Below are 71,908 nucleotides of genomic sequence, written 5' to 3'. Positions count from 1 at the left end.
GTACATATTCTTTGTACACTTTTTCCACAGTGTTCTGTTTTTAGCATTTTGGAGCATAATTCTAATCTTTCCCTAAGTCAAATGCCAAACTCATTTTTTATATGACATAGAGGTGTCTTCAGGGAGGTGAAACATGTCCTTAAGAGGAGAGTTTGCAGATGTTAGCAGCACAAGCTTGGAACCAAAATGACCTGGGTGTCAACTTTGTACTTCTTGCTGTATAATTGTGGAAATGTTATTTAACCATTTTGAGTCTCCAGTATATAAAATGGGGATGATAGTCATATCTACCTCATAGAGTTGATATGTGGAAGAACTGAGATAAGTAAATGTGGAACATATTAACTATGTATTAAGCAGTCATGAAATGGTAGCTATTACTGCTGTTGGTATTTTTTTTTAAATAGTCTGTATTTTTTTTTATTGCAGCTTTTGGTTCACAATAAAACTGAGCAGGACGCACAGTCTTCCCTTTCTATTACCTCTATGTATGCACTGTCTCCCCCACTATCAAAATCCCCCACCACAGTGGTACATTTGTTACAATCAGTGAACCTACTCTGACACATCATTATCAACAAGCCCAAGGTTTACATTAGGGCTCAGTCTTGTTGTTGTACATTCCATGGGCTTTGACAAATATATGATGACATATGCATCATTATAGTATTATACAGAATAGCTTCACTGCCCTAAAAATCCTCATTTCTTTGTCTGTTCATCAGTCACTTCCTGCTCAGTCAGTTCAGTTCAGTTCAGTCGCTTAGTCGTGTCCGACTCTTTGTGACCCCATGAATCGCAGCACACCAGGGCTCCCTGTCCACCACTGACTCCTGGAGTTTACTCAAACTCATGCCCATTGAGTCAGTGATGCCATCCAGCCATCTCATCCTCTGTCGTCCCCTTCTCCTCCCGCCCCCAATCCCTCCCAGCATCAGGGTCTTTTCCAATGAGTCAACTCTTCGCATGAGGTGGCCAAAGTACTGGAGTTTCAGCTTCAGCATCAGTTGTTCCAATGAACACCCAGGACTTATCTCCTTTAGGATGGACTGGTTGGATCTCCTTGCAGTCCAAGGGACTCCCAAGAATATTCTCCAACACCACAGTTCAAAAGCATCAATTCTTTGGCGCTCAGCTTTCTTCACAGTCCAACTCTCACAGCCATACATGACCACTGGAAAAACACTTCCTGCTAGCTACTGACAAATACTAATCCTTTTACTATCTCCATGAAGTGAAGTGAAGTCGCTCAGTTGTGTCCGACTCATAGCGACCCCGTGGACTGCAGCCTACCAGGCTCCTCCGTCCATGCGGTTTTCCAGGCAAGAGTACTGGAGTGGGTTGCCATTTCCTTCTCTATACTGTCTCCATAGTTTTGCCTTTTCCAAAGTGTTATATAGTCGAAATTATATGGTATGTAGTGTTTTCAGATTGACTTCTTTCACTTAGTCATATACACTTAAACTTCTTCATATCCTTTCATGGCTTGATATTTCATTTCTTCTTGTCCCTGAATAATATTCCAATTAATATTATATACTACAGTTTATTTTGGAGAAGGAAATGGCAACTCACTTCTTGCGTGGAGAATCCCTGGACAGAGGAGCCTGGCAGGCTACAGTCCATGGGGTTGCAAGAGTTGGACACAACTTGGTGACTAAACCAACCAACCATTTATTTATCTGTTCACCAGGTGAAGGACATCTTGGGTGCTTCCAGGTTTTGGCAATTGTGAGTAAACTGCTCTTAACACTTATGTGCAGATTTTTGTGTGAACATGTTTTCAACTACTTTGGCTAGATACCAAGTAGTAGATTTGCTGAATTGAATGGTAAGAGTATGTTTAGTTTTGTGAGAGATTGCCACTGTCTTCTCAAATGGCTGTACCACATGCATTCCATCAGCAATGAATGAGAGTTCCTGTTGCTCCACATCTTCATCAGCGTTTGGTATTGTCCATGGTTTCGGATTTTGGCCCTTCTAATCAGTGTGCACTGGTATCTTGTTTTAATTTGCAATTCCTTAATGGCACGTGATGTTGAGAATCTTTTCATATGCTTATTTGCCAACTCTATATTTTCCTTGGTGAGATGTCTGTTCAGGTCTTTGCCCACTTTTAAATTGAGTCATCCTTTTCTTATTGTTGAGTTTTAAGAGTTCTTTATATATTTTGGAATCATTGGCATTTTAATTTGAATGATCATTGTCTTAAGTGCCTGAACAAAGGCTTTATTGAGAACTCATCCTTCTAGGCTGCTGCTGCTGCTGCTAAGTCGCTTCAGTCGTGTCTGACTCTGTGCGACTCCATAGGTGGCAACCCACCACGCTCCCCCATCCCTGGGATTCTCCAGGCAAGAACACTGGAGTGGGTTGCCATTCCCTTCTCCAGTGCATGAAAGTGAAAAGTGAAAGTGAAGTCACTCACTCATGTCCGACTCTTCGTGACCCCATGGACTGCAGCCTACTAGGCTTCTCCGTCCATGGGATATTCCAGGCAAGAGTACTGCAGTGGAGTGCCTTCTAGGCTGCAAGACAGGAAAAACCTTTTTTCTTACTTCTTGGAAGGAAATAGAGGAAAATTATTATATTAACCTGAAAAAAATGTAAAAGATGTTCTGTAGAATTACCTTGATTCAAAAAGAATTTCTGGCTGCCTCTTAGATATACTGTGACTTCAGGGGCCTTCCATGCTGTAAATCTTTCCCTAGAAAATTAGCCTATACCTTGTGTTTCTTGATGATTGCATTATAAGTAGTGGGAAATGCCTGCTCATCACAGCCTTGCATTTCTTCTGTGTCTTTCTTAGGTGTGTGTGAATTAACAAGGGCCTGTGCTGTCATCAGCTGTCATGACAGTACACCTGTTAACAAATCACCCCAACTTCCAGACCTGGCCTACATCGTTTGGTAAAAAATAGTCACTAATGCCATAGGGTAAAAATATATCCCATTGTAAGTGAAGGTGGTTTTATATTGTCTGATTTCCATTCTTTGCCCCTTCACTGTGCGTCAATAGATTTATATCATAGCATTCATTTTCATTTTATGCCTTTTATTTACGCACCAGTTCTTCTGCAAGTAATTTTAATTCTCCCTTTTATGAGAGTGAGGCTCTGTGCCTGTGTACTTCTATATAAAATAAAGGAAATGATTGTTTTTAATGCAGAATTGAAAGAAATATAATGGATTTCAGCTACAACAATTTCTCCCCATTTAGAGGAGATGAACACCCAGTTAGATGAAGAACGTCATTCCTAGTATAATTTGAATACATCCTGTTTCCATGACAACTTGTACGTACCAGCTTGCCTGGCAAAAGAAGTGTTTGGATCCTTTCTTTGATAAAAGATTTGACCAAACACTGAAGTTCCATTTTCTTTTTTAATTCCAATAATTTCATTCCAGTTTGGGGCTGTTTTTCTTTTGAACATGGACTGCTTTTGAGTGAAAGAAACCTAAAAGGCATTTTGGAGTAGCATCACCTTCAAAATAAAAGGAGGGGATTCACAGGCCAAATGCTAATAAGCATGGGAAATGAAGATATTTTTGCAAATCATAATTGTTTTCTCATATCTTTCAGTTAAATTAAATAAACAGAGATGATGCAACAACTTATTAAGATGCTATTTGATTTGATAGAGAATGATTCAGTTATTCATTTCCATCTGGACATTATAATCATTAGGCTTGTTTCCTCACTGCTAATGTATGTCTTGCTCTTATGGGTGATTTGTGCCCTCTTACTACTAAAGTTTGATTCTTGCAAGGAGTATGGTCTTATTAATGGTTTTCCTTCAGAAGAAAGATAGGAAATTATTTGCATCATTAACTCTGCTTTTGCAAAATATGAAAAAAAATGCTACTGTATTTTGTTGACAAGATTATGTTTCATGCAGTATAAAAGATGACTCTTGGGCATTTTATGATGATAGAGAATGATAGAGAATCAACTCAAAGTTAGAATAATCCGGAGTTTAGTTCTGAGGGTTCTGGAAGTTTTTGAAAGGAGAAAACTTATTCTTAATGATCTCCAAGATCATTGTCAGTGATAGTGAACATTTATGACACAAGACATACATGCAAGGTGATCTATGGGGTACCATGTTGATTGTAACTCCACTAGGGACCAAATTTTGTAACAGACTTTGTGTAAATAATATGTGCATATCCTTCACTTCCCAGGAAAAGACACTATCTTATCATAAAAACTAAAGAAAATTTTAAAGAAATACCACAATATACAAATTAGTATCAGGTACATAATATGTACCAAATGAAAATCAATAAGAAAGAAGTATAAAAAATTGACATTATCTTTCTGTTTTGGGAGCGTGGAATTCCTGCTCATGATAAGAGATTAAGTAACTGCAAGATGTCATTAGCCTAAAATGTTGTTCAAAAGCATCTTCATGATTCCTAATGTAGCACTTTGCATGGTAGTTACTGTTCTGAAAAATTGATGCAATTACAGGTTTTTTAAAAGGAAAACAAATAATGTAGTTTCATTTCAGAAATTGCTTTATTTTCCTTTCCTAATCACCCATTAGTTGATAATAGCCTTTCAAATTTTAGACTACTCAGCTCTTAAGTAGTAAATGACATAAAATATTTCATGAATGTTTTAATCATACAGGGATTCATCATCCCACTATTTATTAAGGACCTGCTACGTTAGCCACCTGTTTTGTGAAGACCACAGAGGGGGACTTTCCACCCTCAAGGAACTTAGGTTAATAAAGAAAGTGAGGTTATCAGTGATCATTTGTTGGGGGAGGGTTGTTTTTAAAATATATATATATTTATTTATTTTATGTATTTGGCTGCACTAGGTCTTAGTTGTGCTACACGGGATCTTTTTAGTTCCAGCACACCAGATCTTTGCTTGTGGCATGCAAACTCTTAGTTGAGGCATGTGGTATCTACTTTCCTGACCAGGGCTTGAGCCTGGGCCTCCTGCAATGAGGGTGTGGTATCTTAGCCACTGGACTACCAAGGAAGTTCCCAGGTGGTCATTTGATAACATGGCTTATCATCTTCTAATAGTTTGCTGAGGAAGTTGATGTTTTCTATATCAGAATTTCTTAAGCCATGAAACAATACAGTTATTTAAGTTTAAACATAAAGCTTTGGAAAGCACGGTGCCCTTCCTCAGAATACTGGCTTGCGAAATGTTCCACTAGTGATACCTGAACCATAACTGAAAGCTCAAAACCAAATCTTACCAGTAAAGCAGTTAGCTGCTTAGCTGTGAAGATGCGACCAGCAATAAACTCCCACTCTACCCACAACTGTCAGCTGGCCCTGGGGAGTGAAAGCCTCCAGGATGGACATGGAAAGCCATGTGCCACTATGCGTGCTCCGTGGATGTGCTCTTGGCACGACCAACCTCACAGGTTTGCCCGGGACTGAGGAGGGATTTTTCAGGACTTTCAGTGTTACAGTCCTGAGAGTCTCAGGCAGACCAAGACAGTCACTTGATCTCTACACTCTTCTCTAAGTCTCTAAAGTGCAAAGGAGAATACCCATGTTCACACAGCACAGAGGATGGGGGGCTCTCCCCGCCAGGAGTAAGGAAATAACACCCAGCACTCATAGAGCGTTTTATGACTCATGCAGGGCCTCACCTCCAGACAGCACTGTGAAGCAGGTCCTGGCGGGGAGTCATTTTTTACATGAACAAAAAGAAGCAGAGATCTTGCTTGTCCCAAATCACACAGCAGTGAAGGGTGGGCTCAGACACACACTTCTGTATCTTCCTCAGCTCACATCACCTCTCTACTGTCCACCTTTTTCTCTCCTTTAAAAACTTCCAAAAATACAGCAGAAACCAGCACTGCACTGGAAAGCAATTCTCCTCCAATTAAAAATAAATTTAAAATACTTTTCAAAGACCAAGTGGAGGCCTCCTAGACTTCCTCTTCAGGTCCAGTTTCTGATCTGAGCCATCCTCACCTCTCTGATTGATTGATTGGCCTGGTAGAGCATTAATAACTACTCTTTGATAAGGAGCCAGTGATTTGCAGAGTACATTTATTGTAGGGTGGGGAGGGCACATAAAGAAGGCAAACCTTGGTAACAGTTGAAATGCCCAACAGTAGGAGTTGCTGGTTTGAATCATGGTTCTTGCGATCAGTGAACTACTGTGGGGCCCCCACAAAAGTCCTTAGTCTGAATTCTCAGAGTGGTCCCAGAACTGGTATTTCTGAAGTGAGTGAGACTTTCTTCCTAACCAAGGAAAAACATGGTTACTTCCCAGTTTTCCCGCTGTCAGGGCAAGAGGGTTCCTGAGGAAAGGAGTTTGGGCACCTGCTCAGATGTGCCTCTGCAACTCTGGATCTCCTGCCCCTTTCTGGAGTGTGTGTGATGGCTGATCCCCTGCAGTGAAACGTGCTCTGGCCCTTGAAAGAGGGTTAGACAGTTTGGAAGGACAGGGAAGAGGAAAGATCTCAGGCGAAAGTGCAGAGATGTGAGTGTACACAGTGTGTTCACTGGGTGGGGAGTAGACAGATCACTGATGTCGCAGCTTGAATCTTCCACGTGCCGTACTACGAGGGGTCACAGGCCTGCCCAAGGGAGCGCGTGTCATGGCAGAAGGGAGGACACTCCAAGGGGAAGAGTGTCCAACTATGTATATTTCCAAACACACTTCATATATAGTCCTCTGTTTCCACATATATATAAATATAGGCATATATACCACATAACCGTATATATTTGGAAATATAGTTGCAGATGCATTTGGAAAGGTGGGTTGGGTGGAAAGGATTTCAAATGCTACATTGGAGATCTCTGACCTCAGCTTGTTAGAGACAGCCATTGAGCCATTTGCCCGGACTTTTGAGGAAAGTAAAAGGAAAAAGGTGCTATTTTGGAAGACTAACCTGCCATCCACACAAAGGATGCACGAGGACAGAGAACATCTAGAAACTGGGAGATGAATTCATAGACTGTTGCTTTCAGGCAGTAGCTGCTGTGTACCCAGTTCATGCACTTACCGGATGTTGATGACGTGTTGTCCACGTGGCCGACGCCGGGCTGGGCAGTAGGGCACAGCGGTGAAGACGAGGGGCCTGGCCATCCGGGGCCGGATATTACAGTGTGGGAAGCAGTAGATCAGTGCGGCTGGGACACGTGCTGGCAGGAAATGATCAGGGAGGAGGACTTGCTCTAGCGTGGGAGGCTCGGGAAGAAGGGGCAGAGGGGCTGAAGTGGAGGTGCAGGAGAGAAGCCAGCAGGGGCCGATGCCTCCCGGCTGCAGAGAAGCTCTGGGGACGGGGAGAGCACAGGCGTGGACAGGCAGGAAGGATCCTGAAGCTCCCGAGCCCTGGTGGCCACCAGGGTCTGAGCTTTCCCTGGAGAGCCAGCAGTGGAGCATTTAGGCGTGGTCAGATGGGTGTTTCAGGACAGTTGCTCAGGGTGCTTCCCGCGGCGGGTTGGAGGACCCTGGAAGCAGGGAGGACAGTGTGCTCGGCTTGCCCAGGGCAGGTGCTACCCCTGGGAATAAAGAGAGAAGACCCACACAAGGGTGGGAAGAACAAAACAAGGACTCTGGGGCTGATGAGTGGATAGGGAGGTGGATAGGTGAGACAAGCCAACCTCAGTGCCACAATTCCCAGGCTCAGTGACTGGGAGGACCTCTGTCTCCTCACTGCAGAGGCTTTAATAAGTGCTCTCCCCCTTGCCCCTCTCTCTTCCACTTGCAACCCTGAACCAGACCTTCAGGCATCTTTTCGATTCTAGATGAGTAACAATGCTTTTTCCACGTGCAGCTTGCAAGGTGCCTTAGACGTGTTTTCTCATGTATGCCTCAGAGCAGCAACCAGAGGGGGCGCTGTTGTTACCTCTTTGTGAATGTGGCGCTCAGCAAGGTGAATAAAACTTCCCGGGTCACACAGCTTCCACAGGGCAGGATCCTGGTTAACACAGGATTCGTTCTCATTAAAGGAGTCACTCTTACACCACACGACAGCCTCCCCCGAGAACCCCAGTGTCACACCCGGAGGCGTTTCTGGCCTTTTCCCCCTCTCCAGCCTTGCCCTGGGATGGACCAACTGCAGCCCTTGCCTTCACTGGAAGCGTCCTTTGGGGTCTGAGCCTCTACCGGTCATTTATCTGCAGAGATTGAGGTCTGCCATCTAGTGGCCACTGCCCTCCTTTTTTTCTTCGGTGCTTCTATAAGAAGGGAAGACGGGTGTTTCCACATACAAGACAGGCCTGCATATTTATAGCATCACACCCTGTAAACAGGAAACTTCTCAGTCTTAAGAGAAGGAGCCTAGTAACATAAACATAGCACATTGCCAATGAGTTTCTGCATCCATTCAGCACTTAAACAGATATATGTGTATATATAGATATAATATATCCATTCCATTGGAAAGTGTGCTTCCTGAGACAGGGATTTCTTTTGTCTGTATTGCTCACTAACAAATCTCAAGAGCCTAGAACAGTGGTGTTTGTATGGCAGACATGCAACAAATATTTACTGATAAAGTGGAATAAATGAATACTTAACATGTACTGCATCTTTATACCGGGCACTTGACGTGTATATTTTCTTGTTTAATCCTAATGACAACTCGAGAGGTAGGGACCATCAGTATGCCCACTCCTCAGATGTAGAGCCCGAGGTGCCGAGGGATAAGAAGCTTTCCAGGTTTGGGGAAAGCTGGCGTTTGATTCAGGTGTTCTTACTTTAGAGGCCCATGCAGAGTGCCCCTCGTGTGCCAGGCCTCGTGTGCAGCATTGCCACCATCCAGACACCATCCAGGGCCCACTTGCTGTCCCCCTGCCATGTTTTGTCTTTACTGAGTGAAGCTCCCCTTTCCACGGTGCTGTGACAAGAATAAATGGCATTCAGGAAAGGCTGACTGACCAACAGTGAGTGAGTCCCTGTCCCTAGCTAGCTCAGTGGCTGAGTCACCTTGCCCCAAACCTCAGTTCCCATGTTGGTAAAAGGAGGAGACTGAGTTTGGAACCCTGCCTTCCCTTCTAGCTCCAACATTCTACTGTTCCTGTGACTCCCAGGGAGCTGGATTGAGTGGAAGAGAGAGGACCACTTGTTACTAGGCAACTAGTACCCACCTCACCCATGTTGCCATGGTGATGATGAAAGTTGGGCTGATGGGATTACCAGCTCCTGTTAATTGCATATGAGAGCTCAAGGTCTCTGTCTCTTTCCTGCTTGCTGTCTCCATCTTACTTCCTTATTCTTCTGGGAACTGTGGAGAGATCTCCTTTCCTTCATCTGCAGTGTCCCTGAGGCAGCCATAGTGCAATGGAAAGCAACTAGAAATGGAGCCTGGCTGGGCCTCTGAGTAGCTGTGTGACCTTGGGCAGGTTCCTCAGCGTCTCTGGGCCACCACTGCCCTATTTGGGAAATGAAGGTGTCGGAATAGTGGTCCCTGTCTAGGGCTCTTCCTGGCTCTCAAATCCTTTGATGCCTAGGGAACATGTCAGGGGAGCAGACCACGCTGTTACTAAGCAACCAGCAGGCACCCTGCCCAAGTTGCCTTGGTGACTGGATGCTGGAAGGGAGGGGAATAGCTGCTGCAGCTAATTGCTTAATTATTTATGAGTGCCTCAAGTCTTTTTGTTGTTTTCGTTGCTAGGGGCTGTGGGGTCACCTTCTCTTCCTTCCTCCTGCCACCCCAAGCCATCTGAGTGGCGTGCTATGCAGTGGGAGAGCACGTTGGCCTGGACCTCAAGCTACTCACGTTCTAGTCCTGCCTCTGTCCCTTCCTAGAGCTGTGGCCTCGGGTAAGTTCCCTCACTTCTCTGGGCCTCAGTTTCCTCATTTGTAAAATGATGGGTGTGCGTAGATAGTCTGCAAGTTCCCCTTCTACCTTGAAACTGGAATTCCTGTGGTCCATTTGCAAAGTGGGAAGGATCGGGGGAATTTTCCTCACTGATTATCTCCTGAGGATTATTCTGAAGAGAAATGGTTAAGAAATGGTTAACCATTCTCTGAAGAGAAATGGTTAGCAGTGGTTAAGTATCTTACACGTTTCTAACAGGAAGTGAAAGCAATGCCCATTGTCCTCTGCTTGCTTCTCCCCTTGGTCACATCACCAGACTTCTTTAGTAATCTTAAGGTGATTTAAATTTTATATTTTTTGTAGATCACCTACTTCCAAGATGCACATGTGCAACTGGATCATTAAAGATAGGAGTACATCAATATAAAAATAGTGATGCTTTTTCATTGGTTACTATTGAAGTTTTGATTGAACATCAGATGTAATTTTGAGCATCCTGGAAGCCAAGGCAAAAAGAGGAAGGTGCATAATTGATAATAAAGACAAATTGCCAGACTGTTCCTAGTTCTAAATTCTGAAAGTAATTTACCATGTGGTGTATATTCTTTTTTAGAAACTGCAGATGAAACTTTTAAAATATCTCTTTCTTGCTGAGAGTACTGTTACAGGACATAAGGAAGAAACCAAACTTGACAGTTTGGATAGTTCTAATCATCAGCAAGCAAAAACTGTCTTTCAACCAGTACCTTAGAATTTTATATAAAATTTGAAGATGTCACTAAGGAAATATAAAAGTTTGGAGTCTGCCAGTGTTTACAAATCACTTATATATAAATGTATGTAATCATTTTGCACATTAATTTAGTAATATGTATCAAAATTTTAGATGCAGGCAAAAATTCTACTTCTCCAAACTTATTCTGAAATAAACTGGTGGAGATAAGGAAAGACATTAAGTATAAAAATGCTTATGGTGGTAGCATTATTTATCAAAGAAAATGACTGCAAACCAAATAAATCTTGTGTGTTAGTGAATTAAATTATATTACTTCTTTAGAATGGATTACTTTGCAGTGCTTAAAATGAAGTAGATTTATATGTTTTGATATGAAAGTCTTCAAATATATTAAGATCAGGAGATGCAGCAGTGGTACAAAATGCATCTATTTCTTTATAAAAGATATAGGTAGGTGTACAATATATATATCTAGATATATGCTTTTATGTGCATACTTGCATTTTTCCAGAAGGAAACTATAAACAGTGGCTTCCTCTGGGTAACAGTATTGATAGCCTTGGGAGGGAGGGAGGCTTACTCTTCACTCTTATTTTTATTATGTGGACCTGTTAGTTTTCCAGTTAGAGAGGCAGTAGACACTGGCAGTCAGGAGCTAGATTCTGGAGTCGGAATACCTATGTTCAAATCCTGGCTCTCACTTTTTAGCTGGGTGACCTTGGGGTTAATTTAATTTCAAATTTCTCATCTGTTGAGTGTGCTAATAATAGTACCTTCCTCATTGGATTTTGTGAGGATTAAATGAGTTAATAACTATAAAGTGCACAGAATAGCTTAAACAATGCCATATGTGCATTTTCTTGGAAAAAAAAATAAAAGAAGGTATGAAACAGCAACCAAAAAAGTGCATCTAACCCAAAAGGCAGGCCTGGCGTGCTGCGATTCATGGGGTCACAAAGAGTCGGACACGACTGAGCGACTGAACTGAACTGAACCCAAAAGGCCCTTGTATGTTAGAGTTGGAAGGACTTTTAAATATGTCGATGCTTCTAGCATCATACTTTGTATAAAAATTGTGTTCAAAGTGAGGCTAGCAAAGCAACATTTTTTCATTGTTGTCATCTTACCTGAACTTAAATATCATTTAGGAAACGCCCCTACCCTGGGATTCATACCAGGTGTTTGCAATGCCTGTGAAGCCCATGAACTCATCTGTTTTTGCAGCTCCTGTTCTGGTGCATCCAGAGACGCTCAAGCTAAGAGCAGGATGTAGGCTAGGCCATGTTGAGTATCTTTGAGGAGATGGAGCTCTACACCCACAGCTGGTCAAGGCCAGAGGGGGACTGTCCAGAAATTCAAACTCCAGGAGGGCGTCCATGGCCCTGCCAGTTAGGACGTGTGTTCACATGGCCGCCTGCCTTTCTGTTTCTTTTGAGAGAGAGACTGATAGACACCTGGAAAGGGGTTGCACTTGCAGGACCCCTTTTTGGGTTCAGGAATCTTCCTCTGTATTCAGCGGTGCAGAAAGCCGAGGGCAATGTTCCAAACTGCCCCGTTTCTCCCTCTGTTCCTCGTGGGTGCTTTGGGGCAAGTGTGGAGAACCTGGACTGATTCTGGGCACCCTCGTTTACAGTTGGTCACGCTTGGGCACACGGTGACCCCTTCAAATCCACTGAGTTAGGAAATGGGCGACACTGGCCTGTGACCACTTTACACCCGGATTCGTGGTCCAGGTTCTGCCTGTCTGAATTTATTTCTCAACTCTTGCGCCCTCCAGCCTCTGTTCATTTGGCCAGCAGTTCCGCAGGCATCTGTCTGTCACATCCAACCGTGCTTCCATCTGCCCTTCCATCCCTTCACCCCTCCTTCAAGCATCTGCCAACCTTCCCACCGTCCTTCAGACTGCTGGTTTGTCTGTCCTCACCTCCTCCCCTCCCGCCATATGGGTCCGACTCCATCCACTGGACCATCCATCCATCCATTCCTTCATCTTTCTGTAGCCCACTCATTCGTCTCGCCCGTCTCCCGTCAGGCTGCGGAATTCACTGACTGACCCTCTGTTCCCCCCGGCCGCCCCGTAGCCTGGGATCGGTGCCCGCCGCCGCCCCGCCCTCCCTCCGGCCCGCGCGTCCGTCGGTCCCCGCACGCGGAGTCGGTGCCTGCAGGAATCGGCCTCCGCCTCGCGCGGGCCGTGCTGTCGTCCGGCGGCCCCGGCGGTCCCGTGGCGCGGCTCCGGGCCGGGCGGGCGCAGGGCCGGGCCGGGGCGGGGCGCGCCGGGGCGGGGCGGAGCGGCCGCGGCGGGGCGGGCGGGGGCCGGGGTGACTCAGCCGCCGCTCGGCCCGCGGTCCGCGCGTCCGCCGGCCTCACAGGCGGGGCGGAGAAAATGGCGATGCCCCCGGCCGCCGCGCCCCCCGCCGGCGCCCGGGAGCCGCCGGGGCCCCGCGCCGCCGCCCCTGCCGCCGCGCCGCCGCTCGGCCTGCAGCAGCTGTCGGCGCTGCGGCCCGAGCCGGGCGGGGTCCCGCTGCACTCGCCCTGGACCTTCTGGCTCGACAGGTGAGGGGGCGCGGGGCCCTCCGCCGCCGCCGCCGCCGCGCGCCCGCCCGGCCTGCGCCGCCGCTTTGTCTCGGCGCCCGCCCGGGCCGGGAGCGCCGGGGCCGCCGACCCCGCGCCCGCCCCGCGCCCGGCGCCCGGCCCCGCTGCGCGAGCTCGCTCAGACCCAGCTCTGGAGCCCAGGTTTGGGCCGGCGCGAGCGGCCGTCGGGCGTCCTAGGCCAGGAGAAGAAACACGCAGTCCCAAAAGTTTCGGTAGCACTTTCCCCTTTTATTTCCTTCCGAAGAAGCAGTGCCGGCGGGCGGGCATCCCGGCTGGGCGGTGGGAGATGCCGGGCCTGGCGGGGGTGCTCTGTAAAGTGGGGAGACTGGTGCTGTGCTGGCTACGCCCACGGGGCTCCTGGGGAGCTCCGGACGCGACCCTCACGGCCACGGCGCTCGGAGAGGTGGCCAGCCCCTGGGAAGTGTGCGGCGGGGGTGTTCCTACGGCACCGCGGGCGCCTGCCCCCCTGCCCACCGCTGCAGCCTTGCACACTTCTTTGAATTCTTCCTCATTCACTGGGCAGCTCTTGAGCACTTGCTGAGGACCGATCCACACGCCTCCGAGGGGCTGGGGATCAGTGGTGAGCCCTGCCTCACCTCGTTCGTAGAGTGCAGACGATTGCAGCTTCCTCAGGGCAACAGCTCCAGTACCTTCTCAGAAATGCCTACCTGACTGTCACATCGAAATTAACACTCCTTCTCATTCCTATCACTCCTGCCCTCCGTGGTCTTCATAATGTTTATAATGCTATCGAGTTGTGTTGTGTAGGAGACTTTATTTTCAAACTGTCTCAGCCTCACAACACTTCCCCTCTCTGATCGGGGCCAGTGAGCAGGAACTCGGTGCTTGACGCCTAGTAGGAGCACAAGAAATTTCTGACAAATGAAATAAATGGATGAATTGCAAAGACCCTTCTTAGTATCTGTCACGCATCCGGTGCCCAAGGCTGACACTTAAAGATTGTCCAAGAGCTTACGGAAGTTTTGATGACACTGTGTCTCCTGTGGTTAAGTATTAGGAAGGCCCCGATGTGACAATTTTCTGGGCAAGTTACTCAGTAGACACAAATCTGGTTTCTAAAAGCCTTGCATAAAAGACGTGCAATACTTTTTTAAAATGATGTTCACGTTTTCTTAGGAAGACAGGCTCATTCCTTTCTTCCTGTTGGAATTAGCACCCCTCTATAAGAATTAACAGTTTGAAGTCATTGTCTCTTTCTGGAACACAGAAAAGTTAGGGGGTGGGGAAGATACAGTGTTTTTTTTTTTTTTAATGTTTTCACTTTCATTATGAGATGCTGAAAGAGCGTCTTACTGTCATAACAAGAATGGTTTTGGCAAACTGTAGCAGAGTGAAATCATATGAGTCTTTGTTTTCAAAAGTGTGTTATGTTGCTGTTACCTGGTACCTGTTTTCAAGATGTTAAACCTGGATTTCTGGTCTACAGTGGAGACTGTGGACTGCTGGAAACAGTATCAAGAGAGTTTGTTTATAAACATGCACAACATTTTTAAGACCATTAATACTACATAGCAACACAACTTTTAAAGAATGTGTTACCCTTTTTTTTAATGAAGTATAGTCAATGTACAATACTACTACAGTGTACAATACAGTGATCATAATTTTTATAAGTTATACTCCATTTGTAGTTATTATAAGACAGTGGCTTTATTTCCTATGTTGTACAATGTAGCTTTATAGCTTAATCCAACTTTTAAAGAATATCTGTTATCTTTTAAGATGAGAATACGGTGATTTCAGTGAAGACAGACTACAGCTTTTCTGATGTGTATTTGCACATTTGTGTTCTCTGAAAGTCAGTAATCAAGTGAAATATGTTGTTGCCCCCATATCCAAATCTGTAATAGTAGTGGCTATATTTATTTAGAGATTATATTTCGTTCCAACACTGCACGTCTGAATTCCTTTTGCCTGATCAGTCATCCCATAGGTTTTATTGAACTTTCTCTACTTCTCTGGAGATGTAGAGTGCCTCTCTTCCCCTTGAGGTTGTGAACACATTATGTTCTAGAGGTTCCCACATATCTTTTCCCCCCAGAGAAACAAGATTATAGAGAGGGTGGTAAGGCTCTCCGGAGAGCTCTCCACGGCACCCTTCTCCCCAGACAGCTGATGTATGCACTGATGAGATCAGTCTCAAGATCCACACCATCCAAAGGTCTCCTGCTACTTCAAGTCTACTTACTTGGCACCTACCTCCTGGCTGTCCTACCTTTCAGCCTGCTGTGTAGTGATGAACGAATGACCTAGCCTCCCTAGGGCCTCACCTGCGTTGTTTGTGAAATGATAAATAATCATAGAATACATTAGGGAGGCTGTTCGGTGGGTTACATGAGTGCTATGAGTGTGAAACACCAGCACTATTATTCAGTGCTCCCTAATTAACCACCCATCCCCCATCAGTGGTCCTCAGGGCAGCTTGTCTGATTTCAGTGTTAGGAAGCCAGCGTCCTAATTTATTCCCCTCATGGATGGATTTGAGAGTTCCCCATCCCCACCCCTACCCCCATGGAGTTATTTGCAGTTCCAGTAGTAAACGCCAGTAGGTTCTTATTTAATTAGACTGTATGGCTAAAGATTCAAACATTTGGGGGATAATTTTGGCTAGGGATATCGGATGAAGAATTTTCCTCCCCTTTTCTGGGAATGTGAAACTCTGTCTTGTCTTGATTCTTGGAGGCCACTCTCGGCTGTGCGCCTCTGACTGCTTTGTTTTCACCTCATATTGACCCCTCCCCCACTCCTCTGAGCTTTATCTGCGGTCCTCAGTGCTCAGGCCTCTTCTTGTTCCCATGTACACCAGTGATCTCATCCAGTCACAAGGCTTTGGGCTCCATCTGGACCACTGGTGATTCCCAAGACCCTACACTGGTGCATTCAACTCCTCCTCTCCGTCCCCATGTGGATGTCTGATACACATCCCAGCTCGACAGGTGCCAAACTGCTTCTTCAGCTGCACTCCCCATCTTGCCTCCTTGGACTGAGTCAGCTCAAATCAGAGCAGTTAACAGCAACCCATCCTTTCAGTTGTTCACCCCGCCCTTACAATCTTAGAGTCACCCATGATACTCTTCTCTTCCTCCTTACCTCCCCACTTTCTCTGGCCCCTTCCACATCCTCCTCCTCCCCACTGCATCCATTATCAACAAGTGCTATTGATTCTGCCCTCAAAATATATCTAGAATCCACTGTATTCTCACCACCTGCGTCCCAGACCCTGTACCACACCAGTCTGTCCCTTGGGTGAAGCAAAGAGCATCCACACTGCTCTTCCTGCTTCTGCCCTGGCCTCCCACAGTTCGTTCCCATCATAGCAGCCAAAGCAGTTCCTTTAAATACCGCTCCCCAGTTGTCTCAGTTGTCTCAAGCAAAAGCCAGAGCGCTTATCACAGCCCTTGAGACTGCAGCACTTCCCGCCCCGCTTAGGACACCTCTCACCTATCTCTGTGCCGCTGTCTCTCCTGCACGTGCCCTTCTAGCTCGCTGGCTTCCTGGCTCTTTCTCCATCATCGCAAGCCTGGGCCTTTGCCACTGAGGGGTCTTCCTGCTGGGCTGCTCTACCCTCAGTCACATCTGCTAGGTCTGCCCTTTGCTTCCCTCTAGTCTCTGCTTCAGTGTCATCTCAGCAAGGCCTGCCTTGACCACTGGTAGAAGATGATGCACACCTCCTGACTCCCGCCCCAGGCCCCTGCCTCCCCTTTATTGTCTCTGTAGGATTAGCATTGCTTGTCTGTCTTCTCTCACCAGAGTGTATGCTTCCCAGGGTTCCTTTCCCCACGGCTCTATCCTCGACTCCTAGTTCAGAGCCTAGGACAGCCTGGGTTAGCCCGCACTAAACATTTAGGTGTTGCACTCAATATGCCTGCAAATTTGTAAAACTCAGCAGTGGCCACAGGACTGGAAAGGGTCAGTTTTCATTCCAGTCCCAAAGAAAGGCAATGCCAAAGAATGTTCAGACTATCGCACAATTGCACTCATCTTACAAGCTAGCAAAGTAATACTTAAAATTCTCCAAGCCAGGCTTCAACAGTATGTGAGCCTTGAACTTCCAGATGTTCAATCTGGGTTTAGAAAAGGCAAAGGAACCACAGATCAAGTTGCCAACATCCACTGGATCATAGAAAAAGCAAGAGAATTCCAGAAAAAACATATACTTCTGCTTCATTGACTATGCTAAAACCTTTGACTGTGTGGATCACAACAAACTGTGGAAAATTCTTTAAGAGATGGGAATACCAGACCACCTACTGAGAAATCTGTATGCAGGTCAAGAACAACAGTTAGAACCGGACATGGAACAACGGACTGGTTTAGAACCGGACATGGAACAACGGACTGGTTCCAAATTGAGAAGGGAGTAAGTCAGCGTTGTATGTTGTCACCCTGCTTATTTAACTTATATGCAGAGTACATCTTGCGAAATGCTGGACTGGATGAAGCACAAGCTGGAATCAGGATTGCCGGAAGAAATATCAACAACCTCAGATACGCAGATGATACCACCCTTATGGCAGAAAGCGAAGAGGAACTAAAGAACCTCTTGATGAAAGTGAAAGAGGAGAGTGAAAAAGTTGGCTTAAAATTCAGCATTCAAAAAACGAAGATCATGGCATCTGGTCCCATCACTTCATGGCAAATAGATGGGGAAACAGTGGAAACATTGAGAGACTTTATTTTGTTTTGTGGGGCTCCAAAATCACTGCAGATGGTGACTGCAGCCATGAAATTAAAAGATGCTTGCTCCTTGAAAGAAAAGCTATGACCAACCTAGACAGCATATTAAAAAGCAGAGAGATTACTTTGCCAGCAAAGGTCCATCTAGTCAAAGCTATGATTTTTCCAGTAGACATGTATGGATGTGAGAGTTAGACTATAAAGCAAGGTGAGTGCTGAAGAATTGATGCTTTTGAACTGGGATGTTTGAGAAGACTCCTGAGAGTCCCTTGGACTGCAAGGAGATCACACCAGTCCATCCTAAAAGAAATAAGTCCTAAATGTTCATTGGAAGGACTGATGCTGAAGCAGAAGCTCCAATATTTTGGCCACCTGATGAGAGGAACTGACTCGTTTGAAAAGACCCTGATGCTGGGAATGATTGAAGGCAGGAGGAGAAGGGGATGACAGAGGATGAGATGGTTGGATGACATCAGCAACTCGATGAACATGAGTTTGAGCAAGCTCTGGGAATTGGTGATGGACAGGGAACCCTGGCATGCTGCAACCCATGGGGTTGCAAAGAGTCGGACATGACTGAGTAACTGAACTGAACTGAACTGAATGAAACATTTAGGAGGCTGTTGAAATCTACTCTCAGTGACTTTCCCTTCAGGAGAAGGGGTTTTACTCTAATTATCATTTGCAAACCTGCATCCTAACCCTGACCTCTCTCCTGAGTGCTTACACCCAGAACCAAGCCTGTGATGGTCAGCACCACTACGTCCTACCTGGAATCCCCTTCTTCCTCAGATGCCCTTCGCCCTCCAGTTTTGTACTTCACATTGTCCATTTACTCTGGGAAGACCTGCTCCAAGCCTAGGCCATCCCCTCCTCTCCACGTCCCTCCCTCTGCACTCCCTGCTTCTCTCTAGCCTCAGTCACACAGTAGCTTCTTGCTCCCAAGTCTGTCCCTTCTCAGGCATCTCCCACGCCTTCAGGGTTAGCCTTCTAGATGATGCCTGACCTCATCCTTCCTGCCCTTCTGTTCTGCCTCAGGAGTCAATTTTGACTGTGTCTCTCCTCACCTAAGGGTGCCTCTGTTGTGGGATGGTGTGTTCCAAACAGGTAGAATTGTGGATCTCCACCCCTGCTTCTTCCAGAGCAGGTCTGATTGGTCTTACCTCCTTTTTAGCCTCATCACCTATGTCTCCCCAATTCCATTATATCGCTCAGTCTGTCTGTTCTTTCTGGTAGCAGCAGATGCCTGCCCCTTCTCCTGGATAAACCATGGACTTGCAGCCTCTGAGATATATCTCATGATATTCCTTCTGCTTGGGTGCCCTTCTCCCCTTCTTCTACCTGAAAACCTGCCACACATCCTTTGAGGCCTTTCTCAGATGCCAGCTCTGTAATTGTCCTTAATTATGTAATAGCCTTTGGCCCAGGCGGGGTTAAGTGCACCTCCTTTGTGTCCCTGCAGCATTTTTATAGCCTGTATTTGTATTAAGGATCGTTGATCCCTCCGCTGTCCCTCCCTTCTGATCATGAGACACGTAACTGCCTCGTGTCTGGCTCCCAGAAGGAAGTGCGCCTTACAGTGTGCATCGTAGGTACTTCGTGAGTATTTGTGTTCTTGTGTTTTTTGATCAAAACTGTGGGCCCTCTCTGCATCGCCCACTAACTCCATCCTGTCAGGGTTTAACTTCACCCAGTCAGTTGAAATACAGGCTCTCACCCTGCCCTAGGCCTGCTCCATCAGACCTCTGGCGTAGCATGTGCATTTAGAACACATGGACCTCATGTGCATTTGTAACGGATGCGTTAGGTGCCTAACTTGACAGTTACTGTTGTATTTATTGATCAAATTAGTTAAGCATATCAGTCGCCAGTTACTGTTGGAGCTGCTGAGAATGAGAAGATGACAGCATGGGCCTGGGCCTCCTAGGAGTTCCAGGAGGAACTCTGTCTGCTTCGATAGCATCGATGAAGAGTTCATTGAGGGACCCGCCTTCCAGGGTGAAATGTGTCCAACGGCATTCCAGTGGTGGCTCCATAGTAACAGGCATGATGCGGGCAGGGTGGGACCAGGCTTGACACAGAGGACCCCCAGAATGTCCTTCCTCATCCCAGAGTGGCCTGCTGGGTCTAGGCACGGGCAGGTGACAGGGAGAGAGGAACTGGCATCTCGACTTCTCCTATTCTTTCTCTCCATTCTTGCCTTTCTGAACCCACAAACTCTCTTACTTGCCAGGATTTTATTTTCTGTAAGAGGCAAAGTGTTTCTGGGTACTTCAGGCAGGGAAAGGCCCAGACCTAGGGGCTCACAGCCTGTCACCTGTGGGTCAGTAGCTGCTTCCTGCAGACAGGCCTGAGGGCCTTAGACATCCTCACTCAGAAAACTTTCCAGTCCTTACCTGGTATATGGTAGCGTCTTGAAAATATATTTTCCTGCTTTCAGTGTAACAGATGCCATTTCCTTATTTCCAAACCTAAGGCAGCTGGTGAGGCCTCAATGACCTGTCATGATGACAGTTCAGAGCCCGGCCTTTCTCACTTCCGTTGTCAGATCTAACACTGTTACACTTCTTTTTTCCCCATCCTCTGGGTACTAAAGGATTCATCAGATATCTAGATCAGAAGAGTTGCAGTTGCTACCATCAGGGAGCTCATGGGCCAGGAGTGACAGTAGATGGAAGCAGGGAAAATCAAACTCAAGTAAACATGCAAAGATAAAACACTTAGATTATGTGGATAGTTTCAGTAGATGCACTATTAAATGATATAAATGGGCTCTGGCCCATTTTTGCAAGTGACTCTTTCTCAAACAGGAAGCCATGTAGCCACAAGCCACAGATCTATCTAAAAGTGATTAAAATGAAATCATCTTTAATGGAGTGAATGATATCCAAGGGACGTCCTTCCTCGTGTATCTGGGCTTGTGCAGGTTTTCTCTGTGACAGCAGAGCCTGACATTAGTAAATTCAGCAAGAAGACTGGCTTTTAGGAATCATATCCCTGGCTTTAAAATTTTCCCCACTTAAGTTATTCTCCTGGCTGAAATGAAATGATCTCTCATAAAAATAAGGTGAAGTCATCATTCATCTTTTCACCAAATGTTTATTGCGTACATGTGTGCACTGTACATGTGTTTCCATAACTTGGCTGTCGTGTACCATATGTAAAGCTTTAAATACCTTGTTTTTCACTTTAGCCAGTTAATACTCACTCCTGTTTATTCAGTGCAATGGGCAAATGACTGGAGCTATATGTAGTTACTCACAGAATCCTTACGATCCTGGAGTGGGCCCTACAGCAACATTTTGCATATGAGATGCTTTAGGCCCAGAGAAGTAACTTACCTGAGGTCTCAAAGCTAACATAGAACAGAAACAGGATTTGGAGTAAGGCCTGTGTGACCCCAAGCACCAGCATCCCTCTCTCCACTGAACACTGCTTCCCTGTGACTGTGAACGATGAATGGCAAACAGTTCTTCCATGGTCCATAGCTTTAGATATGGGAGCTGGGCTGGATTTCTCAAATAAGGAAACTGGGGGCCAGTGTTACAGGAGATACCTAAGCCAACGACTCCCTGTTTCAAAATTGGCAGAGAAAAAGAAGAGAGTCCCACCTAAAACTCATATTTAAGTGCTTTTATAGGATTGTCCTTCACATTTTAATGATAAACATGTCTTAATCATCTCTTTGGATGATTGAAAAGATATCTTTATTTTCATAGATGAATTTTTTCCCAGTGATTTTTTTTTTCATTTTTCTGATGATGCTGTCTACAGTTGATTTAGTTAAAAAAAATTTTTTTTGGATATAGCTTTATAGTGTTACTGTACAGCAAAGTGAATGAACCACGCATATACAGAGTTCAGTAGATTTTATTTCCCATTTCTTGTGGTGATTTGCTTTAGATGATGTAAGTCAAGAAACCTCAAACTTGAATGTACAGACAAATCCCCTGGGATTCAGCAGGTGTCAAGTGGGGCCTGGAGACTCTGAAGCTCTAACAAGCTCCTGGGTGATGCTGCTGGTTGAGAGACTCCAGTTAAGTGGCATGGATGTGGGCAGGGTTTGGGGAAACCTTTCCAGCTTCTCTCCTTTATTGGAAGCATCTCCAGGAATCCAGGTCCCTGGCACGGGGCGCTGTGCCCCACTGAGAGCTACCTGGGCGACGGTTCACATAGTTTCCTTAAGTACTTACGAAGGGAGTAAGTTCATCTGTCTGCATCAGTTTTATTTCTGAGGTGAGCCTGCAGCAGCCAGGTGGTGTTTAATGGAGAAAGCACATTTGGACCGTTGGCAGGTGGGGGTTAAGGGTTGCAACATGCAGGAGAATTGAGAATGTATTCGGTCCAGAGTTGTGTTCACAGCACCAAGCAGAGTAGGGGTCGTGCCAGATTAGTGACAAAGAGCCAGGTTGCCAGGGACCCTGGTTCTGGTATCAACTCTGCCACTAGTCAGCCATGAGTCTCTGGGCAAGTCACTGCTGTCAGATTTAGTTTGCTTATCTGCAAAGTGGGGTTGCAACCATTATTTAATTAATAATTTAATTAATAATTAAATATGGCTTAATTAATGATGCATACACATGGCACATGATGTGTGGTCTTTTTACCTACTGGGAGTGCAGTAAGTATATCTGGAATAAGAAAGGATAAAAATGCTTTGAAGTGTCTCGGACTTCAGTTGAGCTAAATGAGTTCTGTCTTGTGGAGATTCTCAGGGACCTGCTTTAATGAGGACATAAAGATGACTTGTAAATAGCACATTACATTTTTGTATATAAATGATGGTGATGTGCCTGGAAACCACTTAAGTAGAATAGTTGGTCCACCTTACCAAACTTCCTGCCTTGTCCTAACTCCCCAAATGAAAATGGATTTTAACTGATTGCACATAGAGAAACTTAAAGATTCATATGTTGCTGTTTTGTCATTAAGTTGAAGAGACACAGGAGTAATATAAAGCTGTATTTGGGCATTTTGTAATTTTAAGGGTTCCCCTGACATCTTTTACTAATCATCTATTTGGCAGACCTAGAAGCATTCCTTGCCACTTCTGCCTTGACCATCAGCTTCTGGATTCACCAAGTCCAAGTGGAAGCAGCTCATGGAAGCTGTGGCCTTAAGCCCAGAGAGACTGGTACCCTATGGGCTTTCTTTTCTAAGGATGGGTCCAGGAGGTTCTAGGTTCTTTGTAACTCTCGCAGAGTTCTTGGGATTTTTGCTGTCTGTCCCACAGATGAGAAAATGCGCTTGGTGTCTCTTAGCTCTGATTGCTTCCTCCTCTGTTCCTCTTCTGCTGCTGGTGGTAATGACAGCAACCACTGCTGCTCAGATACCAGGCACTGTGGAAATACTTCATGTGCATTCACTCGTGTAGTCTGGTAGAAAAGCAGTGAGGGGTAGAGCCCACGTTCCTCAGAAAGGGGAAGCGAGGATCAGAAGAGTCAGGCTCAACACAGAGTTGGTGGGCGGCAGAGCTGGGAACTCAGATCTGCCGACTGCAAACCCCTCTGCTTTCCTGCCTTCCTGCTGCAGGCCAGTGTGACTCTTGTTTGGCAAAGTATCTTAAAATGATGACCTGCAGGTGTGTTCCTCCTGAGTTATGTTCCTTATATCCCATTTTGGGATACCATTGTTGCCAGGGACCCTGGTGACGTTGATCCCTGTCGTGTGTGTCTGATTCTCCCCCTCCCAGCAGTGTGGCTCCATAGGTGGTGATGGAGGGGAGAAGCACGGGCTACAGCACTGGGTGGGCCCAAGGAGGGAGCCGGTCATCTAAGAAGGGCTGGGAGGACACTGCCCTAAGATGTGTTTTCTGTGACTACCAGTGCTGACAATGACTGCTTGTTTTATACTGAGAAGCAGACTCATCCAAGAGGAAGATCCTGGGCATCAGAGCCACAGAGACCAGGAGAGGAACCCAGATCTGCTACTTAACAACGCACTCAGTTTTGAACTCTGCACATGGAGACAGTGGTACCAGTACCCTGTCAGGATTGCTATAAGGAATAGAGATCTATATGTGCAAAGCCCTGTCGTATAGTACAGGCTCAATAACAGGAAGCCATTATTACATGACTGTCATTAAATCACAAAGGAAACTTCTAGTGAAACAATTCAGACTCCTTGACCTGATCCATCCAGGAGACATTTATTATTCCATTGCTGCATTCTAAGCTCCGGCTGTGTACTGTGAGGGGCAGATGTAGTATTTAAAGAATGTGAAAATAAGTCCCGACTCCTTGGTTCTGTGATTTTCCACAGCTTTATTTGTATGGCCTTCTAGAAACGGACATAGTCAACGTGTATATTTCTTTCTCAACCTTTTCTGCCACTTCCTGCCTCCCATGCCCGCCCCCAACCCTGCAAAGGATCTAAACGTTATTTCTTTGCCTTCGGATATCTGGGGAATTGAGAGAGGCAAGGGTGCCTAATTCTAGAACGCACACTCCATGAGGACAAGGACTTTGTCTAGATTGATCACTGCTGTACCCCCGTCAGCTGAAAGAGGTGTGCGATGAATCTTTGTTGATTGAACAAATCGTGTCTTCGCAGGCTGTTTGTTCTACGTCTGTGGCAGGGTTTCTGGGCATGGACTCTGGACAGTTTGGACCTGATCGTCTTCGCTGTGGGGGCGGTCTGCCCACCGTGGGAGGGGCCAGAGCAGTCCTGGCTCTCACCCCTCAGTGCCAGGAGCACGCTCCCCGTTGGAAGAGCCAGAAATGTCTCTGGATGTTGCCGAAAACCTTCTCTCCAGAGGCCACATCACACTTAGAGGAGCACCCTGGGTCTGCACAGAGGGGTTTGGGTTAGGGTTCTGTTGAGAGGTTCGGGTTTTTGTAACGTGAATAAAGCAAAAAGGTTTGTTTTAAGATGTGAGAATGTACTATATCTGTGATAGCAGTAAAAAAAAAAAAAAGAAAAGAAAAAAAAGTTTCATTGAAATTCACTACAGACACTTCCCTTCCAGTTGCTGCAACTGTCTGTCAGAGGAAGTGGGAAGAGAAGGTGCGGGCTGGGCTGAGGCGGTGCCAGGAACCGCCCGTAACTGCTGCTTAAAGAAACAGTGACTCTGGATGGTACAGCTTCCAGTTCAATTTGGAATCAGCAAGTCCAGTACAGACTAACCTGTTTACAAGGCAGATCACTTACACATCTTGGCCAGCTGGCCTTTTTAAGATCGATTCTGTGGATATTTCGCCCAGTATTGCTTGTTAAAGATAGCTGAGGTTCAGGCATGAAGTGTCGGCTTTCTGGTGACTGTCCGGATCAAATTTGGCTTACAGAAGAGTGACTTTTCTTATCTGGCTAAGCCAATTCGCTACTATCAGAAGCATTGTTTTCTTACTTTGACACCTGGGTATTCATAAAACTGTCCAGCAGCTGGAAAGAACGTTGAAAATCAGAGAATCTGACCTCCTTCGTTAGGAAATTAGAAAACTCAGCTTCCATAGAAGCTGACACGTTTCCTTTCAAGCACCAATGCATCAGCACCCTGAGGTATTAATCAGAATAGAACTTTTGTTGCACATGATCCTATTGCTTTTAGCGAGGACCTTCTCTACCCTGCTCTATTGCAAAGACTATTCTAAGAAAGTAATATAGACACAGTCTTGTATTAAAACTATTATAGCATTCAGCAAAAACAGCCTTGATGGGAACATACCAAGAGTCACTTGTGAAACTCCATTAAGAATATAAGTGTGTAGATGGTGTAACTGGACAGTTTAGGAGTGAGGGTGTAGAGAGCAGGAAATCTCAGGTTACCTGTATTCAGATGAGGTTTTTGTGGCTTGGGGCACATTTCCAAACCTCTGCAGGCACTGGGCAGCTGACCTGTAAGACGGTAACAAGTAATAATGACCTCTGAGTACATTGGCTGGTGGGGATTCAGTGCTGTAGTGAAGGTGACTTGCTTATTAGCACATAAGCAGGAGTTCAGCCCACACACCCCAGCCCCTGACATCATCGTCATGCCCTGAGAAATGCTGCTTCGTCATCTCATGATGCAGCCCTTCTCAGACTCTAGAAATTAGATTTCTTCGAAAAACTTGAGCAGTGGAGCTTTGTGTAATTGTCTTCTGTACTAGAATATGAGTAAAAGACCAGAACGTGGAGACAGAGGCATTTTAAAAGAGACAGATAAAGCAAAGGTTTATCACTGATTTTTTTTTTCTAGGTTAAATAGTGATATCCTCACGTTGTATTTGCTTAAATTGACATCATGCTGTACGAGGTGAATTCTAACTCAAATTATAACTCATTCTAAACCATCATAAATTGAATGATAACTTTACAAGTTAGCAAAAATTCAAAATGCACAGTTTTAAAAATGAAAAAATTGCTTAGTACATTTTCCTACCTTTGGACCTTCACTTTTTACCGACACCCCATTAAGGAAAGAACCTGTACATGATCTGCTCTGTGCCTTGGGCAGTCAGGGATATATTTGCTGGGAATAGTTGGTGGAGATGTCAGCTAAACTCTTCAAAGGAAGAAAAGTCATTGTTAGAATAAATGTCAGTAAATTTTTCTATGAAAGCGGTAGATTGTTTATGGGAAAACCTGTTCAAAAAAGGTTAAAGTTTGGGTTTTGTTTTTAAGTGTTTTCACCCAGTTCTTTTGAAATTTCAGCCTCAAACAGCATGTGTGTGTGCTAAGTCACTTTAGTGGTGTCTGACTCTTTATGACCCCATGGACTGTAACCCTCCAGGCTCTTCTGTCCATGGGATTTTCCAGGCAAGAATACTGGAGTGGGTTGCCATTTCCTTCTCCAGGGGATTTTCCTGACACAGGAAATCGAACCTGCATCGCTAAGCACATTGAGGAAGCCTAAAACTTGTATTAAATAGCAATTCAGTGTTTATCTGAGTCAGTCCTTCAGTTCCTTGGGCAGCGCAGATCAATGGAGGCGTCGTGGGCCAGGCACCGTTGCTGCAGGTGCTGATCGAGTCCTCTGTCTTCACTACACTCTGGAGTGCAGTGTAGTGTAGTAACAACACGGTTATTTTAGGCTTCCAGTCTGGCAGAAAATGCGATCATGGTGGTTATTGTAGATTTGCTTTTGTCAAACACAGTGTCCAACGCACTCATGATAACCGGAAAAGAGTTGCACACCTGGCGCTTTGGGGAAGATTTATTTAATGGGCTCTACCTGTTCACCAGGGTCCCTTGTTCGCCCCCACACTAGTCCGTAACCATGCTTCCTTCTGACCTCCAGGCTAGGGAGCTGTGTGCAGAAGTGCATTTTTTAATATCAGGTTTGACACCCAGGTCCGCATGATTGGCCCATAGCTCCTGGACTGTCGTCTGCAGAGCTCGGCCCCCTGGTGCCTGATGTTCACCCCATAGCTGGGCGGGACCGTCTGCTCTGCGATCCCCTGCACCTCTGAGCTGGTCAGTTTGGGGCACATTTCTAGCTGGGAAGTTCAGCATCTTGAAGTCCCCTCTCAGAGGGTCAGCACTGGTAAAGAGCATTCTTTTTATAGGCTCCAGACTCTCATGGGTCAGCTGGGAACCAGTGCATGCTCCTCACCACAAGCCTTAGTTCTTACCACCAATCAGATATGGGGCTGTGGTGCATGAGTTGAATTTTTAAATCTTAGGCATGATGTAGCTGGACCTGAACTTTTCTGAGCAAGGCCTGCTAATTCAGTGTAGGGAGAAAGGAAAGATGGCTGGGTTGAAGAGGCTTCACTTCTGCAAAATAGATGGGCACGTTGCCTGTTACCCCTGCCCCATGACACAGTGCTGGGTAAAGCCGGGAGTGGATGGCGCTTCTGGTGAGTAAGCCTGTAGTGTGTTGCCATCTAGTGGAACATATGGCAAACTAAAGATTAATGTATTCTGACTGCAGAGCTCACCAGAGCTAATTACATCAGCCGGAGAAAAGAACTGAGAAGTATTTTGGAAACATTCAAATTCAGGTGAAACAAAAAGTCGGAGTGACTTTGAGTAATCGTGTTTTCTTAACGTTGGCAAAAGGTCAGCCTGTTTCTCAAGAGTTCATGAATATTTACCACCAGGGAACTAACAAGTTTTTCAAACACGTAACCAGATGAGGACCACGCACTGTCATTGTCGTGTGTACAACAGGCCCGGTTTCCCGGTCAAACTCCTCGACAAAAAAGGCTTGGTTATCACACGGTTATTTTAGTATTTTTTTAGACTGTGATTGTAAGGTTTCGAATACCTTTCTCACTTACATTTCCACTTTTCCTGTTAAATTTCCTCAGGGTAAATATGCTGGTTTTTAGGAGAAGCGAGCACCTGACTTGACAAAGTGGGAGTTCCACATTTTAAATTCTAACTAGCATCCCAGACGTGTCTGCTTCTGCGGTTTCAGACCTGGCTGGTGGGCAGACCCGCAGACTTAACATTGTGGAATGTTTCATGAACACTGACTCCTTGTTTTCCTTGTTTCTTTGCTCTCTGGCTTCTGTTTGCCTAGATCCCTCCCTGGAGCCACAGCGGCTGAGTGTGCATCAAATCTGAAGAAAATCTACACAGTACAAACAGTACAGGTAAGACCCAGAGCCCTGCTGTTGGGGGAAGCTTGCTCGTCCCACCTGAGACCTGCCGCCGTGCTAGCAGCGCCCACCCTGACTCTGCCCCGGCCCCCGGCCCCCAGGTTCATTCCCTCAGGGCTTCCGTCAGCCGTGCCTGCCCCGGAGGCAGCTGATCACACTGCGCTTCTCTTGGTAACCTAGAGGATGTTATCCCTACTTCGGTGTTTCCCAGACCCTCACGAACAGCAGTCTGTGGCGTTGTTTTGAAGGTATCAGGCTGTGTCCCATTCAAACACCAGCTCAGCCGTTCCCTCCCTGGGTTCCGTCTGCCATCAGTGAGAGGTCCTGGCACCACCCGCAGGGTTTTCATAAGAAGGTCACGGGTCACGTTGGGAGGACAGGACAGTGTGGAGCAAGAAGGTGGAAGGTGTCAGACCTGTTTGCTACTTCTGTGTTCGAATTCCATCGTCCTAAGTTGGGCGAGTATCACCCTTTTAATTTCTGTGAAACTGGTGTAGTGCCTGCCTCCATAGCTGATCGTGAGGATTGAATAAGATGATGTCTTTACCAGGTTTCATGGGAAACCCGACAACAATGTAGGCTCTTAGAGCTCTTAGTTCATTCTCTTTCCAACTCTTAGGGTGAACATTAAAAAAAACAAACTGGTCTATTTAGTTGATCACATTATTGTTTTGTTCCAAGGAAAATTATATCAAGTTTCTCTCCCTTTTCTAGTTTTAATACATTGTTGAACACAAAATAAGGCTTTTAGGCCTGCTTCATACTTGCATTGACTATATGTCCTGAGTTTTCTGGAAGGTCCAGTTTAAATCATTTGTGTGTTCTGCCCCCTAAGTCTTTTAATGTCCTAGAAATTTCAATACATTGGTGTTTAGACTGTGTCTCTCTGGCAGCCTCTCACAGGAGCACATCCTATATTCAGATGCTTTCCCGCCTATCTGGTTCAGAAAATGTAGGGCTCAGGGATCCGATTGTAAGTGCCTCGCCAGCCACAGAAGACCCTAAGTTGGGTGTAAAAACAGTCCCCACCATAGGCCGTTTCTGATCTAGTTGAGAAAACGACATAAGCGTGTGGAAAGCAGAATAAGAGAGCTGCTGTAAATAACCAGTGCCAAGTACGAGCAGTGTCAGAGCGGCACATGGGCCCCTGTCCAGAGGGACAGATGCTCTGAGTCTGGGAAAGGCTACTGCTCCCCCCACCCGTGGTGACATTACGGGCCTTGTTACTTCTCCGCGGGGCCGCTGTGTAAAGCTCCAAGCACTTGATGCTAAACCTGTCCTCCTGTAGAAGTTCTTAGAGCCCGCTGGTTTTATTTATTTTTTTGAGGTCCTCTTGAGACTTTTTCCACACTCTTATGACATTGGATCATCAGAACTGTGCCTGGGATTCCAGGAAGACATTGGTACAGTCACACTGAGGGATCAGTTTCTTTCCCTGACCCTGCGCGAAGATAACAGAGCGTTGGTTGAGCCTTGATATCTGGTAGCAAGTGACATAGGGCCTTCAGGGACCAATTTAAATTTCCCAGGCCGGCACATACTAGGAAATACTTTCAAATAAACTTTATTGGGATATAATTTAGCAGGTTTCTGAAGTGTACAGTGTGATAAATTTTGGCAGAGATACACAAGCATGTAATTATCACCAGGATCAAGATAAAAAACTTTCATCCTGCCTTAAAGTTCCTTCATGCCCTTGCCTTCTGGTCCTTCTTTTCCAGAAGCAATCACTACTCACATTTCTGTCATCATGCCTTGGTTTTGTCTTTTTTTGACCCTCATATAAATGGAATCACACGGTATTGTGTATTGTGTCTGATTCCTTTCACTTCATAAATACTGAAGGATCAAATCAGTAAATGAGGAATTAATAAATGAACCACTTACCTGAGTCACAGCAGACTGCTCGCTTAAGAATCCATTAAGCTGTTTGTCACACATTCTCAATGCGGGCAAAAACTGATTCTTGGTAGGGCAAAGGATGATTGTACTGTTTTTCTATATAAAGCACAGACATGCATACAGTACGTATACAGATGCACAGTCTTTCAGTGGTATCAAAGTTTCGCAGTAAAGTGATTAGGAACAGAGCTCCTTCAGATAGTGGGGTGATAATGAAACCCTGCCCTAACAGGTCAGGAAATTCTGTCCTATGTCTGACGTGTCTGTCCTCCTCCATTTCTTCGTCTGTAAAACTGACATAGATAATAACAGTTCTACTCCCCAAGGTTGAATAAGGGATTAAGTGAGATTGCATAGCTCTTAGCAGTGCTTGGCACTTCATAAGCCCTCACCTGTCAACAGCTTTTACAAAAGCCAACACTTTTGTAATAAGAGTAGAACCCAACAGTTCTACCCTTTAATTTTATCAGTTGACCGGGGAGGATGTGGGCTGGGCTGTAGGGTGGTCACACTGCCTGGGTTTGTATCTCATATCTTCCACTTAGTAGCTTGGGCTAGTTGTTTGGCGTCTCTGTATCTGTTTACTTATCTCTAAGATGGGGATAATCTGATACAAGTTGTATTATGGGTTTGTGAGAATGAAATGGCATAGGACTTAAAAGCACATAGAAAGTGCCTGATAATAGTAACAAATTCATCTGCCATTATTTCTCAACTTCTGTTGGAACATCATCTTATACTTTCCACGATCTTTTTTTTTAAATTACATTGGACTATAGTTGCTTTACAGTGTCATGTTGGTTTCTGCCGTATAGCAAAGTGAGTGGGCTACATGTGTACATATATCCTGTTTTGGATTCCCTTCCCATTTAGGTGACCACAGGGCATTACTAGCTTCTCATTAGTTATCTATTTTATACGTAGTAGTGTATTTGTGTGAGTCCCAATCTCCCAGTTCATCCCACCCTGCCCCCTTTCCCCGCTTGGTGGCCATGCATTTGTTCTTTACATCTGTGTCTCTATTTCTGCTTTGCAGATAGGTTCATCTGTATCATTTTTCTAGATTCCACGTAAATACATTAATATACAATATCTGTTGTTCTCTTTCTGACTCACTTCACTCTATAACAGTCTCTAGGTCCATTCGTGTCTCTTCAAATGGCACAGTCTTATTTTTTTTTTCTTTCAATTTTTTGTGGCTGAGTAATACTCCATTGTATATGTATACATCTTCCTTATCCATACCTCCATCAATGGACATGTCCTGGCCGTTGTGCGTAGTGCCGCAGTGAACACTGGGAGACATGTATCTTTTTGAATCTCAGTCATGTTTTAAATTCCGTGTACCACTGCTTCTAGATGATTTCAGGCAATTATTCCCCAGATGATACCACTGCAAATACCTCTACTTAATGAAAACATGTTTAACAGGTGTGGGGATTTCAGCCTGTATCCTTATCGGTGAGTGGTTTTTAGTATTTGAGAACTAGCCTGGGTGCTGATTTTAAAATCATTTGAGAATATGCTTTTGCCCTACTCTCTTTTTGTTCCATGATTGTAGGTTTATTCTTGAGTAGTCACTCTGTCAGTACTAAAAAAATTTACATCCCTAATTATATCTGTTTTTCCTTCATCTGTGTTGAGATGCAGTGTAAGTGTCATGTGTTATTATTGATTGCTTTCTGTAAGGACATAGTGTGTTTTTTTGTACTTTGAGGCCCTCAGCAAATCAGAGATGCAGATGGAGGTAGAAGAGAAATTGTTATCCCTATTGATTAGCTGGAGGGACTGAGTCTGGGAGGTTAGTGGCCCGAAACATGTGGTGGAAACAGTCAATCATGCTGTGTCTCTGGGACCGGAAGTCCCTCCTCCTCTGGGTCCATCCTTTTGCTTTTGCTCCTCCCTGACCGAGGAGTAGATGGATGAGGCCTGCGCCTCCAGCCGGCCCGGTGACCCTTGCTAAGGACACTCTCATCACAGCCAACAATAATGCCCTCTGCTTGAAGTTAAATTTATTTCCTACTTTACTGCCTTTCTTGGAAAATTCCATGTTTCATTTAGATGTGTTTTCCAGACAGCCTATTGATTCCTTTTACTCTTGTGTAAACATTTCCAAATTTTCCACATTTCTCTTGTGTTTTTATGTCCTAAACGGATGCAGCACAGAATAGAAGACAGCTTCTGAACAAGCTTGATGGGAGAGAGCTACCAGCCAGTTGCAGTTTGCAGGGGAGGGTTCTGTTGCTGCCACAGGACCAAAATTTCAGCCCTGAAAACCCATGCTGGAACAGCATTCTAACCCACTTTTTGTTGCTGTTCAGTTGCTCAGTTGTGTCTGACTCTTTATAACCCCGTGGACTGCAGCACGCCAGGCTTCCTTGTCCTTCACTATCTCCCGGAGTTTACTTAAATTCATGTCCGTTGAATCAGTGATGCCATCCAACCATCTCATCCTCTGCTGCCCCCTTCTTTTGTCTTCAGTCTTTTCCAGCATCAGGGTCTTTTCCAGTGAGTCAGCTCTTTGCATCAGGTGGCCAGGGTATTGGGGCTTCAGCTTCAGCAGCAGTCCTTCCAATGAATATTCATGGTTGGTTTTCTTTAGGATTGACTGGTTTGATCTACTTGCAATCCAAGGGCATGGCAACACCTTAAAGGCAATACCTTAAACACCTGAGGTATCACCTTTAAGGTGTTGCCACGCTGTGTCTCATTGTTCTGTGTCCTACCCAGTGGTCCTATAAATTGAGGGACATTTTGCTTAAATTTAAAGAAAACAGAAACTTCACATTTCTTCTGTAAATGAATGTCCAGCACTGTTTATTGTAAATGAAGGTCTTCGTAAGCATATATGTGCGTGCTAAGTCACTTCAGTCATGTCTGACTTAGCACGACTTTTCTGTTTCTCTCAATGTTTGAACCTCATTAACTCCCTAATTCAGACTTTGTTTTTCATTAATTGACTTCCTGCATGGTGGGAAATTGCCCTGATCCTAGCCTTCATCTTCCCTACTCCCCATCAGTCCTTCAAACTTTGGTTCTCACTTTAAGTCAAGCCCTTTGAAATTCAAAGGAATACCCATTTCTCTCTCAAGTACCTAGCTTTCCCAAGTCAGAAGCACTTTGCTTTCAGCCTGTTGTGTCTGCTATGATTTAAAAACATCCATTAGGCTCTCTATAGTTGCCTTCTTTCTTCTGGGCTCTGTCTGCCCTTTCCATAAACAGCATTGATTCAGTTGGTGGAATGTAAGCCCCAGCCAATTAGAATTACCTAAGGAATAAAAATGTTTGTTTAAAATTTTAAAGATACTTTCGAAGATTTATATGCTGTAACCCTCAGAAGAAATTGTGGATTTGGTTTTTTTTTTTCCTTTGGAGGTGTATTTGCTAGAATTTTTTTTTTTTTTTTAAACCAGGTCGTCTGTCACCAAATGGCATTTTTTCTTCTCAAGCAAGTTCAAGTTTATTCTCTTTCTCTCTTTTTTTTCTTCAGAACATTCAGTAAAAAACTGAGGAGGAAATTTGCCAGTTTTCCTGGCAATGATTGATGATCTATTTGGCAAAAAGCTGTCAGGAGGAGCGTAATTGCTTCAGTCAGAACTAGTAGGTTGGGGATTTATCAAGTGGACACCATTGTCTAGTGAATCTAACCACTCCTGGGACTGATCACAGCGCCCTGCCCCTCACTGATGTCCGCACATGTTGACTGAATAAATGATGTTGGACTTCCCTACCTCTCCTCCAGTTATCATTAAGTTTTTGGGGAAAAAAAAAAAACACTTCATTTTTAATAAATATTGTGCTTAGTTCTACTGTAATATACTGTTTGCAGGCCAGTTAGAATTAATTCTAAGTCTACAGGCTTTTGAAATCTATTTGCAAGGTTCTGTCAGTGATAAAACATAGATGTTTCAACAAAAATAAAAGTGTGTTATGGAGAGCATGACCAGGAATTATTTATCCAGCTTCCAGTGAAACGGTGCTTTTACTTCCGCAGGAAAGGAGCGGGTGTAAGGAACTGTGTGATGCTGGAGTCCTTCCTCCAGCTCTTTCTCCATCACACGTCCTTGACGAGTAGTCCACACACTGCGTGAGGCTTGCAGTAAGGAAACAGACTGACTTTGTGCTGTGGACTTTAATGGGGCTGTTTTTAATGAAGTCACCACATATTTCACTCTCATTTTGTGTTCATGCACAAACATGCAAATACGGACTTGAATAAGTACATTAGGTCAGAGTAAAGTCTTTTACTGTATCTTCTTGGGCTGTATGTAATCGCCTCCTCTCAGATTTGCCAAGACTAACAAAATCAGTTGTCCATTTGTGTTTTCAAGGAGACTTCTAAAGTCACATGCCGTAGCACAATCCTTAGGCTGTCATGCTTACATGTGGAATCGGAGAAGCATTTTTTTGTGTCTTCCATGGTGCCTCAAACACTGGGTGAAAGTTAAGATTTGAGAACTTTGGCAGGGTACAAGGGCGGGTGTTCTAGCCTGGGATCCCTTTTAGGAAACTTGAAGTTTGCCAGGTCTGAAGTCATCTTGGTGAAAGCAGGCGTTTATACTCTAGCATAAATGTGTCCATAAATTCTGCACAGGTCCTTGCCATATCATTGTGGAAGTCCCAGGCTAGAGCTGAGGCAGCAGCACAGCCAGTAATTAAGGGAACCTGCTGGTGGGAAATGGTCTTCCATGGTGCCCCTCACTCTGTTATCTCGTGACCTGTTCCATGGCTTCTAGGATTGGAGAAAGATGTACCTAAAATGGGTCGTAGTGTCTCCAGAGGGGGAAATTGCTGAGTGGTTAAGATGACAGGTTTTAGAGTCCACATGCCTGGCGTCAAATTCTAGCGCTGCCTGTTCACACCCATAACACAGACCAGAAATGAAATATTGGGATAATCTTACTGTCTGCACTGATAGCACACCATTGATATGATAGGTGTCTCCACAAAGACGGACATCTGTTTGATGACCTACAGAGTTATTTTCAGCTACTTGCTACATTACCACCATTTAGTGTAAGGGACACTAGGTATTCTTATTAAATCTGTTGTCAAGTAGGGTGTGTTTCTTTTGCCTTCACTTTTATGTTACCATTCATTATAACTGACCTTGCAATGAATCCAGCTTTAATTTTTATACAACATGGGCTGAAACAATCCGATAAGGCTGTTTTTTCTGTGTTTGATGAGGATTATCGTTCAGCATAGATAAAATGTCATTTCACCTATGCTACCCTTGGATTCATTTTTCTAATTGTTCTTTTGCCTGTTCTGTTCTCCTCAGATCCACTAGGAGTCCCAGTCTTCCTTGACTTAACTTCAGCACACAGAATATTGTTTCTCATTTGTATAGTGATTCTCTGCATAAATATGTTCATAGTGCCGTGATTCTTGGGCCCGTTCCAAACACCTTGGGCTGAGTTCTCTCCTGTGTACACCCAGTCTTTGTCCTAAGCCTGTTGTACCAGGGGGATTAGTCTGTGTGCCTCAGTTTCCTTATCCATGGAGCAAGGCTGATAATTACACCTTCTACTGAGATTGTCATTAGGATAAATTTCGTAAACATTTAGTTCAGAGACCAGATTCTGGCCCTATTAATCTTGCTGTTACTCTCATTGTTGCTGTTAGGCTACTATTTTTACGTAATCTATTTCTGACTCCCAGCTACCATATGTCTTAGTTCCAGCTGCTCTAACAGAATACTGTAGACTGGATTAATTCGACAACAAATGCTGATTTCAGCTGATTTCTCATGCTAAAGTCCAAAATCAGGGAGCCAGCATGATCAAGTCCTGGTGAACGCACTCTTATTGGGTTTATAGACAGACAGTCGTCTGTTCGTTGTATCTGTGCGTGGTAGAGAGAACTCTCTTCCTTTCCTTATCGGGACATCATGGTGCATGGGGTGTTCCATCCTTATGGCCTAGTTTTGTCCCAAAGACCCCACCTCCTAATACCATCCCAGTGGGGGCTTGGATTTCACTCTGTGAGCTTGGGGAGCACACAGACTTGGAATTCATAACACCTTGTATCTTGGGGAACTTGTTGCTTTGGCAGCTGAGCGGTTCCTTTTTCCTGCTGGGAGAGGAAAGGAAGTGGGGAGTTTCCTGTTTGCCTCCTGTATACCCCCTCCCCCAATCCAAAGTGTAACAGACTCTTTCTAGGCTTAGAAGACAGAGTCTGTGTTACAAGGAAATACGGTTCAGTGCATATATTCAGCACTACTGACTTTATTATATGCCATCTACGTGTCAGAAAAATCATTAGCAAGATCCTTACCCAGTTTTATGTGGAGACACATTGTATAAGAATGGTTGCTTAATAACCATAGTTTCCTGAAGCATACAACTTGGCCCGACTTCAGAAAAGAACATTCTTTAATGTTATGTTACATTTCCTAGCAGAAAATGACAAAGAATACTGAGAAAAATCTAGTTCGAATGGATAGGACTTAATGAGAACCTGATTTTTTTCTTTAATGCATTAGTTTTATAATCTAGCAGTATAGTAAGTCAATACTGGATATATTAAACAAAGTATTTTTCTTTTAAAGATATTCTGGAGTGTGTACAATAATATTCCTCCCGTGACTAGCCTGCCTTTGAGATGCAGTTATCATTTAATGAGAGGAGAGAGGCGACCACTCTGGTAAGTGTCTTCTGTATAATTTGCAGTTATGGTGGGAGGGAAATGACTGTGAACTTAATAAAATTTTAACTTCATGCCAAATTGGAATGCCACAGTAATTTTCTCCTAGTGATGCTGCCATGATTTAGTTTTGAAATAAGTCCTGCCCGCCATCCCTTTCTCCTTGTGCCCCGGGATGATGAGCAGGTGTCTCAGCATCTGCCCATGGAGGACCCCACCACGGTCTCTCCATAAATAGGTCCTCAGTAACTCACTGAAGGGGCCATGCAGGTCTTTGTTTGGGGGCATAGCATCATTTGGGTTTCTTCTTTAATTTGTTCAGTAATGACCCGGACAGTGCAATGAAAAAGCTTATAGGCTGTAGGGAAGGTGGAACCATGCATGAACAAAGATCACATCCCCTCAGACATATCTCACATGGACCACATAGAAAGTGTATGATAGTGGTCATGGCCCACAGTCAAGGGAAAGCTGTCTTTCTTCTTTAATGGCTGGGGTAGTGTTGAGGGTGGGGAAGAGTAAGCTACTTTGCCTGGGCTGGAATCCCAGTTAATAGTGAATCCTTGTATCATGTTCCTTGACTCTTCTAACTCATTTACTCAGTAATGGAAGGGAAATGTATCTTAACTCTTTGACAGTTAATGACAGAAACCTAAACTGAGCCAAAAATGGAATCTTTTGGCCTCTGTAACTAGATAGTCTACTGATGGGGCTAATTTCGGGCAGATCTTGGGTGCTCAGTTGTTATTGGGACTCTGACACTCTAGCAGATTTGCTTTGCCATCCTCTTCCTTGGTTTAATTTTCAGGCAGGTTCTGCCGTTTAGGTGACAAAATGGCTTTCCTAGGCTCCAGTCTTTCACCCTGCAAGTTCATCAATGTCAGCATTCACCAGCCCCAATAAAATGCCAGGGCAGGCTCTCTCTGGCCCCATGTGGGTCATCTTTCCATCCCTGGCCAACCACAAAGACTAGGAGGAGACAACATTCTCACGGGCAGACCTGGGTCATGAGCCCATCTTTAAAGCTAGGGTGTGACATCAGCCATATCAGAAAGTGTCTGACATAAGAGTAGAGGATAGGAAGCTACTTAAAGGGAAATTGGGGTGCTCTTGCCAGAAGAAGGAGCAGTTGCTACAGTGGGAAGCAGCAGATACCTTCTACAGGAGCTGAGTCTCCCATTAGACTTGTGACACAGGGCTGAAAGGCCAGTCAGAGGAGATGATGTCAAGAACATGATATGGAGATGTAAAAGCCCTCACCCCTGTTAGGCACTTGCAGTCCCTCCCAGATACTCTGGGAAGCCTCTCTGCACCCTTCCTTGAGGATGATCACCTTCCCTGCCCTTTTGGCCACTGAATCCCACTCCCCTCTCCATCTCCATTGCCTTCCTTTTTCTTTCATCCGCTTCAGTTTCCAGTAAAACAGACAGGGGTGGGGAAGTTCATTGCAGGATGCTCCGTTTTCTTTTGTTTTTAATGTCATAACCCTAGCCCTAACCCTAGATGTATGCAGGACCACTTCATCCAGTAGTGTAACTTTGAATGTTGGTTTTTGATCCAGGGAAGAGGAGAGTAATGCTAAGGGTGGTGTGTGGAAGATGAAAGTCCCCAAGGACAGCACGGTAGGTTTGTTCTGATCCTTTTCCATAAGCTGAATGTGTGGTTGTTGTTGATTGCATGTGATGAACCTATTGTGCGTTTCAGACAGAGCACCTGGTAGACTCAGAACAGGACTGGGAGTGAGAAATTCAATTCTGAACTTGGTGGTTTTCTTTTTTTTTTTTTTTTAACTTTATTTTGCATTGGGGTATAGCTGATTAACAGGCTTCCCAGGTAGTGCTAAGTGATAAAGAAACCGCCTGCCAATGCAGGAGACAGAAGAGACTGAGGTTCAATCCCTGGGTCGGGAAGATCGCCTGGAGGAGGGCATGGCAACCCACTCTAGTATTCTTGCCTGGAGAATTCCATGGACAGAGGAGCCTGGCAGGCTACAGTCCACGGGGTCGCAAAGAGTCAGACATGACTTGAAGCAATTTAGCAGCAGCAGCAGCATAGCTGATTAACAGTGTGCGATAGTTTCAGGTGAGCAGTGAAGGGACTCAGCCACACATATACACGTATCCATTCTTCCCCAGACTCCCCTCCCTTCCAGGCTGCCGTGTAACATTGAGCAGAGTTCTACGTGCTATACAGTAGGTCCTTGTTGGTTATCCATTTGAAATACAGCAGTGCGTACGTGTCCATCCCAAACTCCGATCGTGGTGGTTTTCTATCTTAAACACTATCACCTTGAAAATACACTGTGAGTCTCTGTAGAAATGGAGCAATAGTATAACTGTATGTATCATAGAGTCTGAACAGCTCCATACCTGTAAACTTTACCAAAAAGCTAATTATGGTTGTGTTGTCCTCCCCAGCTATAGCCAACACGTGGAAGTAGGTTTACATAGTGAAAAGCCTGACCCTGCCCAGCAAAGGCTCGTCCCTTCCCCACTGTAATGACCAACACTCCTGAGAGTGATCCTGGCTTGGAGGGTCTGGACGCATGGGGGGGATTGCATCTCACCATTCTTTAAGGTTTGATGCAGGAGTGTGCTCAGTCTCTCTGTGGGACTGATGAGAACCTGGTTGGTGGCATGGCCTGCTGGGCTCTGATTGGCGGTGGTCATGCCTCAGAAACCTGGGTTTCCTAAGAGTGGGCTCTAATTCATTACACTCACTGAAAAGAACATTCAAATCTGCTCTGAAGTCTTGGGAAACCAAAAGCTTCTTTGAAAATGGATGAGGACTGATGCTACCCAGTCTCCCCTTTTCATGGTTTCTTTCACATGGATAAGTGCAAAGAACTGAAACACCTCTAGGGACCCATAGGCTTGACCAGGCATTGCTGATGCTGAAACTTCAGTACTTTGGCCACCTGATGCGAAGAGCTGACTCATTGGAAAAGACCCTGATGCTGGGAAAGATTGAAGGCAGAAGGAGAAGGGGACTACAGAGGATGAGATGGTTGGATGGCATCACCAACTCTATGAGTGTGAGCCAGCTCCAGAAGTTGATGATGGACAGGGAACCCTGGCGTGCTGCAGTCCACCCCTCTTTGTGGGGTCACAAAGAGTCAGACACAACTGAATGACTGAACTGAACTGAAAGCTATGACCCAGTTTGTTTCTTAAAAATGCAAACTATCATTAAGGTGCCTAGCTACAAGATTTGCCTGTTATTTGATATATAGGATTTAAAAAATGTCAGGGGAGGGACTTCCCTGGTGGTCCAGTGGCTAAGACACTTTGCTCCGAATGCAGGGGGGCTTGGGTTCGAACCTTGATCAGGGAGCTAAATCCCACATGCCATCATTTTGAATTTCATTGAAAACACGTTTTCCTCGTCATGTTCTTTTTTTACTCACAGTAGATGTTGAACTCCAGTAGAAACGATCATGATGGGTGAAAAGTAGCTGAAAGATGTTTGTTCTCCCTCCTGGTCAGCTCACTCAAGCACATTCAGTCAGAAATAACAACACCTTCACGACTGTAGAAATGTCCTCATCCCAAGCCACTCAGCCTCTCTTCTTTGCTGACCAGCGGGAGTCTGGTGGGCTGGCCTTGTCTGCATTCGCTGTGGAACAGGGAACGTTCCCTTCCCGTAACTTCCTCTCAACACACTCACCTTCACCCCTGCTAGCGTAAGAGACTGCAGACAGGACAGAGAGGAAACAGAAAGGCAGGGTTTCTAGGTGGGAGACAGGTAGACCAGGGTCTAGGAAAGAGAAAGGAAAACCCTTTCTGAGAGGGAAAAGTCATTACTGTTCACTGCTATGGTCTTGGTTAAAAATTCAGCGAGGCTGCTCTCAGCTCATTAGAACATGATGATAACACACACTTATTATAGTTAATATATACTGGGCAGCTGGTCCAGAGCACACGCGCAGCTATTTATGGAACAGATCTTAAATCTCCAGTCCTGTTGTTGCAGTCACAGTACTGAGCCCGTCAAATGCATATGTTGACTAATTGCATGGTCACAGCAACCCTGGGAGGTCAGTCCTATTATTACTCCCTGTTCACCAAAGGGAAACTGATGCTCAGAGAGGCTGGTAGCTGGCCTGGGGCATAGGTATTAAACCGGCGGTCATGTTTCAAACCCAGTTCTGACAGCGTTCAGAGCACGTGCACCATGACAAGGAAGAGATACGGGATGAAGAGCTTTTTGAGGAGAAACTGGAAGAACTTGGAGGCCTCCAGTTACTTGTGTGTGGACACTGGCTGTTGATGGATGGTGTTAGTAGATCTTGAGTAGAAGAGGCTTAGTTTTTCTCATTGGGAAGGAGTGGACCAGAAAGTGAAACTGAAAAGTGGAAGTGTTAGTTGCTCAGTCGTGTCTGACTCTTTGCGACCCCACAGACTGTAGCCCGCCATGGCTCCTCTCTCCATGGAATTCTCCAGGCAAAAATACTAGAGTGAGTTGCCATTCCCTTCTCCAGGGGATCGTCAAACCCGGGTCTTCCACATTGCAGGCAGATTCTTTACCACCTGTGCTAATTCTTTGAGGGAAATGCACGTGTGCACACACACAAACAATACACACAGTTAAGTTATTTAGGAGAAACAGAATGCCTTCAAGTGAACAGAAATCTGCAAGTCTCTGGCCCTCAATAAACCAGAAATTTCCTGAAGTGTTTTTCACTTGTGTAACCTTGAAAGTGCCTTATAAACTTCAAGAAAAACAGAAAAGGTTTTTTGAGGAGGATTTTACTAATAGCATTCACTTACAACCAGCTGATACATTTTGAATCCATGAGAGATAAAGAGATTGGAAAATCGTAGGTCATTTGAATGCATTTTTCCCGCATTCATCTCAAATTCATCCCAGGTGGCACTCAAGATCAGGTTTGCCACGTGAAACCTACAGTTCCGTGGACACAGAGTTTGTGACGTGGGATCCCTTGTACTTTCTGTGCAAAGTGATGTGTAAAACAGTATGATCTGTGCCACCACACGAGTGTTCACACCCGTGATTCAGCCACATCTGTGGACCCGCGATACAGGCGTGGATAGGGCGTGAGAGCTGAAAGAAAAAGTGACCTGTGTAGCTCCTGAAGATAATGGTTTAAAAACGTGTATGTGTTTCTTTTCTTTGGTTCTGTCGTGTTTTTTATTCTCTTCCCACACCAGTCCACAGTTTGGAAAGAGTTGTTGTTAGCGACTATCGGGGAACAGTTCACAGATTGTGCCGCCGCAGGTAATGATGCGCTCAGCTCTGGTCATCCCCGCTTGCGTGCGCTTGGCTTGTGCTTGTTCCCTGCTGACGTTTGTTTCCGTGTGTTTGGCTTTTCATATCTCAGGATCGTTTATTTTGTCACTGTGACATTTACTTAGCTTTTTCCCATGTGACCATGGCATTTCAGTGTTATATGTGTAGGTACATATGTATATTTACATATTTGTATATTATGTGCATATACATATGTGTGTATGCTTATATATTTATATATTTTTTGCACATATAGCTCGTCTTCATAGTATCCATGACCATCTGTCTAAGATAAACAGACAGGAAAAAAGGAAAAAAAATTATTTTTTAAATCAAAGTATAATTGGCATACAACATTGTATTTGTCCCAGAAGAAAATGAAATTTGACATTGACTCCTAACACAATTGGTGGTAGGTTTCCTTTATCCATTCCACCCCTTCCAGTAGAGGCAGGTACGTTTGTTGTCTACTGAAGTTTGTAGTTAAGTTGGCACAGTCCTTTCTGTCTCTCTCAATCCCTCACCCTTGCTGTCTGTCCTTCTCTTCATCCCTCTCCTCAGAATGAGCCACGCAGGGGAGGTGGGACTGAATCACCATTAGTGCCTGTGACCCCACAACTGAGGTTAAAATGTAAAGTCTTCAGGACTTTACACACCATTTTCAAATACTGAATGAGTTTCTGAGAGCCCTGTGGATGCATTTCTATCTTACATTTTTAAATCGAAGTATAGCTGATGTACAAAATGCATAAGTTAACATGTGCCCAACATAGTCACAGAGTCACAGTTTCCAAAAGTTATATACTCCCTCTGTAGTCATTACAGAATCCTGACTCTATTCCCCAGCTGCACAACAGCCCTGCAGCTCGTTTTTTACCTAATAGTTTGTACCTCTCAATTGCTTTCCCCATTTTTATTTTGCTGTGATTTTTGTCATGAAACCACTCAAAGAGGTAAATTGAATTGCTAGTTTACAAATTTACTTTCTTCTTGGGTAGTTCTTTCTGAATCCTTCTGAGGTAACATTTAGAATAACATCTTACCTGTTCAGCTTTCAGTTACAACTTTTTTTAAGCTAATTGATATTGATTGATTTGCCCCTCAGACTTCTTAAATGGTGCTGCCTTTGGGAACCCTCCTAGGCTTAGCCAGTTCCACGCAGGTTTCAGGTTTACCTCACTGACTGTTTCATCATCCTACTTTTGTTTTCCTTAATTGTTACACTTCTTTTTTTTCACTGAAGACAGAACCTGGGTTAAGAGGAACTTGTCTTAAAAGTCCAGATCCCTTCTGTTTTAATAGGGGGTAGTTAGCAACTTTACAATATGTAGCCAAAAAACTGTGTCTTGTTAATTATAAACACAGACATCCCTGGGAGAGGAAGTTTTCTGTATGAATTATTCCCATTTCCAGAACCAGGGAAAATAGTCTAAGTAATAATAAATAGCCAGGATTGAGCAAAGGGAGATGTATTGTTCTGTGGTGACATCGGAACGAGAGCACCATTAGCTATTAACCGCTGGCTCCTCATTAACCCAGCTCCCGCACTGCAGCAGGGCAGCTCGTGTCTCTGGTCCTGCCTTCCCTCGTCTGCACGCAGTGGCTCCTCCTAGCTCTGACGCCTTGGCTGCCAGTATCCTAGAATCATCAGGGCCTCGCTGCTTGATGCTACTTGTGAATATTCCATACTGGCCGATGGATCTTCTTTTGCATACAGGCTGTAGCCTTCTTGTCATGCCCTTCTGAAAGTGCTGTGCCAGGAGGCTACACCAAGGTACCAAAAACCAGGCCACACTGAAACACTGACAGTTCAGTGTTTTCAGCACCAATCTGTTCCAGCATCCTTTGACCAATGGTGTAGAAATGGGCAAAACCAAAAGATGAGAAAATGCTAATCTTCTCCTGGCTGAGATTCATGACAATTCTTCAGTGGTCAATATGGAATCTTTCCTCTTTGCTTGCTGATTTTATGTTCACATAAAATTTAACATTGAGCTCTAGCAAATATACTTTGAAGATAAAAGGAAAAATAAGAAACCTGTACATAAAGACACATTTCTTGATGGGCTAATGAGTTTCCGTGGATGGCCATGATCAGGTACTGTTTACTTTGGGGGGGAATTTTTGTTGAGTTGTGACATGTATACAGAGAAGGACACAAACTATACTGTGTGTAGTTTGATAAACATTCCCAAAGTAAACAAATCCCCATAACTGGCATCCACATCAAGGAAGAGAAGGTCCATGGCCCTCCAGAATCTCTCCACACCCTGCCTCCCCCGAAAGGTGGCTACCAGCCTAAATTCTGACACCTCCCACTGATTTTGCCTGCTTTCACACATTTCTATACAGGGAATTATTTAGTATCACATCACACATATTTAGCCCAGAGTGAAATTTATTTTAAAAGGAAAGGGAAAGAGAGAACGAAGGCAAGAAAGGAAGGACGGAGAAAAGAAAACAGTTATTTTGTTGAAGATAAACCCCTGTGGTAATTGGACAGGCCCTCATTTATAGTCTATCTAAGTGCTGGAGCCTTTTAATCCCCAGAAGACACACAGAAAATCTGACAATGTAAATATTAAGATGTACAGATTTACCATAAACGAGGAGAATTAGGCAAAACGTATTAACTGCAGCACAGTTTCTTAACTTCAGTGATGCTCATCATTCACATCTAACTCGTTGATCTTGTGCAGGGGCAAAGGGGTGACCCTAGTTCAGTAATGTGCAGCCAACACGTGAATCTGGAGTCAACAGTCTTTACTCCTGTCATTTGGCTGCAAATTACTATGTATAGAGTGGCTCCATAGGACGGTACATAGCCTTATTTATCCAGGCACCAGTTCTCAAATACCTACCAAACAGCCCCAAATCTGAAATTCAGTCTTTAAAAAAAAAAAGACCTACTTTAATCAAAGTAGATACATACTTCCCTGCCCATTCACTGAAGTGCTGTAATAACAGAGCCACACTTAGGAGATATTTGCTCTCACTTTATACACAGTGCTAACAGATGGTTATTGATTCTCCAGCCCACAGTTAAAATGCCCAGACCAGAAGGGGTATGGCTAGGGAGAAGCAGTAGAGAGCTGGGAGGATTAATAGGACAGGAGCAGACAAGCAAACCACAGAAAGCAGAATGAGCAACTCAGAACACACAGTCTGGGTCCAGTTAGTGTTGGGGCCCAGAGCACTAGCCACCCCAAGATCTCTGAATGGTTGGCAGGAAGTCAGGAGAAATACTTGCTGTTCTTAACAAGGACAGCCAAGCATCGAGGAACAGTTCATGTGAGTTCACTTGGCTTTCAGAGAGCCGAACATTATGCAACTTGTTTTAGAAAAAGTCTCATCAAAACAGAGTTCCAAATAGTCCAAGGCTTCGGTAACATGTTAAAAAGGGCAAATTACTTATCTGGAAAATTTGTTTGGCCGGGACACTCTGTTTATCTAAGTCCCTGGATAAATGTGATGGGACCGCTACAGCTTTAGCCCACTAACTTGCTTTTCTCCAATGATGGTCCCTTAGTATTTATCACGAGTTCTCTTGTGCCACCTTCTTTAGATCATCTTCATAACCTACCAGGAAAATGATAAGTGTTAAAAAGCCAACTCTGGAGGACTTGAAATGATCACTCATTTCTTTTTTTCCCCTGCCTTCCCTTCAGATGATGAAGTAATAGGAGTTAGCGTCAGTGTCCGGGACCGAGAAGATGTCGTCCAAGTCTGGAATGTAAATGCCGCATTAGTCGGTGAAGCCACCGTTTTAGAAAAGATCTATGAACTCCTGCCCCACATATCTTTTAAAGCCGTATTTTATAAACGTAAGTGCTTCATTTCTAGTTACTACTTTTTAGCTTATTCTTTCATACTTTTAAAGACAGAAACTGTGTTGCCAAAGAGGTGAAGGGAGAGTCACTTGAAATTCTATGATCCACTAAATAATTCAATAAAATACATTTATGGGTCTAAAACAACAGTTTAGCCTTAGAAATTAAAATGAGATTTTATTGTCGTCTAAACACATGTATCATAAAAAAAGAGATACATTATTGTTTTTGTTATTTCAAAAATTTAAACCTAATCTCAGACTTGTCATTCTTAGAAGAAATTGCCTTCTATTTGAAGCAACAATAACAAAAAAGTTATTATACGAGTTGGCAGGTAGATTTTCAATCATCCCTTCATAAACAGGGATTTATAATGTGTAACATCTGTATTTGTGGAGGAACTTGTTCTGAGCACAGGCATGATTGAACGTTCTACTGAAATGCTAATACGTCCTCATTACAGATGAGTGTGACACAGAGGAGAATGCACGCATAGTGGTGAAATGTTAACAGTATGAATAGGTGTGTGGACCCATTGTTTCCATCATGATTCATGTTCATTGCTTTTGTGTGCTCTTTTGAAAAAGTCATCTTTTTCATAGTGAAAACAGCTTAGTGCTCTTAAACCAATGTTTAGTAGATCAAACTGCGGGTTATAGTTTTAACAGTTAGAGGAAAGGATTGACTGTCCTGCACATATATGATGAATTTCCTGTTTTCCCAAACTATTCCAAGAGTCAGTAACCCAATTTTTTTCAACCATGGTGTTTCATTGAATCTAAGATGCCTTTGATGATAAGTATTATTTTAGTATTACTAATAAAGAAAAATAAAAGGCTCCTGATTTAACTGTGACACAGTCTTAATTCCAGGGGTCTTCAAATGTGCAGTGGGGAGGTGGGGAGGAAGTGCATCTTAGAATTAATGAAATATACTCCATGGCCGTTTCACTTTTTCCGACCCCTTATCAAAAAGAGGAAGAAAAAAAATCAAAATTTGTTTTGTCAGTGTCTTACTATGGGATGAATCTAAGGCCTCCCTCTTAGGAATCATATAATCGCAAGCCCAGTGATTTAGATTGTAAGCTGTGGGACAGATCTGCTGCTGCAGATATCCAGAAGGTGTTTAGCTTCTGAATTTTAAATGGAAGTTTATATAGAAGAGATAGAAGATGGCACTACACAAGTTGCTTAACTGATTGTGCAGCATGGAAATCACATATTTGTAGATGCAACTTGGATTCCTTCGTTCAGTTCAGTCGCTCAGTCATGTCCAACTCTTTGCGACCCCATGGACTACAGCACACCAGGATGCCTTAGGGGACATTGGATTCCTCAGGGGACATTCACTGTATTTTCAACCCAGACATTAACTGAAAGGTCACCAAGGGTCTTTTTTTTTTTTTCTACTCCCTGAGACTAACTCCAGCAGAAACTCTCCGAAAGGAAGTGTGTTTCACTGCCATTTATGAATGGAGCAAACGCGGTCTTAGATGCAGCTCCCCATATCACTTCAAAGAGGAGAAAAGTGATTTGGAATTGTGAAGTCAGGCACTATGGATTTTCGTCCCATTTCAACACCGTGACCTCAAGCAAGTCACGTTCTCTCATCCTTTCACTTTCCCTTCTTAATATTGAGGAGGTTGGTCTTAAATGATCTCCAAGGTCCCTTCTGCTTCAAAATTCTATGATTAAATTTCTAGCTAAAAAGAAAAATAATTTCTAGCTAACCTGTTGTCAGTTAGCAGCAGACTCAATGTGGTAGAAGTGTGTAGGCCACAGAGGTGATTAGGCCATCAGTGGTTAGGCAAGTTTTTAGGGCAGTGACAATAACCAGGTAAGACAGTGCAAGGGTGAGTCATCACTTCGATGTTGCAATGACTGGGGAGCAGGGGGAGAAAAAGGCCAAACAGAGAGGGGAACGTGCAGCTCCCAGAACAGACTCTCTAAGTGTAGACACCACTGTGAAATTTGCGACTTAGGCTATGGGTCTTAGCAGAAATGTATATTTTAATAGTATAAATTATCATTCAAAAATTCAAAGATTATTCAAATTGGAATTGGAAAAAACAAGCAGTTCTCTTTTTTTATATGAAGCAGGCAGTCCTTTACTCAGTAGAGTTATACACCATCCATTGCAGAATTGATTTGGAAAAAGGAAGTTTGGGCAGAAATGTTCTTCATAGCTGGGTGAAGAACAGTGATCGGGTGAGCCAGATCACAAACAGCCAACTCCACGCCTTTCCTCTGTCTTGTTAAAGTAGGATCCTGGTGTTAGTATTTAGGAGCCACTTGAAGTGGTAGATTTTCTGTGAACAAAGAAACCTAATGAATTTGGGCCAGGCCTCCAGCCGGGTGGCTGAGAGTCAGGCTGTTGATAAAAGTTCTCTGTGCATTGGATACAGATTGGTCATTTGACTAAGAAACTGAAATGAAGAGAGACCTCCTCCCCCGCCACCCCCCAAATTCTGTTAGGTTCTTCAGAGCAGCTGAATGACAAATGTCTTCTGATGTGAGAATTGTTTAGAGCCAAGGTTGGCAAACTGCACTGTCAAACCAAATCTGCCACCTTCCCACCTGTTTTTGTATGGGCTGCAGCTGAGAATGGCTTTCACATTTCTTACTGGTTGGAAAAAAGAATCAAAAGAAGAACTACATTTTGTAACATATGAACGTTCTATGAAATCCACATTTCATATACATATGTATATGTATATACAAAGCGTATTGGCACCTAGCAATGCCGGTTTGCGTACATATCATCTGTGGCTGCTTTCATGTTACAAGGGCAGAGTTAATAGTTGAGACAGAGACCCTGTGACCCACAGAGCCTAAGATGTGTATTCTCTGCCCTCTTCCAGAAAGAAGTTTGCTGATTCCTGGCTTTGAGCTTTTCTATATTCCCTTTCAGCCAAAGCTCACCTAAGGCCCGCAGAACTTTCTCTGTTTCTCAGAATGCACCCCCCCCCCCATTCTGATTGTTCTGTTCTGTCTTCATAACCCATCAGGATGTTACTGTCTCAACGGTGACTGCCCCAAGCTGTCCCTCACACTTAGGAGTAATAAAAATCTGCAGACAGTCCCTTTCTCCTGACATAATCATTTGGTGCCCGATGTTGCTAAGAGACCTGTGACTCCCCACCTTGGTCCAGCAATAACGATATATTTTGTTGCAGAGCAGGCCATGTTTTCTTTAATGTTTATCCTAAAAGTCTTTTTAAAAAGAATTTTAAAAAAACCATAAAAAGTGAAATATTTCTAAAGTTCTGCATATGAGAAATGTTCAGTTACGTCAGCTTAGATTCCTGGATGCTCATAGGAATTGGGTCAACCTGAGGTAGCCCTCAGAGCTATAAAGGGTGCCTCTGCCAATGTTTCATCCAAGTGAAGACCGGGTTTAGGTGAACAACCAGGATAATCCTGAAGGGAAAATGATCCTATTCCCTGCCTCACACCACACTAGTCTGAAGAATCTAGTTCATCTGAAAAATACAGACTTAGGAGAGGCTTAGGAGGTAAAAGGGGCCAGCCCGTGTCTGCCTTCCCAGGACTCCCTTCCTAGCAGGGAAGAGTTGCTGGAACAGACCCTGGGGAATCCTGAGTGGCCCTTGGCTGTGTGCGACCTGACACGGTAACGTTTCCTCTTGAAAGAAGAGGATCCACCCTCGCTTCATGATAATGGTTGAACCAGGTCTAGAAAATAGAATTTCAAACTTGGCCTTTTGCCTTGGAGGACATAGTCTATATTTCACAGTCCTCCTAGTTCCCACTTCCAGTTTATAAAAATGTAAGTCTTTGGAAAATATTTTTGGTCGCATCATTTTTTATTCTAGGGTTCTTATTTGTAATTATTGTCATTTTGCCAGCCAGACCCTTAGGGCTGGGGGAAAAAAAAAAAAGGAAAAAACAAAAACTATAACTGGGAAAAATAAAAGACCCATCCCTTTAATCACACCTCATTCCCCCACAGAGAGTGTTTAGAGGTGGGGGAGGACCTACGAGAATTGTTCCCCCCTTGTGTTGTTCTCTGTTTTGTTTTGCTTTTTATTTGGTTTGGTTTTTCAAGATAGGTTTGTGAATGGCCCTGTCTGGGTTCTGTGAGGCACCCCCCACCCCCAGCCCAGCATCCTGCGGGGGCCCCGTTTTCCCTGCAGCATTTGCTCACAGCCCAGCATATCCTCCTCATCAGCTTGTCAGGATTACTCATCCTCCCCGGCCCAGCAAGAAGAAACAGGCAGCCTGCCCATTGCTTGTTTATTCCCTGTTTTAATTTTCATTATTACGTTTCTCAGGAAATGCACGCCTTAGCTAACAGTTACTGGCACACAAAGGTGTTTGAGTTCTTGCCAACATTTGGGGAAACTGAATGAGATGCCTTAGAGGAGGGTTGCCCCATCCTTTGCTTAAAGTTTTCTTTCCTTTTTTTCTTTTTTGTTTTTTTTCTGTCCTTTAGCCCATGAAGAGCATCATGCTTTTGAAGGTGGACGTGGAAAACACTAATTGCACTCTGTAAAGAATTCTTTGTCCTTTGCTGATTGGTTTTGGAAACGGTCTTAACAGGAGGGAGAGTGAAGAGAAGACCTGCCGGAGCCCGATGCTGGTTCATTTAGAGTGGGTTTCTGCCCCTGCAGATTGAGCAATTAGGACTCAAAGTGGCAGGTGGGGTGGGGGGGAGATTGTGTGGGTTTTTACTGTCACATTACTTGCTTTTCTTTCTTTTTATTTTTGGCTTTATGAATTCTCTGTTCTTTTCTCTCCAGTTTTTTTTTTTTTTCTCTTTTAAATTCCTCATTCAGTCTAATTATTGTTTTCTCTACTCCCCTTTCATTGAGGCATAAGAAATCGGTTTCCCTTTAAGTAGCTGTGCTGTACCTAGTTAATGAGAATATGCATAATCGTGACAATACTGCTTTTGAAAACCACACCGTCCTCCGAGGAACACTAGCTTGGTGAAACCTGTCTTTTGATTATTTGTTGTGACACATTCCTACATACTCTGCACTGGGCATTGTTTTTTTTTTTCTATCCCAGGGAAAAGAAAAACCTTACTTAATCTGATTTTGCACTGACAGCACCCACACCTTTTATTTTTCCTTTTTAATAATTTTTTTTATTGTTAGAAATGAAAGGAAAATAATAGTTGGGTTGCCAAACATGAAAACTATAATCACAGTTGAGTATCAGGATATATATCACACTGTAAATCCTCAGACCGTCTGTGGAAGTATTCTCCAACCAGAATTTCAATTTGGCCTTTTCAAAATAAGGCTCAGAGTGGTAGCAAAGGATTTGTCTCAGTAGGAAACCTTGTAATTTCTGATTTAAAGAGAAGGTGGTATTTTAATTGCTTGAACTAACCTTCTTCTGAATTTTGGGTGTTTGTACCCATTTAGGGCTTTCCAAATCAATTCAGACACATTTTATTAAATGATCCCATTTTCCTGCTCATGTTGTGTGTCGTTTCCAATAATCAATCATCCTCTAGCCTGGGCAACTTTCCCCTGCCTTTTTCATTTAGGAGCAGAAGTTAAATCTCATTTCCAAGATGAATGTGAACATTCACAAAGTTGAACTCTGAATGCATTTTGTTCACATTAATTTTTGGAATTGTTGAGATACATCGTGTTATGTTACCAAATAAATACCAGTTTTAATAGAAGGAAATGACCACCCTCTGGAACACTCAGAATGTTCCCGATTTCCCTCCCCGCACTCTGCCAGGCCTCCTACTACATCTACCTGAAAAAGGCAGGGCCATTTAGAAAGGCTGCCTCCTGCCAGCTTTTTTCTGGAGTCAGGGGAGCTAGGGCATGCTTATACATCTCACAGAAGGGCGGTGCACTCCGAATTTCCTTTCACCCAGGATTTTTAATTCCTCTTGCATTATTGACCAGCAGAGAGAGGCAAGGCTTCTTCCAACCCCCAGCCTGAGTTTGTAAATAAAATTCTCCATTCAAATACTTTAAAGGACTTCAAATCACTGTACCCTTCACTTGCATTACTAACCACATCAACTATAATAAAAAAATGATCATGGCTTTTTTTTTAAATGCTTTGTTTCTAAACTTGAGTTTCTCCACTGATTTCAAAATGAGGTATAAGAATATCAGACCCATTTTCAAAGCCTGGAATTTGTTCTTTTTAAACATTGTACCAGCATCCAACTTGTTTTTAAATTATTGATCAAGAATTGAAAAAAATATTCTGGGCATGAGTTTAAATTCTCTTTCATAATATAAGTATTTTTCCTGATTAGAAGAAAGGTTATAATTGACTTACCTTCTTTATAATTGTCATATATATTTCCTTAAGTAAATGGATTATGAAGTATTTTTATTTTTGAACTTTATTTAAGACATTGTGATGACATGTTCAAGTTTTGCATGTATGTAGCTTTTGAAGAAAAAAAATAAAATAAAAGGAACAGGAATGTTAGGCTCCCATTAATGTTTTCTAGTTTCTATTGTTTATGATCACGAAACATGGCTTAACACACAAAGTAGATTTTTCTGTCCCAGAGAACTTGTGCAACTCTTTCTGACTCTGGAAAATACCAACCGTGAGAAGGATTTAATTTGCCTAAGTTAAGAACCTATCATCTAAATTACTCTGAGAGAGGATTTTGTCAGATTTTGCTTTGGAAATTGTTTTAATTGAATATTTAGTTCATAAGGGACAGTGTATGAACTAAGCTGATTTAATCAGTTTAAAAACCTTTCATTACCTTTTTGGATTAAAGAAGCTAATACTCTTTTGAGGTACAAGGAACTGTCTTGTGGGGCATGTGACTTTCGTGTCAGGGTAGTGTCCCCTCCTTGGCCGCGGCTGGGGAGAATGGGCAGTCCCAGCAGAAGCCTCGTGTCTTTCAGCCAAGTCTTAGCAGGTGTAGCCTGGACTCTGTGTAGAATCATCCACAGTCCCTCCTGTTCAATTGAGGACGGATAATACCTGTTGAAAGTGACTTGTCTGTGTTTCGGTTTTCTTTTGTAAGTGCTTTATGAATGCTGACTTACTCCATTTTGATATTTCCCCCTCCCTCCTCCACCTTTTCTGCATTTCTAAAGTAAGGGTGTAGTTTACAGAGAACATGTCCATTTAATATCATGTACCTATTAAATTCAGGATGTAGTTGACGGAGAAAAATATGGAAAGGAAAACATAGTTCCGGTAAACTTTTGAGTTTAATTTGACTTTGGTCTTCTCCACTCTCTTGAATTTAGCTGATGTCTACATTCTATGTACGGTCACAAAAGACTTTATACTTGAAAGAAACTTTATTATTGGATCCACTTGACATAATGTATAATCTAGCAACAAAGATTGTCTTTTGTGAAAGGACAGGGGACTAGCCAGTGTGATGCAGCTGAGCATTGAAGTCTGAGGGCTAAATCCCAGTCGAAGTTTTCTTAAACAGGGAACACCCTCTAACCCCAAAGCAAGTCACCCCAATTGTGCACTAAATATCTGATCCAGTCTGGCCAATGATACACACGTACATGGTCAGCTGCCCTTGTTATAAACAGCTCTCGTCCTCCCCTGAAGCAGTGTCACGGTGTGGTGTTCTAAAATAACTTTATTATTCCAGGAGGTGGGACTTTGCTATAAGATGCCCAACTCCAAGAGGATCCCAACTTTTGTACTTAGATGAAACGGACAACATTTAGATCGATCACATGGTGGCGCTGCCTTCCAGCCAACGGTCCTGGCTCAGCAGCATAATGTATCCAGCTCTGTGTAATTACGTTAAGATTCTACTGCCCATTGCTCTTGTGGTTTTATAAAACTTTGATGAGACGCTACCAGTAGAGGTTTAGTTCCCCTACACCTAATGAAACTGTGTCAGAGATAGAACACTCAGGATGTGGTTTAAAAAAATCTCAAATTTTAGGCTCTCATTGAGCCTTTAAGCAGTTAGGAAGAGAAGGAATGAAATAAACCAACATATAAGAAATACCAGAAATATTTCATCACATTGGGCAAATATTGTGTCCAAGGGGAGAAGTGAAATTAGAGTTGGATTCTTTTGTTTGTGTTCGCTTTCTAAATTTGAAACTCCCCTTTAAGAGTGTAAGTCTGCTGTTCACCTTCCCTGTATTGATGTTTCTATCACATTCCACTCACTACAAATGAAAGTAGAGGACTGCCTGTAGATGCTTTATTTCCTAATAGAGGATATTCAGACCGATTACAAGAGAGTTCGGTGACTCAGGATTGTAAATGCCTGGAGAGCTGCCTCAACAGCAGAGAGGAGTCCGAAGGTGAGGAGGAAAAGGTTAGGGATGGGAGTGCAGTGAAAAGCCCCTTGAAACTCATCTCTTGTATAGCAGTTAGAGTGGGCTGTTCCTCTGCATTTCCCATGAGGAAAAAAAGCCCAAACAGATGACACACATTTCACACATCTGATGATACTACTCTGGTTTTGTTTTCTGCTTTTACGTATGCATCAAAATCTAACTACTTATTTAGGTTAACCCACTGAGGCTGAAAGTCACTGTCTTGTAGATCTTGCTAATGCAACTTGACTCTTAGAAAACTCACAGACTCTTAGAATTTTAGGGTGGAAGGGACCTTTGAGATCATCTACCAGGGCTTCTTGTCTCTTAGCTTCTAGAAGAACTACCGGGGTGCTTCCTTTCTCAACCCCAGACCTAAGAGTTTCTGATTCAGATACCTGCCTTTTTAGCAAGTGCCCCAGTAGTTCTAGTATGGGTAGTCCTTGGACCCCCACTTTGTGAATCCCTGACTATATCCAATCCCTAGATATGATAAATGAAGAGAGCATCCCACCCCCTACCCCCCAAGCTCTCAGGTGACCTGATTCGATTGTATAATACCAGCAACCTTCTGAAGCCTGGAGAAAGCCATTATTACTTAGACTTGAAAAGATGATGCTCGTAAATAACAACTTTATGGCTAGCACCACAAGTAGTAATAAGTAGCCCATCTCCGGAAGTCCATAATATAAAACCTTTAGTACAGAGTGGTAGGCTTTTCTCTTTTCTAAATACCATTTCAGCCTGTTAAGAGAAAAGAAATTAATGTTCAGAAAAAGTAGTTACCCCATATGTGCAGTAACTACTTTTCTATAATGTCTTATGGCATCTGGGGTTCAGCATCATTGAACAAGATTAAATGAACGTTACAGAGCTATAAAATTGCATGTAAAATAACGCAAAACTGTTCGAATGACTATCAAAGAAGCCCGTGAATGAATTTCCACTAAAATTAATTGTCATTCCTAGACATAGCTTAGCAAAGCTGTTACTAAACTGGAAGGATTCTCTGATACATAAGAGTATCAAATAAAAAATCAAGTAAGTGTACCTTAAACCATGTTAATGATAAGTGACAGTCATCAAGAAGTCAGTATTATTTTGTTCATCATTGCTACTACAGTTGAGAATCCCATTGTATATGTGTGTGTGTTTTGAATGTACCTTATTAGAATATCCAATAAAATAGCCTTTTGGATATTCTGTTGTGTCCTTCCAAAATCATGAGGTTGAAGAAATCTGTCTTAAATGTTTTTGTTTTGGTTGTTTCCTGAAAAAAGTGATCAACTCATTTAACAAAGTGCATGATTTCTTCATGACAGTTTCAACTTCTCATGTTAAAGTCAGAGAATTTTTCTGAAACTTTTATTTTGGAAGTGTTTGAGATTTACTAACCTGGCAACTTTACATGAGAGAAACAAGAATGAGGTAAATATGAGCATTTCTGAGTTTTATGTAGAACTTCTTTTTTTACAAACAAAGAATTGACTTTTAATAAATGTGTAGCAGGTGAAAATTTTATTTTTAACAATTTATATTAGTGAAGAGTGGGGAATATTAAAGGACATTGAACATTTTAATTAAGTTATAGGGTTTTTTAATTTTCAAATAAAGCTATTAGTTTTGGTGCATATACATTAAAATCCCCCCCCACCCCTGAATTTCTTAGCCCTTCATCAGGTAATATGGCAGGCCGCCATTGTATGGTTTTTCCAAAAGATTTTAACTGTCTTCTCAGTAATTAGTTATTAACACGTCACCGTTCCTTTGCATGTCTTCCTCATTTGAGATTTCAGCTTCATTGAAATTGTTACATAAAAGGACCTCAGAGTTTAAACTAGTGGGCACACTTCAGCTTGGGACCTACAGCACCATTTGTCCCAAGTCTAAAATCTTATCAGTCTGCGCTCAAAATTATTCATTCTTTTGAACTGTGTTACCTGTATAAGTTGAAGCAGGTTTATTTGCCTGATTTCTTGGATCTGCCTGTGTCCCCTCCTCCCCGTGGTATACCATCTGTGCCCTGTGCTTTTGGGGCCCCTTCACATATGGCTACAAGCTGGTGTAATGCCCTTCCTTTTGATCTGGCTTCATCTAGTGATTTGCTCAGTATTTTTAAGGTCAGACTGAAGAGTTTTCTGTTCTAGTTATTTTTGATTTTATATTGTGTGTTGTGTTTGATGTTTCGGATACATGTGAACGTTGCATCTCTAAGTCAGTAGTTTTTATTCCAGCCTTTGGCAGCCGTCAGGTAAGACTAGACTAACTTTCTTACTTGAAAACATGTAGTGATTTATGTGTTCAGTGCACATGTTTGGCTTTTTCATGAGAAAATGCTTACCGTTTTCTAATTTGGGACTATACTGCTGTGAATTGGCACTCCTGTCTTTTAAGTTAGAACCTTGTGGGGTTTGTTTAAGCGTCTGTTAATTTGTAGAACTTCATGTTGAGATTTTTGTTAATCTGTTGCCATGAATTCTTATGCCATAATTGGGTTCTATAGTATAGAAATGTAGCCCCTCAGGTTTAGAATTTCATGCGATGTTATTTAACCACATTGCTTCATCTTAAGAAGGTTCCAGGTATATATGTGTTGACTGTCAAACCCTGTTTATTCCAACACCTACTGCAACTTTCCGCCCACCTGTTTGAGTGCGCGCGAGCATGGTATCGGACACTAGTGTGTTGCCGTGGTCCTCTGACGGGAAGCAGTATCTCTGTTTCTTCTACTCCCTTCTTGAATATATTTGGTGATAGGGTGCATCTTGGTGTCTTAGAAAACACATTTCATTTATTTGCATTCTTTTTTTTTTTTACCCTCTGCTAAGAATGGTTTCATTTTAGAATAAGCCAATCACGCTTGTTTCTTTTTTGTCCCCCAATTTGCCCGTAAGATTCAGATTCAGTTGTTCCTTTTTTTTTTGTTTGTTTTAGTTGTTCCTTATTTAGCCAAGTAGATTTACTCGTGCTTTAGAGCTACTGCGTCCCTTTAAAAACAAACAGAAGAAAGCAGCAAACTCTTTCTTTTTGACTTTTTATTTCATGTTGGAGTTCAGTTGATTAACAATGTCCTTTTTAATTTTGGGTATGCAACAAAGTAATATACATGTATCTATTCTTTTTCATATTCCTTTCTCAGGCTGTTAGAGAATATCGAGAAGTTAGGGCGTTTGGTATTGTCATGAAAACCAGCAAACTCTTTATTTTTTCCCATTCATCTGCAGACTTTCCTACCTCTCCCTGTAAAAGCAAATAAGTTTCAGGATTGTGTATATGATGCCCAGTTAATTGTACCCCAGTGAATTTCATGCAAGTGTTGAGGGGCAGGGCATAACACTCTGAAGGCTTTGAGATTCCCTAATATCTCCTCTCCCATTTGAGTCTGGTAACTGCAGCGATGTACTTAGTGTGTGTGTTATCACCGAGCAGTTATCCATGCACTTGCGGAATGTGTTCTTGGTGGTTCTATAAGCATGGGCTCAGCCTTCCCACCTAAAATACAGTGTTTTCAAGCCCAGTGACTCTTTTAGTGTAGTAACTGCTGTTAAGGAATTTTTAACTGCTTTCACTAATGAATGTAGTTTGTAAAAATCTCTGGAATCCTACAGGAAGGTAGGTCTTTTGTTATAAAAAGAAAACAGTAGCATTTACAAGGTTCAGCAAGTTAAAATGTGTATCATTGAAATATGTATCTATTTCCCATCATCTGGCTTGGCCATGGTGCTGACTAGCGTGTTTCTTGCCAGAGAAAATAAGTTTAAATCATAAGCATATTTAACTAGCAAGCATAAATCATAAACCCTTCCAGTCATGAGCATACTGAACTCTGGTACCGTTTGTACAGATGGTATGGTTAAATGTGTGTGCTCCTCCCAGCCTCAAAGATGTGGACAAGCTTTTACTCCCCGATTTCCCCTCATTCAGGAAACTTAAATCATTTTTTCTTTTTTTTTTTGCACACATAGAATTCTAGAAAGCACAGACCTAGAGGAAGGTTTCAGGTCCTAGGAAAGTTTGGGGTTTTGTGACTTACTGGAGAATAATGGAAGTGAAGGTTTAGCATTGAAGCAATATGCCCCCTTTTAAGGCAAACATGGTTGGTGTTTTGTGAAGATAGTCAAGTTCTGAAGGACAAGACTTTGATTTTCAGAGTGTATCTTTAAAAAAAGAATCACAGAGCCATAAATAAAGTTTTAACAGAAGTCCCTTCTCCTTCAAAGAGTGTTCCCCAGGTGGCTGGTTCTACAGAAATACTTTTAGATACTGCAAACAAAGCTCCTATTGTAAAATTTATTTTTAAAAGTCTAGTAAAACAATAACACATCCCTACTGACGTGCGTTGTGTGGCAAAACGTTAACATTTTGGAAACTGGTAAGCGTATTTATGTGCTCACTGATTGTGTTTTATGAAACATCACTTTAAAGACCTTTTTATTGTAAAGTAAAACAAGAATATAGCAAACCACCCATCACAAATGTATAGCTTAGTGAACTGTTACCAAGGGAATATCCTTCTAACAGCACCCATCTTGAGGGATAGAACTGTTCCATCTACCTCAGAAGCCCCAATCACGAGTCTCCTCCTGGTCACAGCCCCCACCTTCCCCATTAAAATAACCATTACCCCGACTTACAGGAATACTTCCTTGCATTTCTTTCTGGTTTTATCACCCAAGTGATAAACCTTACTTTATATTTTTGTATACAGAAGCTCCGTTATACTTGTGAAGGTTGAGTTCAGAAAAATTATTTACAAGCCCTTTAAAAGGTAAGTGTGGAGTGATACTCCGTAAACAGAGTTGCTACCTACAAGTCCGCCATTGGGCAGAGTTTGGCAGGCTTCTGCTGAAGTCTGCTGCTCTGGTCATAGCTATAATATCACTGAAAATAATAGCTAATGTGTATGGAGTTCCATGCCCTCTAATCACATGGGTTAATGAATGTCCTTCACTCCGAAACTCTAAGAGGTAGATCTCATTGCTGTCCCAACTTTCTGTATGTGGAAACTGAGGTTCAGAGAGGCGAGATAATGTGTCTGATGTCTGAGATCCATATGAGTTTGTCTCTAAAGGAAAGGATCTACAGCCTTAAGAAAAAGATGGAAAAGTCACTGGCCTTAGTTCACTGTTTTCCTTTCACAAATGAATAAATGATCTAGAGAGTATAAAGAATTTGCGTAAGGTCACAAAAACAGTCGGTGGCAAAGTTGCAGGCAGATCCCTGAATCTTGTGGCTGTTAAAGTCAACGATCTTTCCTTCATTCCCTACCTTCTGTGGAAAAAAGGACACGTTTTCTAATCTGCTTCTCTGCATCACTTCCACATGAGCAGATTTGACTTTCAACCAGTTTATAACTAGGACGCACCACCCACTTGCTTATTTTCTCAAGATTTTAACTGGGAATTTTAAAAGTTTATATTCGAGGCTTGCTTTCCTGCCTCACTTGAGTGCCCAATCTGTGGATGCACATGCCTCACACTCTTCTCCAAAGAATGTACAAGAATAACACATTTGACTGGTGTGGATGGCAGGTGAAAAAGAATTACTGGTGCAGTGTAGGCCCTTCCACATATTCATGGCCAATTCTGGATTATCCCAGCACAGATGGATCATGCAGAATTCTTCTTCTGCTTCTGATGTGACCTTTAACTATTTGTGTTTGCAAATGCTTCTACCAGAGACTGCAAAGGAGAAGAGCAGAGATGATGGAACTTGATTCCTTGACCAGAAGATTAAGCATCCTGGTAAAAAGGTTTGGCGATTCTGCTGGGAGACTCTGGGATTCTCTCTGGGTTGAACCCCTCTGGGATGCCTGACTCAGGCTTGGGTCTGAGCCTCCAGCAAGGAAGCAGACCGGGCAGCATGCACGGAGCTTAGTTTGGAATTTGTTACTGGATTGAGATCCCGTGAACTTGTGTCTTGAGCAAGTCACCCGTCTTCTCTAAGCCCCAGTTTCCTCATCTCTGTGAGGGAAGGAGGTGGCGCTTCTTCAAAGCAAACAGCATAGTTAGGCACCTAGCTCAGTACTTTGCTCTGCAAAGCAGTAGTAAATACTCCCATCGGTTGGCTGAATACATGAAGTTCAACCGGTAAAGAGAATGGAGCTGATCCAGTGAAACTTTCACGGTTTCCTCTCGAGGGGTTGGCCCAGTTTCAGCTGTCTGAGGTCCTGCAAGTTGTTGGTGGCAACACTGGCCAAACTCACTGGTCTCCCAACTGCGTGCGTACTGATCGTTCCACCTCATGACACCCTGCTGGGGAAAACAGATCTGCCTTCTTCACTTGCACCCTGTGAGCCTGGCTTCTGAGTCCATTTGCCATGAACCTGTTTAAAACCTGAATGAACCTTGCCATTCATTATTTTCTAAGGATGTGATTGTCTTTGTTACTCAGGAATACAAAAAGCAAGTGTGGTTGATTAAAATGTTTCCAGGCTCAGGAAACTCTGGGTTGAAACTGAGGAAATTTGTGTTGTGTTAGTCTCGTGTTGTCCAATGTGGATTGCAGGCCTGCAGACGTGACATGGGATGAAGCCTGTAGCAGCCTCCCAAAAAGTCCCTAAATAACAGGTATATTCTTTTAATCCTGGATACCTTAAAGACACATTGATAGACATTAATAGAGCTGAGATAAGGATTATATGGGATATTGACTCATTCACTCAGCTAGTATGTATTGAACTAAGATATGCCAAGCACTGAGGATAAGAAAATAAATAAGACATCATCCATTCTTTGTGGAGCTTACAGTTCAGGGGATGGGTAAATATCATTGAAACTTCTGAACCCTAGATGGTAAGACAGGAAATGGTTCTTAAATGTCTTTGACTTCCAAATGCCTACACATTCTGCAAACTTGATGCATGTTTGAATGAAAGAATGTTTGAATGTTACCCTAAGCAGAGGTTTTTTTTTTTTTTAATTAAAGTATCCTTAGATTTCTAAAGCTGAATGTTTAATCTCAGCATTGTTTTAAAATTCTCTAATAATAGTTTTGACAATGAATTCAGTAACCACAGAGGCTGTTTATAATTTGTTGGTGCTTTTCAAACATCTTTCAAAGCCAAGCGAGCCCTCGACTTCTGCTCAGTAATTCACTGTGTCTTTATGTCTCTACCTGAGGGGTAACCGTCATAAAACGGCCTGTGCACCAACATGTTAAATATGGGGATTCTTACACTGTGGAATGTCTAAAGATTGCTTACTCTGTCATTTTTAAAAGCCTGTAATTCCTTATAAAGCATATATAGCATCTGAACAAGAAATATGACACTAAGTCTCGGATTAAATAATATCTCGGGGCCGCTACCTTATGCATTTTCAGCAGTTTGGGAACTCCACTAAGTGCAGGTTAACAAGACCAGAGCATCATAAATGAGCATCTGTCCCGTGACCCAGCTGGAGACCCCTCCGATTATTCATTCCAGAAGCACGTGCTGTCACCAAGCTCAGCCCTCTGGGCTCTCCCACTCTCCGTGGTCTTTTGAGATTGGCAGGAGGTCAGATCCTTCCACCCCTGTGCTTCATGGCAGGGCTCGGTGTTCCCCGGGTCTTGCTTTGTAGCCCTGATAGCTCTATTTTCAAAATTAAAGTAAACCAAAGGAGACCCTGGCCAGGGAGTAATCCAACCCTGAATGTTTATGTGGAAAAGGGTTTGTGTTTTGTTTTGTTTTCAAGTGTTTTAAATGAGAACAGGCAGCTCTGGGAAGAACTTGTTCGATTCGGCACCGCTGCTGCTTTGCCCGCTGACCCGGACTTTTGCAAGCCCAAGTTCATCCTTCCTCTTCAAAGGCCTGGCTCTGAGCGGATCACACATTTTCCTTGATGACAAATTAATCAAACTTGATTTCTTGGATGAGATGGATACAAAAGAACTACAACTCCCCGAGGCCCGAAAGTCAATACAGCCCTTCTGGCTCTGATTAGAGTAACAAAAGGATATCTGAGAGGCATCTTCCTCCCGCTTGCGGCTGTGGGACGAGCTGAAAGCCAGCCGAGCTTGTAAAGGAGAAAGGCCTTATTAAAACACATTTCAGCTGCGACCCAGTGAATGGCGAGCCCCCCTGACAGAGAAAATGACTTCTTACTAGATGCTCACCTTTACTCAAGAGCAAAGTTTCCGCTTAAAAAGACCGAGAGGAAGTAGTATATTATGAATCTGAAATGTTTATAGATCTCCCCTTTTATGTTTCTGCTGTGAAGATGAGGTTAAAAGAGAAAGAAAGAAATCCGTCTGTGATATCTGGCAAATGTTAGATATAGCCCTGAGTTTGGATAAGGAAATTGACTTCTACCTGGTTAGAAAGGAAATTCCCCAAGTCAGGGGGATTTATGTACCTGTGAAGGCAGGCCTAAGACAAGGTGAAGGAATGGGCTTCAAGATGCAGTTGCTGTGGGTCTGCTCTGACAACCCACTCAAGGGAGAGAGCGAGAGAAGCATTCTGCTAAATCAGGGAGCGCAGGATTTCAAGGCAAACCCCTCTTAGCAGCTTTGTCATCTGCCTGTTCTGTGGGGCATCCAAGGACACTGCTCTCATCCTTCTTGTGATTGCTCTGCCTTCTAAATTTAGAAGAATTGCTGTTTCACAAAATATGGTCCCCTGACTGTCCTGGGGCAGCTTTACGCTTTCCCCCAAATGCCTGCACAAAATAAAGGGTTCATACCTTGAGATCACAGTTTTGAAAAGAAGTCTGGGAAGGTTTTTTTCCTTCCTGCTTTAGTAATGGAGGCAAGACACACATCTACACACCGTTGGTTCCCCTTCTATAAGTTTGTAGGGTCTGCTGGCCCACAGCCCCAATGTTGACTGATGGTTGATACATGTGGGTGGAGTGAAGTGGGGTCATGTAGGACCATCTCTCATTTATGACACTGGGTTTGAAGATCCCTCCTCCAAGTATCTTTTCTGATCCTGACAGGTAGTTTTCAAAATGTCTGTAGCATTCCTGGACCCTTAATCACTCAAAGCTGTTGTTGAGATTCCAGCAATGAGCAAACTACGGCATTTCTGCCTGCCCCTGTGAGCCAGCTCCAGCGCCACCCGCACCCCCACCCTCTGACATGTGGGTTCCCAGCTGCGGCAGCCAGACCCTCGTGTCTCTAGCCCTTCACCCCAGTCATGCCCTGCTCACCCCTTTCTGGTGCTCTGAAGGGGCGCCCAGGTCCCCTTGCCTGTCAAGCCTGTTCTGATCTCTCCAGCTTGAGTGGAGCCCTCCTCTCTTCGAATCTAGGAGATACCTGCATCTCTTTGACTCCCCACCCCCCTATGGCCCATGGCTCATTCTGGGGTGTGTGTATATGTGTGTGTGTGTGTCCCTTGGCAGGCTGGCACTAACTTGAGTGTCCCTAGGCATTTTCACATCACACCTCACTCCCAGTCCTAAACACTGAGGCTATGCTCTTGGTTGAATGGAGGAGCCACTTTGTCAAAAGCCCATCAGACATCGCATCTTGAGAAAGCTACGCACCGTTCCTAGGGGATCACTTTTGTGGCTGGAGAGAGTACTGTGTTTGGAATGAGAAGACCATTTCCCACCTCCCTACAGCCCAGCCTGCCGGTTTTGTGACTCCGAATGAGCTGCCTGACTTCTGAGCCTCCGTTTGCACATCTGGGTAAGAGAAAGGATGAACGCCCCCATCACTGGGTGGGAAGAGTCAGTGAAAAACTTACGCGTGAAGGCTATGACAAACTGTTAAGTGCCTTTCTTGTGTAGGTTTTGATGTTAATGTCTCATGATGTGTTTTGGTCAAGTTAGTCTGGGGTTTTTTGTTTGGGTTTGGTTTTTTGTTTTTTAAGGTATTTGGCAAGTTTGGTTTGTTTTTTTTTTAATCACACTCTGAAGTAGAGTCCAGAAAGCTTTTATCTTTTATGAAAATTCTTTTTTTTTTTCCCTTTAGGATAAAACTAATGCATGCTCACTTTTAACAAATATCAACAATAATAATGGTAGCTGGCCGCATCCCCCATCACCTTTTTTATTCCTAAATGATTAGTAGGAAATAACAGTGTCTATGAATATCTGAAGATAGGCAAGAAAACTGGGCCAAAGTTGGGGCAAGGGGAGAAGGCAAAGAGCTGTACAGAAAGTAAGGGACACTGTGTTGGAACAAGGAGGCACCAGAGCAACGCGATATGCCTGGCGGAGAGGCACCGCCTGCCCACAGGTGGGACGAGTAACAGTGATGAATGAGTACCACGTGTCTCACCCACGTGTTTGATTCCGTCGACCATCGCGCTCAGTCACCGTGGCTCTGCCTTCTTGACTCTGCTCGGGAGGTGGGGGTTTGAAGGCGGAGAGAACCCTGGGGGAGCCCCCTTGGACTTTCAAGAGTTTAGACCGCTCCCCCAACCCTCCACCACCCCAATAAGAAACTAAGTCGTCCCTCATCCGAACCTACAACTTTGCAGCGTCTTCCCGCCAAGAGGCAGAAGTGGTTGCCCCTGAAGAAGCTTCAGTGGAGGTTCGTGGTTTTACGGCTCATTCGTTGGCGGCTCCGTGTTGCGTGCTGCCTCCCCGAACAGCTGATGCCTCCTGGGGTCCCGTTGCGGAATTTTAGTCCGGGCGAGCGTTGTTGCTGTTCACGGCTTCTGCTGGCCGGGGGGCTGGAGCTGGAGAATGTGGCGGCTTCTGAGAGTGGGAAAGTGGGCGTTACTGCGGTCTTCTCGGGATTTGGGCTTCCCCAGTGGCTGTTGCGAGTGTCTGCCCACGCGGAGCCCTCGGACGGGGCAGCCCTAGAGTGTCTTTCGGATGAGTCGGTCAAGGGGAAAGTGGTGTGAGGGCTTGCAGGGACCTCGGGGCCGGGGGAGCGGAGGAGGTGCGCTCTGCTCATGGAAAGGCATCCTTGACGGCTGGTTGTAACATGGGCTGAGTTGCCTCGGTCGTGTCTGTCTCTTTGCAACCCTATGGACCATACCCGCCCAGGCTCCTCTGTCCATGGGATTCTCCAGGCTAGAATACTGGAGTGGGGTGTCATGCCCTCCTCCAGGGCTAGTTATGACATGTTTGTTCTAATGAAGCGCTGTCGCCATTTCTCGTGTCCATTTCATTTTGTGTATTTCAGGTTTTATAAAATTTTAAATCTCACGCTGCAGACGAAAAATACCTAGTGAGTTCCCAGATTGAGCTTGTTGGGGGACATAATGTATTTACCTGGGACCAAACGCGGGTTTTAAAAGCAATTCACAGGGGCCTCTCTGGCATTCCGGTGGTTAAGACTCCACATTTCTAATGCAGGGGGTGCTGGGTTCTATCTCTGGTCAGGAAAGGAAGATCCCATATGTGGCAAGGTGCGACCAAAAAAAAAAAAAGCTGCTTGTGTTCAAAGTCTATTACAGTGAAGGGCTTCTTATCTCCAGTTCTTAGAGATACTTTCTTCATTGCATGGAGTTCAAAAGTATCTATTTTTAAAAGCTATAGCAATTCTGAGGTTAATTTGTAGCAGAATAGGTAAATAAAGCACTCAGCTCATCAGTTTATTTCCAAGTCACTACCTATGTGTAGCCCGTCCGCATCAACCCTGATGAAATAACCAGTGTGGTTTTCCTGAGATCCTTGCGGGGGCCTTCTCCCAGATAACTAGATGGAGTCGTTAAGAGACAATTAAGACCAGCTATGCCTTGGGGACTCTAGTAAGGGATTGATGTAGAGAGATTCCATGGTGGTGGATAGTGAGCCCAGGGAAGAGTCCTCTTTCTCAGGCAGCTAGGTGGTGATGCATTGTTTCCTGAGCACAGTAGGACTCAAGGCAGTCTGGAGACCCTCTCCAAGGGCTGCTATTAGAGATTTCCAAGATTGGCACAAGTTAGGTCCTCTAGAGACTGGCAGTTACATAATCCCACCTCTGTGAGCCCAAGTGCAATCACTTCTTTTTTTTTTTGAAACTTTTTCAGCTGTGTGCCAGATACAACAGGTGTGGACTTCCTTGGAAGATACAGCTCCATTTACTTTTGTAGATGAATAGGCTTTCTAAATGTGTACTGGTCAACCTTTGATGATTCAAGAACAGCCTGTGAAGCAGTCACTGACCTGAATCAGGGTCCTATCTGGTGACACTTATTTCATAGTGGGATCCTGAAGCTTAGAGGGGAAAGGTCCCTTGGCCAGGGTTACAGAGCTGCTAGGCCTCAGAGCAGGATCTCTACCTCACTCCCCATATTCCACATCCAGTTTCCTTGTCCCTAGGCAGTTTTAATTTTGCAGTTGTTTAAGTAACACATTCCTCTTCTCTACTCTGCCTTTATTTTCTGAAATCTGTTTATTCCAAACCTGAAATTTTCACTGAGAAAAAGCTTCACAAATTAAGCAAAACACCAAATTAACTTCAGTGGTTTAAAATATTAGGAGTACAAAAAAATATATTAGGAGTACAATGAGAGAGGGTCGCCATAAGCCCCATTGCATGAAGACTACTTCATTTCAAATGACAAGAAGATGAACTCAGACGGTCTTAAAGAAAAAAAAAAAAAATAATGTAACTGGAAATTTGTGGAGAAATGGCTTCAGGCAGAGTTTGATCCAGGAGACCTATTGTGTTGGTTCTTATTTTTCTTTTGTCTTCATTCTTCAAAATTAAACTTGCATCCTCCAGTTTTAAGTCCAGAAATACAGACTTTGCCCTCACTTTCTCTCTGGCATCCCACTAAGTCCAAAGGTTGTGTACCATTGACTCTAACTGGTTCTCATTCTTATTGCTGAGTCAGTTACTGTGGACAATAACGGGCTTAAATAACACACCCATCCCTAATGCAGGAGTGAAGTCATGGTGGTGGCTCCCCAGACAAGGGGGTATTGATACTGGGTAACAAAACTCCAAAATATCCAGCTTCAGGTTCCAGTAGCTGGATGACGTAAGGCAAGTTACCTAAATGCAAAGCCTCCCTTTTTTCAGCTGCAGAGTGGAGATGATAAGGGCATTGCTCTGATTTTGTGAAGTGTTCTTGACTGTATCAGGATCAGTAACTTTTACTAATCAGCATAAACTTAGAAGCCAAGGGGCTGGGATTGGGTGATGCAGTGACTCCCAGTTGCAATAAGAATAAAGTCTTGATTCCTTGATTAACCCATGGGGAGCGAAGTCTCCAGCTCTTTGTGGATACCCTCCTGTTTCCTTTTCCCACTCCCATTGCCCCTCCCTGGAGGTGAGTGACCACCCAGGGGCCCTGGCAGCACCCTCCGCCTCCCTCCCCTGGAGAGTCCTCCCCTGGAGTCTCCCATGGAGACTATGATGGTCACTTGAAAATAGTCACTGGCTTGTCACCAGTATTCAAAGGCTCTTTGGAGTGTAAAACTATTGGGGCTGAACACTAGGCCAGTCCATGGAGCATCTCCTAGGTGAAGGCCTGGTTGGTTCCGTGGATCTGCTTCCCCAGTGGAGGAGGGGGCTTGGCTCTGGCCTATAGTTGCAGTCCTCATCTCCAGTCAAGTCTAGGCCACTTGCCTTGCACAGTTTCCTACAGATGCCCAGGGAGAGTATGCCAGGTATGGAATGGACCATACCCACCATCGGAAACAAGCCCCGGGGGCCCAGCTCATAGCCTGGGAGCAGTTGGCTTTGCCACTTGCACAGACTCTTAACAGTCCATGTCTAGGTTTTAAGGTAAGGTTGTTCTGTAGTAAATTCTTGTTTTGAAATGATGAGCTGCTGCTTGATTCAAAAAGCAGATTTTAATCCACAAAAGAACTTTCCTGAAAGTCAAGATTTACTTTCTGTGTTAAGGCTTAAGAGCTGCTCAAAGTAAAAATGTCCCTGACTTTATGTTAAGGGAAATTGGGAGGAGAATCAAAAATGTCAAAGAAACACAAATTTGGAAATCACCGGATGGGTGCTGAGACCCATCCTCTGCCGGCTGCCCCCTCGCCGTTCTCAAGGGTACTGCTGTCAAGCTTCCTGGTCCTAGCTTTCCATGCAGGTAGCAGGTTGCAGGGAGGGTCTTGCCAAAGGTGAAGTATGGAATATAATTCTTTCTAGTCAGGTTGGGGTTTGACTACTCACAGGCTAGAAATACTTCTTGCTTGAAGTGCTGGAGGTGAACTGAAGGATTAGACCCCAGCTGCAAATGTGCGCCTTATGTCTGAGAAATGAATCTGGGCAACTGTGCTCATCAGCTCCACTTGCAAGCCCACTTCCCTCTCTTTCTGCTGCCAAATTTCCTCTTGTGGAGCTGGTCTCTCTCTTATTGGAGTATTTCCCATGTGTTTGCTAAAGAGACATCACCACCAAGACATCTGCAAAGTCTCCAGGCTTTGAAGTACCCACAGGAAACTCGGCAAAGAGAAATCCAGAGTTACTTTGAGTCTCCCGGGTGGGTGGACATACTGTTTGTTTGGTTTGGTTTGAGAGCAGCTGGGGGCGAAGCCCAAATCCAGGGTGCTGGCACCACCGGAAATTAAAGTGTCTTCACTCTTCTTCTACCTGAGACAGGAGCTTTAAAATTTTTTTTATGAATATTCAAAGGAATGAAAAAAGCACACATTAAAAGGTGTTTAGTTTCCTCTTGTTCAAATGCGTGTGTGTTTTTTAAGTGTGTGTTTCTGGATTCATAACCTTTCAAATGTAGATAGCATATAAGAGTTGACAAAGGGTGTTTGTGTACATTAGTTCAAGTCACCTTCGTAACAAATCAGTGTCGTGAGCATGTTACCATTATTTTGCTAATGAGAGAAAGATGGAGAGACTTGCCCAGCATTGCTTAGCCAGTGTGAGTGGTATCCTGCAGCCCTTTTGATGCCACAGGGAGTGCTGTTGAACTGAGAGTCTCTTCTTCCAATTACTGGGGGAAAGTGGTCTGATATTGAGCTGTTTTCCCCTCCACATCACCCTCAAATTGTGGGGTAATCTCTTTCCTTGGGAGTGGAGGTTGGTCTTCATGGCTCCCCCAGATAAAATTAAAGAAATTATATGATTATCATAGTATGATTAATAATGTTTATGGAATTCTGTGCTGCCGTCTGTTGTAGATTACATCTGTGAATGTCACTCGGCCTCACAGGAACCGTCCTCATCCAGTGAGGTGAGGTGACCAGCCTGCCTGAGGTCAGTAGAGCCAGAATTCAAATGTAGGTGATCCAACAGCAGGCTGCTCCTCTTAGCCCCTCTCTGTGTATAGCCTGTACTGAGCACCTACTAGTGCCAGGCCCTTTGTTCGCACTATCTCACTGACTCATCATCACCACCACCATTTCATAGATAATGAAACAGAGGTTCAGAGGTTTAGTCCTAAGACTTAGGAAGAATTGGAGTCAAGAGCCATCTGTAGAACCGGATCTCAGAGTCTCTGCTTCATTCCATGCCCCCAAAGTGCCATGGATGCTTTCATTGCCCAAAACAGCTGAAGAGCACCGTGGAGGGCAGACTCCAGAGGCTGGGCTACCCAGCACAAGAGGGGGTCCGCTTAGAGCCTGCCCTGAGCAGTGTCATTGAGGCGTTAGACAGGGATGCTGATCCCCAGGGAGGCTAAGGCATTTGCACAAAGACACATCCACAAGTGAGGGCCGGCACCAGGATCTGAATAAAAAGTTTGTGCTGAAGGCCCTGGTCTAGGCAGTGGTGGTGACTTGAACAAGTTTGAATTTGAGAGAGTTCAGGATCCCGGTTTCCATTTCTGCCCCGTCTCTGTTACCCCTGAACCTTTCATCTCCCTCCATTTCTCCCTTCTCCAGAAATGCAGAGAAACTACCACCTACTTCTCAGGAATTTTGCAAAGATTAATAGGATCATTTCAGAATAATTCTTGGAGCGGCATATATGAAAGGTGCCATCCAGAAGAAGAAAGTAAAATAACAATAATAATTATTCTGTTTCAGTGTATTTAGGGAAATCTCCATGGGGCGATTAAGAGAATACCGGCTTGTACTTGTGGAAAATTCACAAGTTAGTAAAATACCCGTGTCCCTGTGAGGCTGCTGGGTGGATGGTGGAATGGACAGGGCCGTGGTACCAGATCTAAACCACCCAGGCTTCTGTACAAAAATAACTTGCCTGCCCATCTCAGGCCCACAGAGACAGTGCTTTGCCTGACCGCAGCCTGGTTAGTGCGGAGTGCTCACCCAGCTTTTTCCAAAAAACTACATTCCCTGGTCATCCACAAAAGATAACTTGCTTTTGGAGGCTTCAGCGTCTGTCCTCTAATTAATTCCTGCCATTTACCACAGGGACAGCTCGGGGCCTCCACGCACTTCTCCCCATCTGCTGGTAGAAACTGTGTTTGTATTTAGTGGTGGGCCTGGTGGATAATGAGGTTTTGATGCCACAGAGCTCTTGAGGTGAGTTTATTCTGGGCTCTAAGGAGCCCTTGGCTGGTAACATCTGGTCTGTTCAGATGTCGCCCTCTCTCCATTCCGAGGGCCTGGGTTTGGTGGGTAAGATGTTCTCATTTATGATCGACTTGCCTTTGATCTTTGAGACTGGCTTTCTCACTTAAACACCTGGCCGCGCTTAGGCTCTGCACCAGTCCGCTCTCCTGCGCGGTGTTCCTTTCCTCCTGATACACAGATGGCCACCACACTGCGTGCGGCCGCAGCCACGGCCTGCTCAGCATCCCACACCGGAGATTTTTTTCCCTCTAACTGATCGGACAGGATAACCTCTTAGGCAAACACTCGGGTTCTTTCCCATCTCTTACAACTTCGTTTTCTACTCCCTAGCACCCCGCCCCCACCAACTCCTCTCCACCTGAAGTGAGCAGAGGCTGGACCCTTAGAGTAGGGCTTCTCTTATCGTCTGGGCATCTGATCATAATAGCGATTCTGATCCATGAACCAGGGGTGGGCCTCAGATTCTGATTTTTGACGGACTCTCAGATGATGTTGATGTGTTTGGTCCATGAACCACATGTTGAACAGAAAAGTCTTGCAACACTTCTGGAATATTCTCCACTCTGGCCTCCCCCAGTCATGTCCGTATCTCTTTTCTCATTACAAACTTAACTGCCTTATATTCTGTTCCCATAGAAGCACCTTCCTGCCCCCTTATGAATACTTCATACTCAAGTGATAATAGCTGGTAGGTAAACAGAGTGTAGAATCAGAAGTCTGTATCTTAGAAAGCAGGGTGTAGATCTATGCTGTAATGAGTCTATGAGAATCACATTTCCAATTGGTGAGTCATTATTGTCTTTAATATATCCTGACCCTAGTCTATCTCAATCAGTTCAGTCGCTCAGTCATGTCCAGCTCTTTGCAACCCCATGGACCGCAGCACACCAGACTTTCTTGTCCATCATCAACTCCCAGAGCTTGTTCAAACTCATGTCCATTGAGTCGGGGATACCATCCAACCCTCTCATCCTCTGTTGTCCTTTCTCCTCCTGCCTTCAGTCTTTCCCAGCATCAGGGTATTTTCCAATGAGTCTGTTCTTTGCATCAGGTGGCCAAAGTACTGGAGTTTCAGCATCAGTCCTTCCAATGAATATTCAGGAATGATTTCCTTTAGGATTGACTGGTGTGATCTCCTTGCGGTCCAAGGGACTCTCAAGAATCTTCTCCAACACCACAGTTCAAAAGCATCAATTCTTTGGCTCTCAGCTTTCTTTATGGTCCAACTCTCACATCCATACATGACTACTGGAAAAACCACAGCTTTGACTAAATGGACCTTTGTTGGCAAAGTAATGTCTCTGCTTTTTAATATGCTGTCTAGGTTGGTCATAGCTTTTCTTCCAAGGAGCAAGTGTCTTTTAATTTCATGGCTGCAGTCACC

At 44.0% G+C, this 71,908-nt stretch overlaps 1 protein-coding gene across 1 annotated transcript; it reads left to right on the top strand.

Moving 5' to 3' along the window:
- Positions 1–12,794: 12,794 nt before the first annotated feature.
- EIF4E3 (eukaryotic translation initiation factor 4E family member 3) lies at positions 12,795–52,381 on the top strand. Its single transcript, XM_043442565.1, has 7 exons — positions 12,795–13,046; positions 28,231–28,303; positions 36,765–36,859; positions 38,421–38,481; positions 42,031–42,097; positions 45,778–45,933; positions 50,392–52,381. The coding sequence occupies exons 1-7, from the start codon at positions 12,877–12,879 to the stop codon at positions 50,436–50,438; spliced, it is 669 nt and encodes a 222-aa protein (XP_043298500.1). The 5' UTR covers positions 12,795–12,876; the 3' UTR covers positions 50,439–52,381.
- The last annotated feature ends 19,527 nt before the right edge of the window (positions 52,382–71,908 follow it).

The sequence above is a fragment of the Cervus canadensis genome, chromosome 22, assembly GCF_019320065.1.
Source record: "Cervus canadensis isolate Bull #8, Minnesota chromosome 22, ASM1932006v1, whole genome shotgun sequence".
NCBI classification, from domain to species: Eukaryota; Metazoa; Chordata; class Mammalia; order Artiodactyla; family Cervidae; genus Cervus; species Cervus canadensis.
This window is presented reverse-complemented; position numbering and strand designations above follow the sequence as displayed.

What these genes read in the sequence shown, in the direction of transcription:
- EIF4E3 (XM_043442565.1), top strand. Translation starts at nt 12,877, where the DNA reads ATGGCGATGCCCCCGGCCGCCGCGCCCCCCGCCGGCGCCCGGGAGCCG. An exon ending in GGAGAGAGGCGACCACTCTG is followed by an intron (nt 36,860 to 38,420) that starts GTAAGTGTCTTC and finishes TTTTTGATCCAG; the next exon opens with GGAAGAGGAGAGTAATGCTA. An exon ending in TAAAGCCGTATTTTATAAAC is followed by an intron (nt 45,934 to 50,391) that starts GTAAGTGCTTCA and finishes TCTGTCCTTTAG; the next exon opens with CCCATGAAGAGCATCATGCT.